Raw genomic sequence first — 72,089 nt, 5'->3', positions numbered from 1 at the left:
AGAATAGCAAGAAGAGATAGGAAAGCCTTCTTCAGTGATCAATGCAAAGAAATAGAGGAAAACAACAGAATGGGAAAGACTAGAGATCTCTTCAAGAAAATTAGAGATAGCAAGGGAACATTTCATGCAAACACGGGCTCAATAAAGAACAGAAATGGTATGAACCTAACAGATGCATAAGATATTAAGAAGAGGTGGCAAGAATACACAGAAGAACTGTGCAAAAAAGATCTTCACGACCAGATAATCATGACGATGTGACCACTAATCTAGAGCCAGCCATCTTGGAAAATGAAGTCAAATGGGCCTTAGAAAGCATCACTACAAACAAAGCTAGTGGAGGTTATGGAATTCCAGTTGAGCTGTTTCAAGTCCTGAAAGATGATGCTGTGAAAGTGCTGCACTCAATATGCCAGCAAATTTGGAAAACTCAGCAGTGGCCACAGGACTGGAAAAGGTCAGTTTTCATTTCAATTCCATAGAAAGGCAATGCCAAAGAATGCTCAAACTACCGCACAATTGCACTCATCTCACACGCTAGTAAAGTAATACTCAAAATTCCCCAAACTAGGCTTCAGCAATACGTGAACCGTGAACTCCCTGATGTTCAAGCTGGTTTTAGAAAAGGCAGAGGAACCAGAGATCAAATTGACAACATCTGCAGGATCATGGGAAAAGCAAGAGAGTTTCAGAAAAACATCTATTTCTGCTTTAATGACTATGGCAAAGCCTTTGACTGTGTGGATCACAATAAACTGTGGAAAATTCTGAAAGAGATTGGAATACCAGACCACCTAACCTGCCTCTTGAGAAATCTGTATGCAGGTCAGGAAGAAACAGTTAGAACTGGACATGGAACAACAGACTGGTTCCAAATAGGAAAAGGAGTACGTCAAGGCTGTATATTGTCACCCTGCTTATTTAACTGATATGCAGAATATATCATGAGAAATGCTGGACTGGAAGAAGCACAAGCTGGAATCAAGATTGCTGGGAGAAATATCAATCACCTCAGATATGCAGATGACACCACCCTTATGGCAGGAAGTGAAGAGGAGCTAAAAAGCCTCTTGCTGAAGTAAAAGAGGAGAGCGAAAAAGTTGGCTTAAAGCTCAACATTCAGGAAACGAAGATCATGGCATCTGGTTCCATCAAGGGAAATAGACTTCATGGGAAATAGAAGGGGAAACAGTAGAAACAGTGTCAGACTTTATTTTGAGGGGCTCCAAAATCACCGCAGATGGTGATTGCAGCCATGAAATTAAAAGACGTTTACTCCTTGGAAGAAAAGTTATGACCAACCTAGACAGTATATTCAAAAGCAGAGACATTACTTTGCCAACTAAGGTCCGTCTAGTCAAGGCTATGGTTTTTCCAGTGGTCATTTATGGATGTGAGAGTTGGACTGTGAAGAAGGCTGAGCGCCAAAGAATTGATGCTTTTGAACTGTGGTGTTGGAGAAGACTCTTGAGAGTCCCTTGGACTGCAAAGAGATCCAACCAGTCCATTCTGAAGGAGATTAACCCTGGGATTTCTTTGGAAGGAAAGATGCTAAAGCTGAAGCTCCAGTACTTTGGCCACTTCATGCGAAGAGTTGACTCACTGGAAAAGACTCTGATGCTGGGAGGGATTGGGGGCAGGAGGAGAAGGGGACGACAGAGGATGAGATTGCTGGATGGCATCACAGACTCGATGGACGTGAGTCTGCATGAACTCCGGGAGTTGGTGATGGACAGTGAGGTCTGGCGTGCTGCGACTCATGGGGTCGCAAAGTCGGACACGATTGAGCAACTGAACTGAACTGAAAGAAACTAAAGACCTATATATAGAAAACTATAAAACACTAGTGAAAGAATCAAAGAGGACACTAACAGATAGAGAAATATACCATGTTCATGGATCAGAAGAATCAATATAATGAAAATAGGTATACTACCTAAAGCAATCTATAGATTTTGTGCAATTCCTATCAAGCTACCAATGGTATTTTTCACAGAGCTAGAACAAATAATTTCACAATTTGTATGGAAATACAAAGAACCTCGAATAGCCAAAGCAATCTTGAGAAAGAAGAATGGAACTGGAGGAATTAACCTGCCTAACTTCAGGCTCTACTACAAAGCCACAGTCATCAAGACAGTATGGTACTGGGACAAAGACAGAAATATAAATCAATGGAACAAAATAGAAAGCCCAGAGATAAATCCACGCACCTATGGAATCCTTACTTTGACAAAGGAGGCAAGAATGTACAATGGATTAAAGACAATCTCTTTAAAAAGTGGTGCTGGGAAAACTGGTCAATCACTTGTAAAAGAATGAAACTAGAACACTTTCTAACACCATACGTAAAAACAAACTCAAAATGGATTAAAGATCTAAACCTAAGACCAGAAAATATAAAACTCTTATAGAAGAACATAGGCAAAACTCTCTCCAACATAAATCACAGCAGGATCCTCTATGACCCACCTCCCAGAATATTGGAAATAAAAGCAAAAAGAAACAAATGGGACCTAATTAAAATTAAAAGCTTCTGCACAACAAAAGAAACTACAAGTAAGGTGAAAAGACAGCTTTCAGTATGGGAGAAAAGAATAGCAAATGAAGCAACTGACAAACAACTAATCTCAAAAATACACAACCAACTCCTGAAGCTCAATTCCAGAAAAATAAACGACCCAATCAAAAAATGGGCCAAAGAACTAAATAGACATTTCTCCAAAGAAGACGTAGAGATGGCTAACAAACACATGAAAAGATGCTCAACATCACTCATTATCAGAGAAATGCAAATCAAAATCACAATGAGGTACCATTTCACACCAGTCACTATAGGTATCCAAAAGTCTACAAGCAATAAATGCTGGAGAGGGTGTGGAGAAAAGGGAACACTCTTACACTGTTGGTGAGAATGCAAACTAGTACAGTCGCTATGGAGAACAGTGTGGAGATTCCTTCAGTTCAGTTCAGTTCAGTTCAGTTCAGTCACTCAAGCGTGTCTGACTCTTTGCAACCCCATGAATCGCAGCACGCCAGGCCTCCCTGTCCATCACCAACTCCCGGAGTTCACTCAGACTCACGTCCATCGAGTCAGTGATGCCATCCAGCAATCTCATCCTCTGTCGTCCCCTTCTCCTCCTGTCCCCAATCCCTCCCAGCATCAGAGTCTTTTCCAATGAGTCAACTCTTCACACGAGGTGGCCAAAGTACTGGAGTTTCAGCTTCAGCACCATTCCCTCCAAAGAACACCCAGGGTTGATCTCTTTCAGAATAGACTGGTTGGATCTCCTTGCAGTCCAAGGACTCTCAAGAGTCTTCTCCAATACCACAGTTCAAAAGCACCTTAAAAACTGGAAATAGAACTGCCTTATGACCCAGTAATCCCACTGCTGTACATACACAATGAGGAAACCAGAATTGAAAGAGACACGTGTACCCCAATGTTCATCACAGCACTGTTTATAATAGTCAGGACATGGAAGCAACCTAGATGTCCATCAGCAGATGAATGCATAAGAAAGCTGTGGTACATATACACAATGGAATATTACTCAGCCATTAAAAAGAATACATTTGAATCAGTTCTAATGAGGTGGATGAAACTGGAGCCTATTATACAGAGTGAAGTAAGCCAGAAAGAAAAACACCAATACAGTATATGAATGCATATATATGGAATTTAGAAAGATGGTAACTATATTGCTGTATGCAAGACAGCAAAAGAGACACAGATGTATAGAACAGTCTTTTGGACTCTGTGGGAGAGGGAGAGGGTGGGATGATTTGTGAGAACGGCATTGAAACATGTTTAATATCATATATGAAATGAATCGCCAGTCCAGGTTTGATGCAGGAAGCAGGATGCTTTGGACTGGTGCACTGGGATGACCCAGAGGGATGGTATGGGGAGGGAGGAAGGAGGGGGGTTCAGGATGGGGAACACGTGTATACCCGTGGTGGATTCATGTTGATTTGTGGCAAAACCAATATAATATTTTAAAATAATTAACCTCCAGTTTAATAAATTTATATTTAAAAAACTGAAAATTAAAAAAAAAATAAAAAGAAATATGAAACACAGGCAACAACATAGAATCTGAATGGCCAAGTGGGAAGAGTTGTAGACTATACATCAAGAAGTTAGAATGCTGGTTCTAGCCTGGCCGTTCACTCTGAATGATCTTTGGCAGAGTGCCCTCTGTCTCTTGGAGTAGAGTTTCTTTATCTATAAAACAAGGGGGTGAGACTGGATGCTTTATTATGCTCCTTCCAACTCAGTAGTTCTCTGAAATGTTCATATCTGCATTATTCAAACTCTGATCCAATGCCAGACTGGGCAGCAGTTCAGAGAAAGACTATCAATATGAGGGGCAGGAATGGGAGGTTCCCACAAGAACTAGGAATGGGCCGGGGATTAGGGCAGGTGTGGGCTCTGGAGTAATATGAGGGGATTTGCAGAGTAAACGGAGAGAGAATGTGCTAAAAAGGAAAATAGGCCAAGTGAATGCGCAGACTCAAAAATAATCATGAAATGTGCTTGAAAGAGACCTCCCTGATTAGAAAAGAGGTATGAACTCAGGACCTGAATGGACAGCTAGCTCACATGCAACCATCAGCCTCTCCATTGTGGTCACTCTTAGGACCACAGAAGTGTTTACTGACGCACATTGTAATGATGTATATGTATGCAAAAGAGTCAGTGAATGCTGTATAACTCTCTGCTTGCAATAGCTTCATAAGAAATACTTTCACTACATTTTGTGTCTAAATGGAAAGTTGCCTTATGTGTAGATGGCAGCGTCTCCTCAGACCTCTCATCTGAATCATTTATCTTCACTAAGAAATACAGCATTGGTATTACTCCTGTATTGTCAGTTGCCATGGTGATTGGTTTACTCAGGAAGGGTGATTGTGCCCTTTGTTGACAACTAATCACTGGGACATTAGCTCCTATAGTTTTCATTAATTCTTTGGGGGTGTAATATTTCCCCAATTTTACACATACTAAAATTAGGTTTAAAAAGAGTTTATGAACTTGCCATGAACTGAGATATCAATCTAAAATTATGCTTTTAACCTCCATGCTGATTTATATACAATATTTCCCTTGATCCTTGTAAAAATGCTTTCCTTTGCTGCAGTACTTTCATGAGGCTTGGGCTTTTAGGGAATGATCAGCTGATTTCATAGGTGCCCCTCTCCTGCCAAGCAGGCCTGTCTAGCAGATTATTGGTGCCAACTTCAGTCACATAGTTGGAGGGTGATTTCTATCACTATGCAGAAAAGGTGATAATTAGAACATGCCAATGAACTGGTTACAAATGATGCCAACTAAACAATATTATTGCAACCATTATTGAAAACTATTTTTCAGGTAGTTTGAGATGCCTTGACATGTATATGGGACCAGAAAGGTGGTTTTTATTTATCTTTGCAAAAAAAAAAAAGGCAATCCTATTTTACACAGAGATCATGAAACAAGGTTATGCATAGAGAGCAGAAAGCATGAAGAAAAGGAAAGTACTTAAAGGGGATAGGTGATAAATTCCACATGCCCCCTGGGGTAGTTTTTGAATAAGTATTATTTAATGGTAGCAGTGGTTATGGGCATGTGTGTACTTGGAGAAAGTGCATACATGTAAATACACTTGAAGGGCTTTATTTTCTAATGTTTCACATCCTTTGTAGAGTTTTAAACTTCTGTGTAGACTTAATGGAAGAAGATTATAAGTCTGTATGTAGTTTGGGGTAGAGCTGTAAATTGTCGAGATGTTTGTAAAGTTTGTTCTTACCTCTAAACACAGCTTCCTTTCTTCCCTTCTTTTTCTTTCTTTTTTCTCCTTCTTCCCTCTCTCCTTCCTTTTTCACTTTCTTCTTTCCTTCTTTCCTGCCTTATTTTCTTTCTTCTCCCTTGCCCTCTCCCTCCTCCCTTTGTTCCTTTATGTTTCAACTTCCAAGGTGGTAAATTCTACTCAGTGGAAAGTAAAAGTGACCAGAAAGTATTCTGCAGTAATGCACAAATGTAAAGCACCATTTAGTTTTTCAGAGACATCATACCAAATCCTGTAATGAAAAAGATTTAAAGATTTTATTTAATTTTAATTAAATAGGGATTACTTGATCATTTTCCATATGGAACATTCTATTGTAATCAGAAGCCATACTTTCATCTTCCATATAAAAAGATCAGTTTCAAAATACACATTCCTGGGTTTTTTAAAATTTTATTTCTGTGCAGCATAAAGTATTGAGATATTTTAAAATGTATTTCAAATTGAATTTTCATAAATGGAGTATATTTTCCTACTGATTTTATGATTATAGATGTGTTCTTGCAGAATAATTTTGCCCATTATTAGCTGAACTTTATCAAAATCTGTATTAGTTTCCTATAGCTGCTGTAACAAATTGCTACAAATGTATCGACTTAAAGCAACATAAATTTATTGTCTTATAGTTCTAGGGGCTAGGATACCAAAGGGAGTTTTTCTGGGATGAAGCTGAGGTATCAGCAGGGTGGCTCTCTTCTCAAGGCTCCAGGAAGAATCGGTTTCCTTGCCCTTTCAAACTATAACTTTTATACATCTCAAGTCAATTAATGCTTCCTGTAGCTCAGGGAAGTTGGTACATTTATTTCCACCGTTTTACAGATGAGGAAAGTGAAACACAAAATGGCAAAGTGACTTGTTCAGAAACATGCAGAGATGTGGCAGAGATGGAATCTGAATCCAGACAGCCAAGGTCCTAGAGTCTATGCTCTGAACCCCACTCACATCACACTTCCTTTTCATCACAAAATATCACCAAATTTAAGATCATAGAAAAGTTTAAAAATTGCTTATCTAAATAAATACAACATAGGACTAAATTAATATATTCAAATAATGCAAGGGATATTTTAAAATGTGACAAAGTTGATTTAATATCTAAGTGAAAAAATCTGAATTCTAAAGGATAGAAACTGTAGCAGTTGTAATAATATTAACCAAAGAATCATTTCTTCTTTAGAGCAAATCACAAAAGGAATTTATCTGGAGTAATTGGAGAAATGATAAAAAGCTCCAATATAAAATACTAAAAGCATTGCTTTCAAATAGACAAATGAATGATTAAATGTAAATATGTGAATAAAAAACTTGTTTATTATTATTCAATACAAACTGTTGCTGTGAGAATATGAAAAATTGCTTCCTTTACATAGGTCAGAGTTTCTATTACAATCCTGTTTCCACAGTTAATTTAACTTTGATAATTTTTCCTAAAAAGGATGTAACATTAAAGAATGCTGATGAATTATTATGTATGCTAAATTCATGAATTCTAATATCCTGGGTTTCACTGAGGCCTTATTTGCCCATTGGGTTGTAAAGGAACTCTGACATGGTCATCTTTAAACAACAACAGACTGGGTAATCCTTTCCTTACTAAACTGGCGACATTCAACATTTTGCTTAACAATATATGTACGTAATCCTTTGTTCAGCAACTGTGGCTGTATCTGACAGATCTCTGTAATAAATATCTGCATCATCCCTTAGCTTCTTAATTTATGGCACTCTCTCACCTCCTGACCGTACAGCAAAACTCCAAACATCTCCTCCTATGCATTGATTCAGCATAGGAAGGCCTACACCAGGGTCAGGCACTAAGCTTGATGCTAAAGATGGGTAAAGGATGATTTTTATTTTCAAGCAAGTCACAAATAAGGCAGGAAGCTGGTGAGAGGACAAACACTGTGATATGGTCTGCACAGAACTAGGCACAAATGCTATGAATGTTTTCCAGGAGTATTGCTTAGGGAGGATTCTGGCGCCCTATTTTCCAGAATGAGTGGGAATGTTGAGGGTGTGGCATCTTCAAGGATATGCTAGGGGCATAGCGAACTCTCCGGGATTTGAAGGGTCAAAGGGAGACAGATTAGGAAGCTCCTTTATCTATGTTAATAAGTCTGAACTTGACCCATTTATCAATTAAGGAACCATTAAAGCCTTTTTTAAGTTGTAGTGTGACATCACTCACTCTAATATAACCCACACCCAGATAGCTTCTGCTACCGCAGATAAAAATTCCCCCATACTTCTACTATATCCTTCTCCCCGAAAAATCTTCCCAAGGCAGCTGAAGACAATCCTGTGTTAGGGGTCCCAGAGTTCTTCAATGAGCACAGGTCAGTGTAGAATATATAAAGCTTTGAAAGACCCATGAGCAGGGCTGTCACTTCCTCTCTTGGAGGTTTTATCCTGCTCTTTGCAGTCTTGGGGAACAAAAGGGCTCAAGAATCTACCCTCTTTCAACCAGAGCAACTTGGTTTGATTTGCTAAATGTAGGGAGAAAAGGTAACTGAGTGCTGAAATAGACCATCTCCCATCATTGTCAGTCAGTGGCAAGGAGAAGCACCTGCCAGAGACCTGGCATCTAGTTTTCACTCCACCAGCAGCTAATTGTCCCTTGTCAAGGCGTTTGAAAGTACAATTTTAGATCATTTTTTCCTGGATTCACAGACTCCTATAGCAGGGAAGGACTTCAGAGGCCAAGAGAAACTGAGAGTCTTGTAGAGATTAGTGCATAGCATGCCAGGGGAGACTGGTTCTTCATGTAGCAAGCCTAGAATGTGCCTTCCTTTCCCCATATCCACACCATTGCTCCCCACTTCTACTCCCACTGGCCCATAGCCACCACCATCTCTTGCCTAGACCATGGCAAGGGCCTCCTATCTGGTCTTCCTGTTTCTGACCCTGACTGTTCTCAATATCAGCCAGAGTCAAAATATGACAACTTCTGGGCTCAAGAGCCAAGATTAATAATATCTGTATTATCAGCCTCCCAGTGTTGACGGATTAAATGAGTTGGAACAATTTTTTGAAATATGGAGACAGTTGTTTTATTCTAACCCAAAGTTAAATGTAACTAAATAAAACTGCTTGAGAAGCAAGAGGAGGCTACTTGGCCTTCCCAAATGTCTAAAGGAGGGGCCTCTCATTACTCACTGATCCCTTCCTTTGTTTCCTCTTCCGTGATTCCCACCCCTAGGGGAAAAAGGACACAAGATTTGCAGAAATGGTCACAGTTAGTCCCTCCAAGCAAGGAAAGTACCACCGGGAAACAAAACTGAACACTGCCATCTACTGGGAGGAAAAGGCACATAGTGGAAAAGTTTCTGAAGCAGCTGAGGATGAGAAATCAGGCAAGAAGATTCTGCTTAAGCTGAGCAGCTACACGGGAACAGCCTAGAAAGACAAAAGGAGATAATAAAGCAAAGGAGGCATCGTAGAAGCAGAAAGTACAATGAGTAAACTTAAATGGTCCTTAGAGAACACCTTTTCCACCTGTTTCATTTTGCAGAGGAGAAGGTAGAAGCCCAAGAGATTTGAATGACTTGTTTGCAGTTATTCAATTACTAAGACTAGACTCCTCACTCAATTCCTGGTGGACTATTTTATATTTTACTTCTAACTAAGCAAGCACATAAACAAATGCAGAGACAACTGGATCTAAATCTTTCCTTGTTGTTGCTCAGTAGCTAAGTCATGTCCAGCTGTTTATGACCCCATGGACTACAGCACACCACACTCCTCTGTCTTCCATTATATCCCAGAGTTTGCTCAAATTCATGTTCATTAAGTTGGTGATACTATCTAACTGCCTCATTTTCTGCCACCCCGTTCTCCTTTTGCCTTCAGTATTTTCCATTGTCAGGGTCTTTTCCATTGATTCAGCTCTTTGCATCAGGTGGCCAAAGTATTGCAGCTTCAGCTTTAACAGCAGTCCTTCCAATGAATATTCAGGGTTGATTTCCTTTAGGATTGATTGGTTTCATCTCCTTCCAGTCCAAGGGACTCTCGAGAGTCTTCTCCAGCACCACAATTCAAAAACATCAGTTCTTCAGCATGCAACCTTCTTTATGGTCCAGCTCCCACATCTGCACATGACTACTGGAAAAACCATAGTTTTGACTATATGGACGTTTGTTGGCAAAGTGACATCTCTGCTTTTAATATGCTATCTAGGTTTGTCATAATTTCTCTTCCAAATATCAAGTGTCTTTTAATTTCATGGCTGCAGTCACCATCCACAGTGATTTTGAAGTCCAAGAAAATAAAAATCTGTCATTGCTTCCACTTTTCCCCCTTCTATTTGCATGAAGTGATGGAACCAGGTGCCATGATCTTAGTTTTTTGAATGCTGAGTTTCAAGCCAGCTCTTTCACTCTCCTCTTTCATTCTCATCAAAATGTTCTTTAGTTCTTCTTCACTTTCTTCCATTAAAGTGGTAGCATCTGTTAATCTAAGGTTGTTGATATTTCTCCTGGCAATCCTGATTCCAGCCTGTGATTCATCCAGCCTGGGATTTTGCAAGATGTAGTCCACATGTAAGTTAACTAAACAGTGACCACAGGACTGGGAAAGGTCAGTTTTCATTCCAGTCCCAAGAAGGACAGTGCTGAAGAATGTTCAAATTACCATACAATTGCTCTCATTTCATATGCTAGCAAAATTATTCTCAAAATCCTTCAAGACAGGCTTCAGTAGTATGTGAACCAAGAGCTTCCAGATGTACAAGCTGGGTTTTGAAACACAGAGTAATCAGAAATCAAATTGCCAACTTTCATTGGATCATGGAGAAAGCAAGAGAGTTAAAAAAAAAAAAATGCTTCTGTTTCATCAATTATGCCAAAGCCTTTGACTGTGTGGATTACAACAAACTGGAAAATTCTTACAGAGATGGGAGTACCAGACCACGTTACCTGTCTCCTAAGAAACCTGCATGCAGGTCAAGAAGCAAAAGTTAGAACTGGATATGGAACAATTGATTAGTTCAAAATTGGGAGAGGAGTTTGACAAGGCTTTGCTTACTTGGGAATTATTCACCTATCTATCTATCTACCTACCTACCTACCTAGGAATCTATATAATTACTCACAAGGTTGTTGCAGAAGGCATTCAGTGGGTAAATGAGAATGAGGTGGTAACTAACACCAAATTTGTGTATGGATGAGATGTAGAGAGGAACTGGGCAAACAGAGAGCATGAGTCTTGAGAGAGAAGAGCCATCTAATCTAGGAATATAGGAATACAGGAAGAGATGAAGAGCTGGACCTCATACTAACATCATAGTAAATAGTGTTCACTGGAGAAAGCAATTTCCACTAGTTATTCTTTGTTCTTTTATGAGTGCTAGTGATTTGGACTAACCTGAGTGACTCCATTATCCCAAAATGAAGAAACTCAGAAAATCTCACTGAACATATCTTCAGAATGCAGCTTCTCACTACTTCTCTCCTACATTGTTACCACTCTGGTCCGTGCCACCATCACCCTTTGCCTAGATCACTGCAGTAACTTCCTAGCTGGTCCCTGTTCTTTTAATCTTGGCTATTCTCAACTTTGGCAACCAGAGTCATCCTGTCACTACTACTTAAGACCTTCCAAAGCTCCTCCCCTTCCACCTCACTCATTAGTGAGAAAAAGTTAAAGCTTTCATGAAGTTCTGCAAAGCCCCACACAATCAGGGTACCATCTCATCCCAAAATATACTGACCACTCTGCTGTTTCTCTAACCAGATGAGCCAACATCTAAGAGATTTTTCACTGGCTGCTTTCTCTCTCTGAAAGATTATTCCCCCAGATATCCACACAGACACAATTGGCTTACATTCTTTATCTCTTCATTTGAGTTTTTTTCTCAATAAAGCCTACCCACATTTAAAATTACACACTCTCAATCTCTCAATCTCTGTTACTGTGCTTATAGATTTTTATGGCACTTTCAAACATTATATAATTAGTATACTGCTTATTGTTCTTCATCAGTCTCCTTCAGCTTTAATGTCAACTGCTTGATGGGAAGGCTGTTTATCTCTTTTTTGGTTAGTCTGTCTCATGTGCCCAAAGGAGTGTTTGGCATACATCAGGCATTCAACTCATTTTTGCTGAATGAATAAATGAAATATAACAATGATACTTGCATCAAGGTTAAATTTCCAAACAATTCTCCTCTGTGCCATTCTCTTCAAAGCTAAACTATCCAAAAAGTTGTTTTTTTTTTAATTTTGAAAATATGATAACACATTTATAGGAGATTTGGAAAATATATAACAGTTACATGTCATTCCACTATATATTATAATTATTTTAAGTAGGTAATTAAGAGTTTTACCTGGAGTTTTAATATCAGACTCTCAAAAATTAATAGAATGAATATACATGGAAGTAAAATGATATAGTAGACCTGAAAACCACTATGAATCAATTCAACATAATTAAGATGTATACAATTTTCACATAACAGTAGGATACAAATTCTATTTAAGCTCATGTCGAGTATAAACTAGGAACATATCAAGGGACATGCTAACTAGGTGCAAAAATTTCATGGTTTAAAGGTATTAAAGTCATACCCAGTCTGTCCTAGTATCACTGTGGGATTATGTTAGAGATCAACATCAAAAGACATTTGAAAATAACCCACATATTTTCAAGTGCAATGTGACATTTATTGAGAGATCTTTGATTGGCATAACCATTGAAAACCTCAATAAAGTTAGAAGACTGAAAAAAACACAGGGTAATTGCAAAGAAGAAAGTATTTAAATGAGAAATTAATATCAAAATGAGAACTTAATATCAAAAATACTTTAAAAAGTCCATGTATTTGAAAATTAAATGTCCACTTTTAAATGGGTGTTCTAAGAAACCATAACAAGGAAAATTAGAAAATATTTGTAATAGAATGAAAATGAAAAGAGAATTTATCAGAATTTGTTGCATGTAGTTGAAACTGTTCATTGCAATTAGATACAATTTGGAGTCTTGAATAAGGTGTGAAAACAAACAATGGATACTAGCATAAAACTTTGTGAAGCTTAAAATCTGTATTTTAGTTAATAAAACTGTCATATTAATTTCCTAGTTTTTTACACTATAATATTCTTTATATTTTCAGAATTGAATTAGAAGTTTCAACATACTTTCAAATTTTTTTTAATCACTAAGATAATAAACTTTCTAGACATTTAGCAGTAATACTAGATGCCAAAATACATGGAACTATATCAAAGTTTTGAGTGAATATGAACTAGGATTCTAGCATTCTATTCATACGAAGTCAAACAAGTAGAATCAAAATGTCATAAATTTTTTAGTTCGGTAAACATTGTAAGTTTTTCTAAAATATATATTTTATACATACTATGTGTGTGTATATATATATATATTTATATACAAAAACTTTTCTACTATGCTTGTCAAAGGCTTGAGAAAGAACACTAAAAAAAACAAACAAGAGTTGGAGAAATTGTAAAATATAAACTAAATGAAATAGCACTAAATATGAAATAGAAATAGTGAAACAAAGTAATTAAAATAAAATATAATCATATAGTCCAGCTGTTTTTAAACATGCCTGCTCATTAGAAACACATCCGGAGCTTTAGAGAAAAAAAGTAATGTTTGGGCATTTGTATTTTTCAAAGAATTCCAAGATAATTCTGATATACATCTAGATTTTTAAAAGTGGTTACACGTTTTTCTATTAAATAGTCGCTAAGTCGCTCAGTCGTGTCCGACTCTGTGCGACCTCATGCATTGCAGCACACCAGGCCTCCCTGTCCATCACCAACACCTGGAGTTCACTCAGACTCACATCCATCGAGTTGGTCATGCCACCCAGCCATCCCATCCTCTGTCATCCCCTTCTCCTCCTGCCCCCAATCCTTCCCAGAATCAGAGTCTTTTTCCAATGAGTCAACTCTTCGCATGAGGGGGCCAAAGTACTGGAGTTTCAGCTTTAACATCATTCCTTCCAAAGAAATCCCAGGGCTGATCTCCTTCAGAATGGACTGGTTGGATCTCCTTGCAGTCCAAGGGACTCTCAAGAGTCTTCTCCAACACCACAGTTCAAAAGCATCAATTCTTCGGTGCTCAGCTTTCTTCACAGGCCAACTCTCACATCGTACATGACTACTGTAAAAAACATAGCCTTGACTAGACGGACCTTTGTTGGCAAAGTAATGTCTCTGCTTTTCAATATGCTATCTAGGTTGGTCATAACTTTCCTTCCAAGGAGTAAGAGTCTTTTAATTTCATGGCTGCAATCACCATCTGCAGTGATTTTGGAGCCCCCCAAAATAAAGTCTGACACTGTTTCCACTGTTTCCCCATCTATTTGCCATGAAGTGATGGGACAATATGCCATGATGTTAGTTTTCTGAATGTTGAAGTTTAAGCCAACTTTTTCACTCTCCTCCTTCACTTTCATCAAGGGGCTTTTCAGTTCCTCTTCACTCTCTTTCATAAGGTTGGTGTCATCTGCATATCTGAGGTGATTGATATTTCTCCTGGCAATCTTGATTCCAGCTTGTGCTTCTTCCAGCCCAGCGTTTCTCATGATGTACTCTGCATATAAGTTAAATAAGCAGAGTGACAATATACAGCCTTGACATACTCCTTTTCCGATTTGGAACCAGTCTGTTGTTCCATGTCCAGTTCTAACTGTTGCTTCCTGATCTGGATATAGGTTTCTCAAGAGGCAGGTCAGGTGGTCTGGTATTTCCATCTCTTTAAGAATTTTCCACAGTTTATTGTGACCCACACAGTCAAAGGCTTTGTCATAGTCAATAAAGCAGAAATAGATGTTTTTCTGGAACTCTCTTGCTTTTTCCATGATCCAGCAGATGTTGTCAGTTTGATCTCTGGCTCCTCTGCCTTTTCTAAAACTAGCTTGAACATCTGGAGGTTCATGATTCACTTATTGCTGAAGCCTGGCTTGGAGAACTTTGAGCATTACTTTACTAGCGTGTGAGATGAGTGCAATTATGCAGCAGTTTGAGCATTCTTTGGTTAGCGACTTCACTTTCTTTGGGATTGGAATGAAAACTGACCTTTTCCAGTCCTGTGGCCAGTGCTGACTTTTTCAAATTTGCTGGCATATTGAGTACCCCATGTCCAAGGAGTGGTGGTTGCGCTGGCGCAGGAAGGCGGAGAGGAGAGACTCCACATTCAAGGTCAGGAGGGGCGGCGCTGAGGAGATACCCCTCATCCAAGGTAAGGAGCAGCAGCTGCATTTTGCTGGAGCAGCTGTGAACAGACACCCCATGTCCAAGGTAAGAGAAACCCAAGCATTATGGTAGGTATTGAGAGGGCATTAGAGGGCAGACACACTGAAACCATAGTCACATTAAACTAGTCAATCTAATCACACGGACCACAGCCTTGTCTAATTCAGTGAAACTAAGCCATGCCGTGTAGGGCCACCCAAGACGGGTGGGTCATGGTGGAGAGGTCTGACAGAATGTGGTCCACTGGAGAAGGGAATGGCAAACCACTTCAGTATTCTTGCCTTGAGAACCCCATGAACAGTATGAACAGTATGAAAATGGTAGCTTTAGTGATACAGAATTCTATTGTTTTCTGTTAACCAATCATGATACAATGGTATTAAGTGAATAACAATTGCATGATCACAGTTTAAAAGATGTTCATCAGTTTTCACAATCAATAGCCAGAAAATAAAAATAAAAAAAAAATAAAAGATAATTACAAATGGAAGCCATAATGGAAACATGATTAACCTAACAATACAAAATAGTTACATAAAATTTGGAGGGTTAAGTAGGGATATGTGGTAAGTGGAAGTGCATATAAGCACATGTTTTCAACCACCTAGCCAATCTACTTCTTTTGGTTGGTGCATTTAATCTGTTTACATTTGAGGTAATTGTTGATATATATGATCCTACTATGGTTTTCTTAACTGTTTTGCATTTATTTTGGGTAGATTTTTTTTTCCTTCTATTGTATTTCTGCCTAAAAAAGTTCCTTTAGCATTTATTGTAAAGCTGGTTTGGTGGTGCTGAGTTGTGCTTGTCTGGAAAGCAAAAGTTCTGATTTCTTCATCAAGTTTGAACGAGAGTCTTGCTGGGTAGAGTTTTCTTGTCTGTAGGGTTTCTGTTGAGAAATCAGCTGATAACTTAATGAGTGTTCCCTTTTCTGTTATTTGTCATTTCTCCCTTGTTGTTTTTAATGTTTTGTCTTTAATGTTTGTCAGTTTGATTACTATGTCTTGGTGTGTTCCTCTTTGGGTTTATCCTGCCTGGGACTCTCTGCACTTCCTGGACTTGATTGACTATTTCCTTTCCTGTGTTGGAGAAGTTTTCAGGTTTTATCTCATCACATAGTTTCTTAGGTCCTTTCTCTCTCTCTTTTCCTTATGGGACACTTAATGCAAATGTTAGTATATTTAATGTTGTCCCAGAGTTCTCTTAGGCTGTCTTCATTTTTAAAAGTTCCTTTTCCTATATTATGCTGCAGTGATTTCCACCCTTCTGTCCTCCAGGTCACTTATCTGCTCTTCTGCTTCAGTTGTTCTGCTATTGATTCCTTCTAGTATATTGTTCATCTCTGTATGTTTGTTCTTTAGTTCTTCTAGGTCTTTAGTAAATATTTCTTGCCTCTTCTCCATTCTATTTTCAAGATCCTAGGTCATCTTCACCATGATTATTCTGAATTTTTTTTTTTTTTTTCTGAATAGCTGCCTGTCTCCATTTCATTTAGTTGTTTTTCTGGTGTTTTATCTTGTCCCTTCATCTAGGTTATAACACACTGCTTTTTCATCCTGATTAACTTTCTTAATGTGGTTTTTGTTCTAGCCACTTGGGATTTTAGTTCTTCTTATTTCTCTGACTGCCTCTGCTGGATGAGGCTAAGAGGCTTATGTAAGTCTCCTGATGGGAGGGATTGGCTGTGGGAAAACCTGGGTCTTGATCTGGTGGAGAAGGCCATGCTCGGTAAATCTTCAATCCAATTATCTACTGATGGATGGGGTTGCACTTCATCCCTGTTAGTTGTTTGGCCTGAGGTGACCCCAGCCCTGGGGTCTACATGCTCTATGGTAGGATTAATGGTGACCTCCAAGAGGATTTATACCAGGTGGCTCAGAGGGTAAACCATCTGCCTGCAATGTGGGAGACCCAGGTTTGATTCCTGGGTTGGGAAGATCCCCTGGAGAAGGAAATGGCAATCCACTCCAGCACTCTTGCCTGGAAAAATCCCATGGATGGAGGAGCCTGATAGGCTACAGTCCATGGGGTCACAAAGAGTCAGACATGACTGAGCAACTTCACTCACTTGCACCTTCTAAGAATACTGCTACCAGTGCCCCCATTCCTGCAGGGAGCCACTGCCTGACCCACATCTCCACAGGAGACACTCCAACACTATCGGGTAGGTCTAGTTCAGTCTCTTGTGGGGTCACTGTTTCTTTCCCCTAGGCCTGGGTGCATGCAAGATTTTGTTTGTGCCCTCCAAGAATGGAGTCTGTTTCCCCCCCCCCACCCCAGTCTTGTGGAAGTCCTGTAATCAAATCCTGCTGGCCTTCAAGGTCAGATTCCCTGTGTATTCTCAGTCCCTTTTCTGGATCCCCTGGATGAGAAGCCTGATTTGGGGCTCAGAACTTCACAACAGTGGGAGAACTTCTTTGGTATTATTGCTCTCCAGTTTGTGGGCCACCCACCTGGCAGGTGTAGTATTTGATTTCATCATGATTGTGCCCCTCCCACCATCTGATTACAGGTTTTTCTTGTCTTTGGACATGAGATATCATTATTGGTGGGTTCCAGTATCCTCCTGTCAATGGTTGTTCAACAGCTAGTTGGGATTTTGGTGCTCTTGCAGGAAGAGATGGATGTACTTCCTTCTGCTGCACCATCTTGAACTGGAAGCCCAATAAGTTATTTAATCAAGTCCTTTTATTTTGTGGAAAAGAAAGCAGAGATGTGGGAAGACTAAATGACTAAAATTTGGTAACATATCTTTTGACCCAACACAATATGTTATTCCATTCATTTTTCTTGTCTCTCCAATGATGTTATCAACTTATGAGAGAGCCAAGACCACACATTCGCTTTTGGTCTTCTATGGTAAATGTCAAATTCCATACCTCAATCACTAACAAGCTTTGATTAGTGGATACTCAGAAAAGTTTAGACAGTCTGCCTTATGTACTATTTCCATAGTCCAAAGGAAATACTCCCGAAAATTTCTCAGTATTTATCCCTTATATATCCTCCCCCTCAGATGAAATGCTTCCTTCTTCAAAGGAAAATAATTTAAACTCCAACCCAAGCTCACAGGGTTCCTCTAATCCCAGATTTCATTGTCCTCCCTATATAAGGTCATGCAGGGTTTATTGCAGTCTTCAACAGGACATTCCCCAACGTGTGAGTTATTCAGTCAAGGGCAAGTTGGAGGAGATGGTGAAGCTGGAGACTGACAGTCTAGGGTGGGCACTGGGATTCCATGTCTGGCCACTTTTAAGATCTTTCCACCAATCAAAGAAGTCAAGTAAGAATTCCTTCTAGTCATTCAGGGATAAGACTCAATGGCCCCCAAACCAACACTTCAGAGATACTAAAGTTAGCTCTACCTTAAGAAAGAAATACATTTCTCTAAATATAATGTAATTGGTCCAAGTGCTGCACATAGTGGGAACAAGCCTTCATCTGAGGATAAGTACAGTGTTTTTGTCTAGCTTCTATGGTCTTCAGCCAATAATAAAGTCAGACTGCCTGGGTTTAAGTCTTGTCCTTCAGTCTTACACCTGAATGACATTTGGCAAGATATTTAATCCCTATGCACTTCAATTCAGTCACTCAGTCGTGTCTAACTCTTTGTGACCCCATCGACTGCAGCACACCAGGCCTCACTGTCTATCACCAACTCCCAGAGTTTACACAAACTCATGTCCATTGAGTCAGTGATGCCATCCAACCATCTCATCCTCTGTCATCCCCTTCTCCTCCTGCCTTCAATCATTCCCAACATCAGGGTCTTTTCAAATGAGTCAGTTCTTTGCACCAGGTGGCCAAAGTACTAGAGTTTCAGCTTCAATATCAGTCCTTCCAATGAATATTCAAGACAGATCTCCTTTAGGATGGACTGGTTGGATCTCCTTGCAGTCCAAGGGACCCTCAAGAGTCTTCTCCAACACCACAGTTCAAAAGCATCAATTCTTCAGTGCTCAGCTTTCTTTAGGGTCCAACTCTCACATCCATATGTGACTACTGGAAAAACCATAGCCTTGACTAGATGGACCTTAGTTGGCAAAGTAATGTCTCTGCTTTTTAATATGCTGTCTAGTTTGGACATAGCTTTTCTTCCAGGGAGCAAGTGTCTTTTAATTTCATGGCTGCAATCACCATCTGCAGTGATTTTGGAGCCCCCCAAAATAAAGTCTGTCACTGTTTCCATTGTTTCCCCATCTATTTGTCATGAAGTGATGGGACCAGTTGCCGTGATCCTAGTTTTCTGAATGTTGAGCTTTAAGCCAATGTTTTCACTCTCCTCTTTCACTTTCATCTTCTGCATATCTCAGGTTATTGATATTTCTCCCAGTAATCTTGATTCCAGCTTGTTCTTTATCCAGTCCAGCATTTATCATGATGTACTCTGCATATAAGTTAAATAAGCTTATTTTTCAGTGAGAATAACGGTGATACCACCCCATAAAGTTGTTGGGTAGATTACATGAATTAATGCATATTAAGTTCTTATGAGAGCAACTGGTCATTGCTAAGGCTCTATTATTATAGCTTGTATTAAGAAATGGGAGCCTCATTTCAGCACTGGTTATCAAATTCTTTGGTTGGTTCTTTGAAATTACCAGTTTTCTTCACTGTAGGCACAATTTTATTCTAATTGAAGACCTCCCCTCATTATTCTCTGTAAGGAGAGGTGAACCCATATACCCATGTAAGGATTCATGATTCTCCTTCATGAAAGGTAATTTTCTCTTACAGTAATAATCATCTGAATAACAAAAAAGACAATAATGCATCAAGGATGCATTGAACACTTACTACATAGCAGGCCCTTGGCTAAGTGTATTACATTATCCTTGACCTATGATATGTAGATTTATCATCCCCATTCCACAGAAAGGAAGACCAAGGTACACAGAAGTTATTTACCTGAGTACAAGGTGCTGGGGCTGGCATATCTGGAGCTGCAGAGTTCAGCTCTGTAAGTACCCTTCAGTGGCAGAGTTTCAAAAATGCTTCTAGATCTCACCCCTTCTGCTGAGGTCAGATAAAGAAAACTTCATCTTCTAATCATAATGAAAGTTAGCATTTTGATGAGTATCTACAATTGTTAAGCAAGAAGCCTTTAATGAGAGAGTACCCAGAATTCAGCTAGTACTCCAACAATCTGCCAGTTTTAGAGACAAGCCAGGAGGTGATGCACCCCAGGAAAGCAAGAGAAGGAAGAAAAAAACCTGAGAGCTTTACTGAATATTGAAACTGAAGCCAGTGCTGCTGAACTAGGGGTTACTTACACAGAGCCAGTCTCTGAGCCATCCCTTCCCATAGGAAACAAGAGGACCACAGAACCTTCTGTTCCCTGCTGACAGATAGCGAGAGTTGACTGAGGCCAAGAAAATTCAGTTCACTCTTAAAGCAACCTAATCATGATGATGATTGAGGTGTGTGAAGACAAGTTCAAGGGAGCTTTGTGTTGGTGAAAAGAGATGAGTTTCAGCCTCAGGCATCTTCTCCTTGGGACTGTCAGTTGAGAGATACATGGGTGAGAAAAGGAAAATGGGTCAGTATTTCACCACCTTGAGTTGTGGTTTTGTATATATGAAGCTCCAAGAGAGATTGAGCATATGTAATTAGTGACAGGCTATGGACTAGGAGGACTGAGGATGGCTGATAATCAGTGACTACTCTGGGGAGAAACTATGAGCAGCAACAACACCCTTCTCTGAGGGATGCAGGGACAGGGAACCACTGAAATTACCTAGAATAGTGCTTCAGGACAGCTGCTCTGACTGTAGAAATGTAATGGCCCTTGGCCCATTTTCCTGGGGAATCTCATTTCTACCTGCAGTCAAAGCCCTCAGAGCTAGGGGCCCACAGCTCTTGCAACAGAAGTGTCAGCCAGGAGAGAACAAGTCCTTGTAGGCTTGGAGGTGTGTACTTCCAGGTGACTGACATGCCCAGGGAAGGGTGGCAGAAACTGGATCAGCATCATAACTGTCAGGAAAGCAGGAAAATATTACCGCCATCAAGACAGTTAAGGCAAGTGGCTTTGATTAGGCACACAAACTCCTCTATCCAAATTTCACTCACAATGTGGAGCAAACTCAGAAAAGATTGTGAGGGGTGGCAGGTGATATCATTCTCAGAAGACATGGTGGCCACTTCACACATGTCCCTTTACAGCCTAGGTCTTCCCTTTCAATATCCCATTTCCTGGTCACAGAATGTTTGGACATGGTAAGGAAAGGGTTTCAGAAGGCAGGTTGGATTCAGATTATGGATGATCTGGCAGAAAAGCTGTTTTTGTCAGAGGACAATGGGAACCATGAAGCCTTTGATTGGATCCCCTACAAATGACTTCAGTGAAAGAAAGAAGACACAAGAAGCCAGGAGACCCCTTGGTAAGTCAGTGGTGGTACCAAGCCTAGAGTAGGTGGTGGGTGCCTCATCCTGGTTCCGTCCTTTTAAAGAGCTCAACTCTGGCTTTTCCCTGGATGCATCCCTCTCTACAGGGCAAAGAATCTGCAGGCCAAGTGGATGTACCTTCCAAGGACCCACACCCCTCCTTCTAGGCCACACCTTGAGAAGCACCTTGGTAATTCCCTGCCCAAGTAGGCCTGAGCCTGCAGGCAGGACCCACAGGTGTCTTCTTCCTGGTTCCATTGCCCTTGAGCTGGCTGGTGTGCACAGATACAGACCTAAAGGGGGCAAAGTGTTGCTGTTTGTAGGAGGCATGGAAAACTTTGAGGTGTCTGTACACTTCTGTGGGCCCTTCCATGACAACAGAGCCAGGGAGGTGAAAGAGGAGATGCCAGTCATATGCTTGGGGAGTCCATCCTATTCTTGCTCTGTGCCCAGAAGTGTGAGAGGCAGGCCTGGCAGGCACAGCCCCCTGTGGGTGGCAATGAGTGACTGATGCAAGATGGCCACAATGCAGGGATGTTATAGAAAGAAAAGCTTACAGCTCCACTGCCTGCTGGGGGCTGCCCTGCCCTGTGTGGTATCTCTGAGGCTGCTTTTCAGGTCCTGTAATTACAGGTCTGGCCAAGGGATGGGATGGGTGGGGTTGAGGTAAAGTGGGAGAGGTACTTTCGGAAAAGGTGGTTAAGCGTCTGAGGCTGCAAAACCCTGGCAGTGGCCAGGTACATGGAACAATGTTTGGCAGAGAAGAAGGGGTGGGGCCCCTCCTGGCTGCCAGGCCTGGCCAGGTGCTGGGTCTGCTGCAGACACGTGGGCATAGGCTCCCGCACTTTCCATTCTTTGGTTCTCTGTGAGTGGGGGTTGAGGTACGTGCATATCTGGGGATGCAGCTGACCTTTAAGGAGATGACCTCATCTCTGTCTCTTATTATTTGTGCTCAAAGTGGCTTTGGGAATCGCAGCCTTTTGCTCAGCAGCTATTTTAATAATATGATTCTTAGAAACATCTCCCTAGAGGATTGCAACCCACGCTACCACAGACAAATTTCCCCTGCCTTTTAAGAGATAGATGCCTTAAACCAGGGTGTGCAGGGTGAGCAGCATGCCCTTGAGGTCCCTTTTAAGGTTGCCAGGACATTGCTCTTTTGGCTTTCCTTAACCCACTGTTCAACATCTGCATCAGTGTTTCTGTGCTGGCTTAGCATGCCACCGTGAAAGAGGAAGTCATACTCTACGACTCATGACATTGCTGTTGAAAAACCACCCTGATAAACCTCTGTGATCGGAGGTGAATATTTACAAAGTAATATATGGGGCATTTTTGTGGATTCCAATTAGGCTAATTAGTACTTTTAGTCATTCTTTTTATTCATGACTGTAGATCATTACAAGCCCTCTTCATTCCAGTTAAGATGCTGCACAAGAAGAAAATTAAGTCCTGAAAAATCAGAACACAGGAGATTCTTTCATTTGGAGAGATTAGTATAGATTTGGCACACAGCCCTGTATTGCAACAACCCAATGTTTTCAAGGGAGAATTCCATGGAAAGCCTCTGGTTCCATGTGTGGCCCAGGATCCAAAAGCTAATGAACTAGCTCTGTAGACCAATGTGGAGACTCTGGTGAAGAGGGAGCAGTAAGAGTATGCAGATTCAGTAAACATTCAGTAAATACTCTAGTGGATATTCAGGATATCCACTCTCCCAGGACAGTGACCACAATATTTCTATTACTCAAAAGGGGTGCAGTCACATAGACCAAGTGTCTCAGGAAAGCTATTTTCTATTTCTCTTAGATTCATGGCCTTTATTCTTGACCATTAGGCCACCTCTACCTCCTTAAGTTTCATTGAGTTAGACAAGGCTGTGGTCCTAGTGTGATTAGATTGACTAGTTTTCTGTGAGCATGGTTTCAGTGTGTCTGCCCTCTGATGCCCTCTTGCAACACCTACCATCTTACTTGGGTTTCTCTTACCTTGGGCGTGGGGTATCTCTTCATGGCTTCTCCAGCAAAGTGCAGCCACTGCTCCTTACCTTGGATGAGGGGTATCTCCTTACTGCCCCCCTTCCTGATCTTCAACGTGGGATGGCTCCTTTAGGCCCTCCTGCACCCACGCAGCCACCGCTCCTCGGGCGTGGGGTTGCTCCTCCCGGCCGCCACCCTTGGCCTCGGGCACCGCCGCTGGCCTCGGACGTGGGGTAGCTCCTCTTGCCGCCGTCCCTGGCCTCGGATTCAGGGTAGCTCCGCTCGGCCGTTCCTGTGCCGCTGCAGCCGGGGCACTCTAGGCCACTGCCTCTGACCTCGGACATGGAGTATCTTCTCTCGGCCGCGCTTAGTTCATTGGCCACAGCTGCCTGCGCTTAGTGCAGAATTCCAAAGAATAGCAAGGAAAGATAAGAAAGACTTCTTCAGCGATCAGTGCAAAGAAATCAAGGAAAACAACAGAATGGGAAAGACTAGAGATCTCTTCAAGAAAATTAGAGATACAAGGGAATATTGCATGCAAAGATGGGCTCGATAAAGGATAGAAATGGTATGGACCTAACAGAAGCAGACGATATTAAGAAGAGGTGGCAAGAATACACAGAAGAACTGTACAAAAAAGATCTTCATGACCCGGATAATCACGATGGTGTGATCACTCATCTAGAGCCAGACATCCTGGAATGTGAAGTCAAGTGGGCCTTAGAATGCATCTCTAAGAACAAAGCTAATGGAGGTGGATGGAATTTCAGTTAAACTATTTCAAATTCTGAAAGATGATGTTGTGAAAGTGCTGCACTCAATCTGCCAGCAAATTTGGAAAACTCAGCAGTGGCCACAGGACTGGAAAAGGTCAGTTTCCATTCCAATCCCAAAGAAAGGCAATGCCAAAGAATGCTCAGACTACCACACAATTGCACTCATCTCACATGCTAGTAAAGTAATGCTCAAAATTCTCCAAGCCAGGCTTCAGCAATATGTAAACCGTGAACTTCCTGATGTTCAAGCTGGTCATACAAAAGGCAGAGGAACCAGAGATCAAATTGCCAACATCCGCTGGATCATGGAAAAAGCAAGAGAGTTCCAGAAAAAAACATTTACTTCTGCTTTATTGACTATGCCAAAGCCTTTGACTGTGTGGATCACTGTGGAAAATTCTGAAAGAGATGGGCATACCAGACAACCTGACCTGCCTCTTGAGAAACCTATATACAAGTCAGGAAGCAACTGTTAGAACTGGACATGGTGCAACAGACTGGTTCCAAATAGGAAAAGGAGTACGTCAAGGCTGTATATAGTCACCCTGCTTATTTAACTTCTATGCAGAGTACATCATGAGAAACGCTGGACTTGAAGAAACACAAGCTGAAATCAAGATTGCTGGGAGAAATATCATTCACCTCAGATATGCAGACACCACCCTTATGGCAGAAAGTGAAGAGGAGGTAAAAAGCCTCTTGATGAAAGTGAAAGAGGAGAGTGAAAAAGTTGGCTTAAAACTCAACATTCAGAAAACCAAGATCTTGTCATCTTGTCCCATCACTTCATGGGAAATAGATGGGGAAACAGTGGAAATAGTGTCAGACTTTATTTTGGGGGGCTCCAAAATCACTGCAGATGGTGACTGCAGCCAAGATGCTTACTCCTTGGAAGAAAAGTTATGACCAACCTAGACAGCATATTCAAAAGCAGAGACATTACTTTGCTGACTAAGGTCCGTCTGGTCAAGGCTATGGTTTTTCCTGTGGTCATGTATGGATGTGAGAGTTGGACTGTGAAGAAGGCTGAGCGCCGAAGAATTGATGCTTTTGAACTGTGGTGTTGGAGAATACTCTTGAAAGTCCCTTGGACTGCAAGGAGATCCAACCAGTCCATTCTGAAGGAGATCAACCCTGGGATTTCTTTGGAAGGAATGATGCTAAAGCTGAAACTCCAGTACTTTGGCCTCCTCATGCAAAGAGTTGACTCATTGGAAAAGATTTAGTTGCTGGGAGGGATTGGGGGCAGGAGGAGAAGGGGACAACAGAGGATGAGATGGCTGTGAATCTGAGTGAGCTCCAGGAGTTGGTGATGGACAGGGAGGTCTGGCGTGCTACGATTCATGGGGTCGCAAAGAGTTGGACACAACTGAGAGACTGAACTGAACTGAACCTCCTAAAGAACTCACATTTATGGGCTAAGTACTTCAGATGGAATCCCTCACTTAATCCTCATTCAGTTCTACAAGTTATCTGCTACTGCAGTGATCACTTCACTTCATTGATAAGGGAAAATCCATCCAGCAATGCACCTGCAGGTTTGTCTACTCCCTGATCCGGGATTCTTAGTGACCACATTCTCCTGCCGCCAATTACTGGCTGGGAATTTACCATACCTTCGCAGCATAGACTCATGTGATGAACTAGCTCCAGACAAATATGACAGGGAAATGAAACAAACAAACAAAATCTTTCTTCTTAACATATCTTTTAAAATAAGAGCTTTTATAAAACTGTAAATACATAAGGAAAAGTGCCCAAATCACAAGTATCCAGAGAGCTGAATTGCTACAAAGCACAATGCAGGCTTCAGCAATAAGGACATGACCAGAGCCCAGAAGGACTCCTCCTTCCCCCTCCTATTTTCTAACACCCTCAGAGAGAACCTCTATCTGAACTTCTAACATCATAGATTTCCTTTGCATGATTTCAGACTTGACGTAAACAGGATATATCACACTCTATTTGTAAGTTTCATCCATGTTACTGCACACAGCTATCATTAATTCATTCTCATTGCCTCATGTGTGAAAATTACCTCAATTTACTCATCCACTCTGTGATTTCTGGACATTTGAATAGTTGTCAGTTTTGGGTTCTTGCAAATAGTACACTTATGAAACTCCTTGTACATGTCTTGGTGTACACATTGTTTCTGCATTGTAGTTAGGTACGTATGTAAGAGTGAAGCTGTTGGTCATGGTTATACCCACTTTCAGAGGAAACTGGATGCAAAAGTTAGGTTTCCCTCAATGGACTCCCTTCTTTCTAGGATCTGACTGCTTAGACAACCCTCATAGGCCTTACAAGAATTTTTTTTTTTTTTTTTTTTTTTGCCCAACTTATCTGGTCTTTCTGGACTGAAGTGTTTGTCTACTACAAATTATTCTCATACAGGAAAAAAAAAGTGTGTATTAGTATATTTTAATAATTGACTTATATGCATATATTTAATCTCATACCTTGTTTATTTATATGAAAATAACCATATAGACTATAAGAAAAAAAATCTGAACCCAAGTGATAAAACCATTATTGTTACTCTGTGACCAACATCTTTTCTAACTCTGGCTTATTTCCTTTAGCTTGTATTTTCCACTGTTCTTAGAAGCAGTTTATAGTCTGTCTTTTAATTTCAGATTTAGAAACAGATGCACATTGGAGTGTTAGGTATTAAACACTGGATTAGCACCTTCTGTGATCACTTTTAATAATGAACTGTCCCTGAATCACTCCTCTCTGGCTTTTCAAGAGTCCCTGTCTCTTGTTACTCTTTCCCATGTCTAGTTCTCATGTTTAGCCGTTTTGTGTGTATCAGAATCCCTGGGTGCTGCAAAAACAAAAACACAAATTTATGGGCCCTCCTCTCAGAATTTCTCATTCTGTAGGTCAAGTGAGGTCCCACATTTTGCATTTTGAGCAAGTTCCCAGGTAATGCTGATGCTGGCCATCCAGAAACCACATTTTGAGATGTACTGTTCTGGTGCCATCTCTATTTTTCTCAAGTAATTGTGAGCTGTCTTTTCAAAAGAAGTTATTGTATCTACTCCAGCTGTTTCCAATTTCCTCATCCTGGATTGTGCCCATCAACTGGAGAGTGATAAAACATAGTATTTTAAAGGAACTGGGCCCATGATCCTTCTGCATCAGTTTTAAGAAAAAGCAATGGTATAAACAGTTAAACAGGTCTTTCCCCAATAACTTGGAATCAAAAAGCTCCTTTTTAACTGAGGGTTATATTTAGAGGAGCTTTCTTTAAATTTTGGACATATTTGGGAGGAAGGGAGTTAAACGGAAGGTTCCTGTACAACTCAATTCTCCCCACTTCCATCATTTAAAGAAATGTCATTTATGACTGTAGACTTGTGAAGCCAAATTTATTTATAATTCTCAGTAGCCCTCAGGTTCTGGGGCAATCTAAAGACACAAACGTTTCTTTGTTTTTAAGTGAAATATCTGTTGAATATACATTTTATGCATATTTGTCCAGATATAGTCAAAACAACACAAACTTTCAGCTATCAGGAAGTGTACTGTGATGTACAGTAGGTAAAATAAACATAAGGTTGACTTCATACAATGGCATTCATGGCATTTTTTCAACCTTTAAAACTTTACAGAATGGAGTGTTCAATAGCAGCCTGAGGTTTTCATATGCTACCTTGTAATCAAAGCCCCTTCTACCCACAATGGACGGGAAGGGTGGAGGGACTTTTCCCTTGTGTCTGAGATGAATCAGGCAGGACAATCTCTTGATTTCACTGTGCATACTCAGGGCATGGCAGTTTCCATGTAAGGGGAAAATGACTGCTTTTAACAGAAGATAAATTAAGCCTTTGGGTTAGAGTGAAATCTTTAAGGTCAGAATTCAAATGATAAAAGAAAATAGAGGCTTCCCCAGTTGTGTTAGAGGCTGAGTAAGAGGTGAGGTTTATCAGCTTTCCAGCAATGGTGCTAATGAGTGACAAGATGTCTCAGTGAAGACACCCTGTGGCTGTTAAAGTGTGTGTGAAATGAAGAAATCCATCAGTAGAGTAATCATCTTCTCCCCACACAACAGAAAAGCCATTTTGGTGTCTTTGGATTTCTGATTAAAGCCAGGGGCAGGGGGGTGGGGGGACAGGAAAGAGAAACTAAATTTTAGAACACCTAGTATGTGCCAGGCATTATTCTAATTCTTTGTCAAAGGTCATTCATCTGATATCAAAACATGGTGCCTTTTTTTCAAGTGAGGCTACCAAGGCACAAAGTAGTTCAATGACACAAAGTCTGTACCTTGATTTCCTCATCTGTAAACAAGGTGGATCAATGAAGAAATAGATGTTCAAATCCACAGTGGCCTGCCTCCAAACTCCCACTTCCTCTGCTAGTATTGTTGATTTTTTTCAAGAAGTACATTTGGTGATTGTTTTTTTCCCAACTGGTGATTTTTTTCAGGGAGCAGATTTCAGAATGTCTAAGCCAAGCATCTATAGAATCAGAAAGACCCAAGGTGATTCTGAACAAACCCCTAATCCAGGATATGCCTTATTGTTTCCTTCTCCCTTGAATCAATTAAAAAACCACTGGATAAATAGCAAAAGTGCTTTAGGGAAGAAACAATGGAATGGGAATTTGGAGATTTAGGTCCACTCTATCACCAATAATTGTCATTTTTAGGTAAATGACTGATTATATGTCCATTCAGTCAATATTCCTTTATTAAGCAAAAAAACAGTAAAATTTCCAGTGTTGTTGGCTGTGTACTGATAGAAGTTTGTCTAAACCACACCCTCTACTCACAAGTTGCCCATGGTCTAGTAAGGAATCCACATGTAAACATGTTTGACATTCATAATGAAACCCAATGGCATAAATTCCTATAAAAAGTTGTGAGAATATGGTTCCAAAAGCTCTTGCATCTTTCTGGATGGTCACAGGACTCAGGAAAGCTTCAACAAGAAATAAAAGGATTGAAGGAGTTTGCCAGGTCGATGTACAGAAGCAGAGGAGAGACTGCAGGATAAGGGAACAATATATGCAAATACATGAGGTCATGATCATAGACCTGAATGTCCTGACAGAGCTGAATCATAAAGGACATGGTATGCCACACTTAAGAATTTGAACTTTCTTTCGTAGGCAATGGCAAGACATGGAAACTTTTGTATGGCAATCAGGTAGTTAAATTTTTATTTTAGGAAAAGTATCTCTTAGTGTGACAAATGACTTCATGTGAGATGAGATGAGTGGCAAGGAAACCAGTTTGAAAGCTGATACAAAAGTTCAGATAAGAGATAATGTCTGCTTGATCTAGGAAAGGAGTGAATGAGAGGTAGGTACCAGTTCAAGAGAAATTCTTGAAGTAAAATGAACAGTTAAGTTTTGGCACTCAACATACTTAGAATTGTGCAAAAGATTCCATGAGGACATGAATTATGTCCTTTTTGTTCACCATTATGCATGCAGTGATAGAATGTGGAGCTGCTCCACATACAAATTAATGAATCTATGAATGAATGAATGAATGATGACTTCTTGGTCTTGAGCATGGTGAAAGTTTGGACCATTATAACCAAAAAAGATAGTTAATAACAGGGAAATTTGGCGGATAAAAGAAATTGAGTTTAGCTTTGGATATTTGAGGCACATATGTGAAATATACTTGGAAACTGCAATCTTGAATTTAAGGGATAAAAATTCAAGATGGAATATTATGGTTTGAAAGTCAGAAATATAGAGACAGCATTTCAATCCACTAGAAAAATGTACAATTACCTAGGCAAAATGCTATCAAGAATTCATTTACTGATCCATTCATTCATTCTATATATATTTATTGAGCACTACTTCGCATCAGACTTTAGGCAAGGCACTTAGTAAATAAATAGGTCTCATTTGTTCTCTACCTTCAGAAGCATATCATAGTTGGTTGGTTTAGTCACTAAGTTGTGTCCAACTCTTGCGAGCCCATGGACTATAGCCCGACAGTCTCCTCTGTCCATGGGACTCTCCAGACAAGAATACTGGTATGGGTTGCCATTTCCTTCTCCAGGGGATCTTCCTGACCCAGGAATCGAACCCGGGTCTCCTGCACTGCAGGCAGACTCTTTACTGACTGAGCTACAAGGGAAGCCCCTTCATAGTTGGGGAGACACATACAAAATAAGAAAACAGATAAATAAGATAATTTGTTTGTCATAACTACTGTGTAAGAAACAAGTGGTTAAGCCTGAGAATAAAGGTAAGAAGGCTTCTTAGAGGAACTAAACTGCATGTGTCCTCAGTCATGTTCAATTCTTTGCAATCCCAGGGACTATAGCTTACCAGGCTCTTCTGTCCATGGGATTTTCCTGGCAAGAATACTGGAGTGGGTTGCCATTTCCTCCTCCAGGGATCTTCCCTACCCAGGAAAACCATGTTGCCTGAGTCTCCTGCATTGGCATGCAAATTCTTTACCTAGCCACCTGAGACGTTGCTTCTTAGAGAAGGTTGCATTTAAATTGAGACTTGTGTTAGTCTGGGTTTTCTAGAAAAGCAGAAGCAATAAGAAAGTAGATAGATAGATAAATGATAGACAGATAGATAGATAGATAATAAAGAATAGACTCACACAATTATAGATGCTGAGAAATCCTACGATCTGCAGTTAGAAAGCTGCAGATATAGGAGAGCTGATGGTATGCTGCCACTGCCGCTAAATCACATCAGTCGTGTCCGACTCTGTGCAACCCCATAGACGGCAGCCCACCAGGCTCCTCCGTCCCTGGGATTCTCCAGGCAAGAACACTGGACTGGGTTGTCATTTCCTTCTCCAATGTATGAAAGTGAAAAGTGAAAGTGAAGTCGCTCAGTCGTCCAACTCTTTGCGACCCCTTGGACTACAGCCTACCAGGCTCCTCCGTCCATGGGAGTTTCCAGGCAAGAGTACTGGAGTGGGTCACCAGTGCCTTCTCCAGCTGATGGTATAGTTCCAGCCAAAGCACAAGCTCAAAGGCAAAAGACCGAGGTTCCAGTTTGAAGACAGTCAAGCAGAGAGCAAACTCCCCTTTCCTCAGTCTCATTGTTTGATTTATGCCTTCAACAGATTAGAGGAGGCCTACCCCCATTGCGAAGGGCAATCTGCTTCCTCATCCACTGATTCAAATGTCCATCTCATCCAGAAACACCTTCACAGCTGTATTCAGCAATAATGTTGAACAGATGTTGATGTTTTTGTTCATTTTTTCCCAAAATGTATCCATTCAGTCTGTTCAGCAGGGACTGTGGATTTTATGAACATTAATCTCTATTTAGGGCTTCCCAGGTAATGCTAGTGGTAAAGAATCCACTTGCCAATACAGGTGACATAAGAATCGCAGATTCGATTCCTGGCTTGGGAAGATCTCTTGGAGTAGGCCAAGGCAGTCCATTCCAGTATTCTTATCTGGAGAATCCCATGGACAGAGGAGCGGGGCCAGCTAGAGTCCATAGGGTCTCAAAGAGTTGGACATGACTGCAGCGACTTAGCATGCACCCACAGTCTCCATTTCATCCCCATCTTGAATGAGAGTCATGGTCCAAATATGGTCCAAGGATAATTGTTCATTTTCTGTAGCACTTTGAATATAGTGCCCCATTATCCTCTAGCATTATTTGTTGCTGATAAGAAATGCCTCATATTTCATTTTTCTTCCCCAAATCTACAAGCAAAAGCAAATCATAAAATGCCTTTGCCACATTGGGCAGCTGTGTCTTTTCTAAGCAAGGAAACAGTGATAATAAGTTTCAAAATTTATGGACTCCTTTGCTCAATTCACCTGGAGAGAGATACCATGTGATTGTCTGTGATCTATTACTTGAAAGACATGGCAGGTGGTGGAATGTGGATCTGGAGGTTCCCCAGGTGTTCCCCAGGTGTTCACACCTTTTGAATTGGCTATAAAAGACTACTTGATCAAGCTACCCATTACCTTGAACATCAAATTTTCTTTTCTCCTTGGTTACTGGCCGTTACAGTATTCATCAAACTCATTAAACATACTCCAACCCAAGGGGCTTTGCATTTGCTGTTTCCTCTATTCTCTTTCTTTATCTTCACACAAAACTAACTCCCTTGTCCCTTAAGATGTTTTTTAATTAACTATACATAATCAGTGGGGTCTGCACAAAAATCTTACTCTACAGTTTCCCATCTTTTTCCTCACTTTATTCTTCTCCATAGGAGATAAAGAATGTGCTGTATACTTTATTTATTTTATATCAATAAATTATTTATTTATTTGTGTCAGGTCTTAGATCCAGCACCCAGGATCTTTGTTGCTCCACTGCAACAAGGAATCTTAATTCTCTGACCAGGGATGGGACTCTCATCCCCTGCATTGGAAGGGGGATTCTTAACCACTGAACCACCAGGGAAGTCCGGTATGCTTAATTTAAATAGTATCTCTCTATTAGAATATGAGCTGACACATAGTGGGTACATTATTAATATTTATTACATGAATGGGTAAATGACTGGATATTTTTCCTTAACATTATGCTGAATGGCTTATATACATCTCATTTAATGCTCAAAACAATTCTAACACGTGGATACTACTATCTTCACTGTATAGATGGGAAAACTGAATAGCAGAGAAATCAAATAACATCTCGAAATTCACTAAACCAGTAAGAGCTGGAGACTGACATCATTACTCATGTTCTTCAAGTTTCTTCACTCTCCTGAATGGCTGAAGGTCAAAGTTGTCCTCAGAAACAGGGTGATCATAAACATGACCAAATGATGCACATTTCTAGAGGAGTATGTGTGTCTAAGAAAAATGAATCATAGCACTACACACTCAGGATAAAGGGAAGCAGATGTCTGTGGCTGGTTCTCACTGCTATACTGCACAAACTCCAAAAATCTACTGTGATCTAAAATCAAATATCTGCAGCAACATAAATGTATATTGATCACTTTAGATTTATACTACTTATATGTATTATGTACACACTTTGTAGTTGCATCCTTAGAAAATAACCATGAGAAATATATCAAATATTCACATTTCCCATATGTAACAACACACAGCCCTCTCTGTGTGTCTCTTCTTCCATACCCATACACTATCTGTGCTTCAGTGGATACTTAATGGGGTCTTGCTCCTTGTTGAGGGAAAGATATAACAGATCCTTTCTAAGGTAGGAATGACCTTTTCATCCAGCCTGATTATAGACATTCTCAATGTCTAAAGCTGACTCTAGACAAGATGTGTTGGGTGAGGGGGGCAAGGGAGATAATTCCTTTCCACACTTGACTGTCCAACACCCTTGGGTCACATTGGGTCAAGGAAGTGAGCTGAGGAAGAGTAAGGAATTCCTGACCCCCTTTCATCTCAGAGACCCAGTAATGATGGCATCAAGAAAGTGAGATGTTCATTTACTCAACATTCAGGAGTATATTGACCACTTTTGTATGCTCTGCTTTTTCAGGCACAATAAGGGCTACACTGCAGTATATGAAACATGATCTACATCCAGAGTACAGTGTAGCTAGACAAGTTTGGCAACTGGTGAAAAGTTTGTCAACTGGTAGTTCAAGTTATTTGATAACTTGAATAAACCAATAACAAACTGTGCAACCAAGATGCACTTTGGGTAGCAAAAAAATTACAACATAATTGCAGTTTGGAAATTTTTTCACTGTAAATATTTGACTGGAAAGGCAGAAAAATATGTAGTTTGCAAAATGGAGGAGTTGAATTATTTCAAGAGAAGAAATAGTTTAAGTAAAGTTACATAGGCAAAAATTCATATAATTGGGTTAGGAAAAAGAAACTCATTTGCTTGCTGATGGAGATATTATAGGGATGTTTAAATGTCTACATGAGAAACTGAACTCCTATATTTACACATTAATCTGGAAACTTATAAGAGTTTGATCTGAATAGAGGCAAAAGACTCATTATCTTTTACCATCAGGGTAGTTAGTTCTAGACATGTTTCTAAATGTTTCACATCAAGAAATAGTTCCATATAGATATATCCACAGGCACTAATTAAAACACACCAATGATACCATGTCTGATTCTTATTAAATATATTAATGAAGCATTAATTCATCCTAGAACCAAAAATGTTCCCATTGTCACAAGCCGAGAATGAACATTATAAAATGCAAATAGAGATTTCTTTGCTGACTCCACTCTAGAGATTCTGTAGCAAATTTGGGGGACATTCAGACTAAATCAATGACATGTGGATTGCTACTGTGGGGAGTCATGATTTGAAACTGACTCTGATGTTTTTGATTTGACTCAGAGAAATGGGGCCCACTTTGACTCTTTCTTCCTATCTCAGGGGTAATAAAAAAAAATCATAGTGAGAATGCTTTAGAATGAAAGTAAGGCAAACAAAACAATAGTTATGACCACTTTGCTATATCCTGGGCTCTGTGGTAAGCTGCTGCATCAATTCATATTCCATTTGATCCTCAGTTCACCTTGTGCTAATTGCTCATGGATGGGATGCTATGGTTCATTTGTATTTTTTGGTTCAGCAAGCTTCCTTGATGGTTAAAAACATAAAAATATTTCCCCACCTCCTTCCTGCTTAGTATTTGGAAGGAAAAACCTTGCACTGACAATGGAGGATCCTGAAAGTCCCCTACGTCCTTCTAGGGAATGCACAAAGATTTCAGACAGTCTCCCAGTTTTAGAAAATAAGGTACCTCCTGTCCTCAAGCCTGATTCTCAAGAAGCAAAACCTAAACCAGGAATTCCAGTACACAGGGTTCCTTGCAGGGCAGGGGAGGCTGTGCTCAGGGAAGGGGGATGAGAGACGCAGAAGAGTTGAGCTGGAGTTTAAACTCAACCTAAGCCCACAGGGAGCTCTGGAGTGTGGAGTGAACCACAGAGTTTGTCTCCCCTTGTGAATGGCCTCTTTTACTCACATGCCCACCAGTCATCGTCTGTCAGCTATCCCCAGGATCAGAGGAAGGGGCCCTGTAACCTCCAAGGTATGGTGTCTCAATTTGGCTGAGGGCAGCTCCAGGAAAGGGAACAACTGCCTTAACTGCTGACATTCACAGCACCTTCAGGATGGATACAGCCTGGTGAGGCAAACTGAGTGGGGAATCCTCAGCACTGATGAGGTCTTAGTTCCCCAATTGGAAGGATAGGAAGTACTTGATGGGGGCTAGGGAAGGCTCCACGGGAAAAGGAACGCTTAAAATTGACCTTGATACATCTGTGTCTCTTTTTAATGGCTGAGTAGTACTCAATACAATATTGTAAAGTAAAAAAATATATACATATATATCTCTATACACACACACACAAATTCATTGGCCAAAATTTCAAAAAAAAAAAATAATAATAATAAATTGACCTTGATAGATAAGTAAAACCTCAGTAGGCAGAGATCTGGAAACAGTTGGAAATTTTCTTCCTTATTCTTTTGTTCTTAGATGGTAAACCTCACAGACATCACACACAAAATTCTGGTATTGACATTTCCTCCTATAGCAGTGGCTAGTTGCCCAGTTCTATCTTTTCTCCTTCTCCATAGAACACAGGTGTAACCCAAAGGAGGCTGTACAGTCGCAGGCCACATTGTTCCTCCTCCTTGCCTCTGGGTATGGCCAAGTGATGAACTCTCAACAGTGAGAAATAAGTGAAATGATGAGGAAATTTTCCAGACCAAGCAGTCAGAAGCAAATGTGCCTGTTCCATGCTCTTTCCTATTTCCATCAACTGCCTTATGCAAATTTAGAACTACAAAGTAGAGAGCCTGGTTCCTCATTCTCTGTTGAGAAGAGCCAGTTGCTAATTAGAACCTTAGATGTGAGCCATTATACTGGCACAGTAATATCTTAACTAATATTCCTCATTATTAAGAAATTATGAAAATCTTTTGGCCAGATCAGAAAACAGTTTCTCTTCTGATGCAATGGTATTGTTTTTCAGTGGCATCTTGAATTTTGCTTGCTTTCTTCTGTGTGTTTCATAGAGTTTTGCCATGGACTGGTTACTTTCTTGTAACAGGACAAACCTTAAGTTGTAGAAAATCCTATGTCCTATATATGGTTGTTCAAATTTTGTGATAAAAAGAATGGCTACATGTATAGCATATTGAGAAGTTTTTGCTTTCTTTGATACCTTACAAATTCTTGTTGCCAGCATTGGGTTTAGTCAGGCGTGCATGGCTCTGTTTGTGTAGACTTGCAGTGCTTTACTAAAGCAAGATAGTGGCGTCTACATCTGACTCCAAGGTCTCTCGAATAAGGAGAGGACTTTGGGAGACTGTCAAGGGGAGGGAAGGTGTTATACTCTAGTATTTTGGCAAGAAGTGTTACTTCCTTTCTGTGGATCTTCCTTAAAATGCACACCCACTTACAGGGATGCATTCAGTCCATGATACTTTAGGAGAAAGAAGTAGCTCCAAGATTTGAAGGTTTATCAATTTCACATTCAATGTTGCACTGACCATGTTGACAAGCAGTGAATGCTATCGTTCTGTCAGACTAGATACAGAATTTTTAAGTTCCTTTCAAATTCACAGCAATTCATCACTATTGTCAGAGAAAGGAAAGTGACAAAGTTGGTAACAAGCTTGGGTACCAGCTTACTAAAGTGCATGTGTGAAAAATAATTAGCAATAGCTTAGAATGACAAATGTTTCACATTTATAAAGTTTGTGTGTAACTAAATGATAATGTCAACTTATCCTTAAATATTAAAGAGTAGACCATACCTGTGATATATGCTCAGTCTAATAAAACAACATTTAATGGCAATGGCATCTTTTCCAGGTTTAGCACAGATAGAAATACAGTAAAAACGTACTATGTAATGCTTATAATCCTTGGAGATATAATCACATATTTTATATCTAATCCTCATGTGAATTTCATATTTCATCCAGAAAGAGATATGCACAGAAAAGTAAATAAATCAAAGAAATCAGACCAATGCATATAACTGGAGTATAAAATATGTACATGAAAAATTGAAGATGCTCAGCCCAGTGGATCTCCAATTTCTACATTATTTTTGATATATCTAATGTGTTCTAAAGATATCAGTAAAATAGATTATCACAGCTGACTTTTGAAAATGCAGGGGTTAGAGAAGTTGATCCTCCACCCAGCCACACCCACACCCACAAAACTTTACATAAGTTTCCTTATCCATGGATTCAAACAGATAAGGATCGTAGAGCACTATAGTATTTACTACTGAAAAAAATCTGCTTGGAAGGGACCTGTGCCATTCAAATCCATGCAGCTTAAGGGTCAACTGTATCATCAAATATGAGTTAGGAAAAAAATACAAAATCTTTTAGTCTTCCAGATTGGAAATTCTCAGTAAAACTAATTAAATTTAAGTGACTTCTTTTGTAGTTCTGAAAAAGAGTTTAACTGGAAGCAGATACTGTATTTTCTGTACCCTGTGAAGGAGGTTTTCATAATAACAATTTGTATTTCATTAGACACTGGAGCTTTGTCACAGTTCAGCTTAATCATGAACCACTAAGGACAGGTTAACGTTCTCTCTCAGCTTCTACCCCTGCTTGTCACATAAACTAATCCTTTAGACCTGTTTCACTGTGAAAAACATGTTTCCTAACACACAGGTTGTCTTCACAAAAGTTTCTCTGAGTAATCCATGGTGTCTGAGAAATGTCCTATGACCGCTTTTTGACCCATTGACACAGCTGTAGGTTTTGTCATTTTCTAGTACAATGCCTTGGATAGTATTACAAATATACAGAGTCACGACCTCTATTGTTTGCCAGATTGCCTGTGAAATGTATGCTAATGTTCATAATAGGATTATACAAGGTTGTTTATTTTCTGAAAAATAATATGAGCATTATCTTCATTCCACCCCCACCCCCTCAGCAGGTTTGCCCTTTAATAGGAATTAGGAAGTCTAATTTTGGTTAAGTAAATATCCGCTTTCAGCTTTACAAATGATGGTTCATTTAGGTACATACTTTAATGGTATTAAAGGTGGAAAACAAGAAGAATTAGCCAGGTAAACTAAAGTACTAAGAACACTTTTTAATACAGCACCATGCATGGCAACTTGTGGCGTGTACATATTTTATGCTATAATAGAATCGTGTACAGTGATTCAACGTAATTCAAATATAAGACAAAGGACCATATATGTGCTATGAAAGTGACACAAACACAAAACACAGGGCATAATTGTGCTGTCACTGGCCTTCAGACCTTCTGCTTTGTATATCCTCATTCAGGTATGATCTCATCTCTTTTCTTGGTCTTGGCCCCCACCAAAAAAGAGGCTCAGTTTAGAATTTTGGTACAGACAATTTATTTGGGTGGGGATCACAGTTCACACAGCAAAGGTGTGGGGAGGTTGATGGGTAAGAAAGAATGCCAATAAATGGTGTGTGATGGAATGGACGCAGCTGCAGGCAGTGGGGTTCAAGTTCACTGGTGATCATGAGAAAAGCTCTGTGCTTCCAAATCCTCCAAAGAGGGGCCAGAAAAGGCAGGTATTTAGTCACCAATCATTTTCCCTCATTGGGTGAGAGTCTTATTCAAGCATAGCCAAGCTGTCATCAGGCCTAGTAATGCAGAAAGACAAAGACCTGTCTAGGGACTCATGACCATTAAATGTGATATGGGTTGATGGGATGTGGGCCAGAACTCCACAGACTCTATAACATGTGCAATGGCCAGTGTGTAGCATGTACATGGTTGCATCTTTGCTGTCATATGCTGGACCAGGGTGTGGAGTCTTGTGCTATCATTCATTTAGGGTGAATGATTTTTGGATGCCTGGAGCTTTGGACCACACTTTATCAGTTTGGCCTCATGGTAGTTAGAGCCTGGATATTCATTTTCTCTTCTGTAAGAAATATGAGAGATTTTTTGCAAGAATTGCATCCATAATGGCTACATGAAAAGCATCTAGACAAGTGCCTGACATAATAAACACATCACAGACTCTAGGGCCCTATTCCCATTCTCACATTCCCATTTTGTATCCCCCTTCCTCTATCAGTAGCATTGTTGATGCATAAAAGACAGTGCACCCATTTGGGTGTCATTCTCCCCAAACTTCCCTCAAGTAGTTTGTGTCAGGATTCACAGAATTTAGAAAAGCTATTATCCTCATTGTTATGGTTTACTAAAGTGAAAGAATACAAATTAAAATAGGCACAGGAAGAAGGCATGTAATGTGGAGTCCAGAAGAAACCAGGCACAGCTTCCAGTCATCCTCTACCAATGGAATCTTATGGACATTACTTCTCACAGTATAGATGTGAGGTAACATATGAGAAATGTTGCTAACCAGAGAAGCTCATGCAAGCCTTTGTGTCCATGGTTTTGTGTGTGTGTGTGTGGGTAGGGGGTCAATCTCATAGGCATGGAGTTGAACTTAACTACTCCAAACTTCAGCCCCCAGTAGGTCAAACAGTGTGGTCCAAAGCTCCAGGCATACAAAGGCCATTAACAATAAATCACATTAGCGTAACCTACCTGGCATGGCTCAAAGCCTCAGATATGCAAAGATATTCTTGTCAGGCAGACTACTCCAAGGACTCAGAGGTTATCCCCCTAGGATCTTGTCAAGGGCCATCATGAAGACCATTGGAATATGCAGGGTTTGGGTAATCCAAGTCTCCTGAGTTAACACTTTATGGCACAATATGCCACAACTTCTCACTGGCTCCCTGGCATACTCCTTATTCCAGAGCCCATTAGTGCAGACAATTCTCCAAGAGCCCACAGGTCTCTACCTAAGCCCTGTCTCAAGAATGATCAGGAGTATCTCAGCTCATAAGCCTCTTATCAAGGCTTATCACCTCTCAGTGGTCCAACTGCCCCACATCAAATGCAGCCTTTCTGGGGTACAAAGGTAGACAGATCACCCATGGACACACAGGTGCTTTTAGGTCTACACTCACTGTTCAATACAATAGCCACTACTAGCTACATGTTGCTATTACACACTTGAAATGTTATCAGACTAAACTGACACATGCTGTAAGGGGAAAACACATATCAGATGAAAGGCAGTACAAAAAAAAGTAAAATATTTGAATAATATTTAAAGATGATTATATGTTAAAATGACAATACTTTAGATAGACTAATTAAAGATAGCATTAAAATCAATTTTACTATTTTCTTTCCCTTTTGCTAATGTGACTATGAGGAAATTTTTAATTACATATGGCTCACCTTATATTTATATTGGACAAAGCTATTTCATATGAAAATATGAAATGTGAGATACAAGATTCTAAATACAATTACAGGTCTTTTGACTGCCTCTCTGAACAAGTGACCATGTAGCATGATTGTTTTATAAATATATCATGGAAAACCACAGTTGGAGACAAATTGTTTCACCTAATGACTCTCAATGGATGTACTACAAAATAGCAGCAGTTTTACAGATTTGAGCCTAGCTAACACACAGCGCACATGATTCAAGCCTCTAGACCAGCTATTGCATTCTAATAATTTCATAGTAATTTCTACCAGGTATTTGTACAGTGGCTGTACATCAGGCCCCTCAATGACATCTGCCTTTACAAGAGTTCTTGGGTGTAAAGCTCTCATCAATAACCACACTGTCAGCAAGATCCAGATGCACCTCAGACTTCCATTTCCAGAGAGATATTGTACTCTGGCCTTCCCTGATGGCTCAGTGGTAAAGGATCTGCCTCTCAATGCAGGAGACATGGGTTTGATCCCTGGGTCAGGAAGAACCCTTGTAGGAGGAAATGGAAACCTCACTCTAGTATTCCTGCCTGGAAAACTCCATGGATAGAGGAGCCTCATGGTCTGCCGTCCATAGCATCAAAAAACAATGAGACATGACTTAACAACTAAACAACATTGTACTCTACTTGGTGCCACCTTTTCCTTATAAAATTAGTTTATTTGCCATCCTGATTAAAGTCATCTAAATCCCACACAAATACAAAACCACTCACTCTCCCTCAAATATCCAATAAATTATAGGTAATATTTGATATGATTCAGAAAGCAATCAAAGGTCTTTTAAAAAGTGTCTTCACTGAAAGACGAAAAAAGAAAAAACTGGACAACAACAATCTGTCTTGTAAACTTTAGCAATTATATTGCTCACAGTAAAGAGTTTTATTTCATGAAAGACCCATGATGGTCTTTATTCAAGGATGTTTCATTTCTAAAGCCCCAAACTAACATGATTCTAAGACAGAAGAAGTTCAAAAGCAGAATTTCATGTCATGGTGTCACCAGCGCAAATGTATGAAAAGCAAAAGACAAGGTGGTTTCCAGAAAATATAATCTTTATGAGGTTTAATTCTTCCTATTTTTAAAATTCTATCTAAGATGGAGCTCTAGAACAGCACTGTCAAACAGAAGCAGCATAGCCCAAGGGACAAATGTGAGATACATAAGCAATTTTAAGTTTTCTATGAGTAGTATTTTGTTTATAAAAAGTAAAAAGAGATATGTAAAATTAATTTTAACAATAGATTTCACTTAATCCTTATATCTAAAATCAATTGTCATTGATATTAAATGAATAGCATTTTACATTCTCATTTTCATACTTTTTTAAACCCCATGTATATTTACCTAGTTATAATTCAGCCTAGTCACATTTCAAGTGGAGGGTGACTTTCATGTTACACAGAACTAGATAATTAGCATCCTTTAATCCTCTTGTCAGTGGACATCATCAGAGCCTTTGTAAACACTATCAAATTTTTAGTTGAACACAGATTAGAAAAACCCTAGTTATCATATTTGATACTACAATTCTCTTTCCCTAAACTGTGTTTGTTGAGCATTTTATTAATTATTTTATGTATAACTTCTTGAATATAAAGTACCTTATTAAACATTTTGATGCCAGATTATCCCTCCATTAAACACTGGGAAATGGGTTCAAAAACATGTGGCTACTTGCTTAGGGTCTCAGAGCTAGGAATGGGCTGAGGTCAAAACTTTAGTCTGTTTCTCAGCTGTTTTCCTGTGTATGACCCCAAATAGTACAGAGGTGAAAAGTGTAGTGGCTTGTAGCCAAGGTGAATTATAGGATCTAAAGTGACTCAGAAAGGCCCAGAAATAGAGGAGAGCTATAAGCCTTTCAGAGCTTGCTCCTCCACAGGAGAAAGGAATGAAAGGCCTTGGAAAGATTTGCAATTCCATCTGGGTCCTAGATCTTCTGATAAGATGTAAGGCCACAGCCTTACATTAGTGAAGAATGAAACTATTCTTTACAAGTTATTTACAAACACATTTCAATTCATGAAGTCACATTTCATGTTAATTCCTGGGAACTTCAACCAAAGTCTCCAGTCATTTGGAGAATTGCAGTTTTAGAACCCAGAACATCTCCGGAATCCAGCTAGTGTTCCCAGATATTTAAGGCCATCAACCCCATGGAATTTTCTTCATCCTTAACCTGCCATTCTAAGGAAAACTACTGAGGAAAGTAACTTGGTCACAGGCTTTGACCCCTGGAAATATGAGTAATTGATTGACTTCATTGTCAACCTAGAAATAATAAATAAATCCCCCACTAATTTACCACACAGCCTCTTAGATTTAGTCATCACTGGGCCTGCTTTGCTGGCTTCAGATATTTAATCAATTTCCCATAATACTACACTTTATGTATTCATTGGTATATTATATGATTGCAACTTAGGATTTATCAGAAGTTCCACTGAGAAAAAATATTTAAAAGGGCAGACTAATGAGCACAGTAACTACTCGCTCCATCTTTATATCAGGGGTTTTTAACCTTGACTTCACATTGGATTACCCAGGGAGCTTTAAGAAAGTGCCTGGTCTCCCAGCTGAAATCCTGATTTAATTGGTCCAGGATGTCATGTAGGCATCAGAGATTTTAAAGCTCCCCAGTGACTATAAGGTACAACCAGGGTTGAGAATCATGGCTCTATATTCAGTGAACATTATCCCTTAGTTATGTTAGCAGTGTAAGATTAAGCAAAGTAAATGAACCATATTTCCTAAGATTCACATAAAAATACCCTTAACGAAAAAATATGGAATGTTATGTCCTCAGGTTTAATGGAGAGTAAATAAAAACATCCAGTCAAATAATATTTCTGCTATAGATTTTTTGTAATAACTTTAAGATATAAAGCAACACACATGATAAATTTTTTCTTAGATTAAATTCCAAGAAAATAAGTTTATTTTCCAGGAATGGTATACCAGAAAATGATATACTTTGTTAATCAGATGAGATAAAATGAGTTTTCACTTCTGGTGTTTGAAATATCTATATTTTTTCTTTTTGAATTTTTATTTTTCCTTTAGAAAAAAATTGTCTTTGCATGTATTATGCTCAAATTCATAAGCCACATCCACTTATTTTTGGAAGTGGATGGAGTATAATAAAAAAAGAAAATACATGTTTTTCCCCACTGAATAGAATCATCTATTAGTTTATCCTATCTGCTTTTAACCTGGCTTTTCCTATGACCATCTTTGTAACATTTTCTTCATCAAGCTGGAAGGCCACATAGTCCAGTTCTTCTTAGACATTATGCCATGATCTGGATCTTTTTTTTGTCTCCCCCACCTCCCATTAGAGTTCTCTGTCCTAAATTTCAATTTCCTTCCTAATAGCATCCTACAGATTAAACTTTATATCAGTCTGCTTCTTGTGGGACCCCATCTGGGGCACCCCTAGAGGTTGGTTGCACATACTATATCCATTTTACAGAAAAGTAAACTAACACTTCAAAAGATTAAGTTATCAACCAAAATCCCATAGTAAACAAATGAGAGAACCAGGATTTGAGGCCAGAAAGTTTGACTTCCAAGCTGATAGCCATAAAAGAATCGTTACCTTACCACGGCTACTAGATGGGGTGTTTTTCAGATACTTTACAAATAAGCATCATTGTTTTGTTTCCACTTTTAGGAAACTGGATAGCTCTTTGGATTCACACATTAGAAGAAGGACAAAGAAACAGGATTGGACAGAAGAGAAACTGAGCTCCAATGATGTTCTGACAGAGGTCTCAGACTTTGGGGATCTCAGGAGCTTAGGTGACCTTGAGTGAGGCGTCTGGGCCCATATTTCCCCCACTGGATGCAGTCTGCCTTTGGATGAGGATCAGACCTGGGAGAGATACTAAGGGTACTTTTCACTAAATCCCAGAATCCAAGGAGCAAGTTGCCCACTCCTGAAGGGGTATGTTTGGGGAACATCAGAGCATTCTCCCCAGGGATGTTCTAAGATGACCACATCCCAGCGGTTAACCTAAAGACGCCTGTCCCAAAGACTAATGACCAGTTTCAACATGATCAAGGCAAGTAAATAGACCTTATAAAAAAAAAAAAATAGATCAACCCCTCTTTTAGTGGTGAGCATGGTAGCAATAATTCAGAAAGTCTAGGAATGCTGAAGAGACCCAGGGAAAATGTACCACCTACAACCTGATTGCCCATGCCTGCTGTGCCCCCATGAAACACTTCCTGCTGCTGCTGCTACTAAGTCACTTCAGTCGTGTCCGACTCTGTGCGACCCCAGAGATGGCAGCCCACCAGGCTCCCCCATCCCTGGGATTCTCCAGGCAAGAACACTGGAGTGGATTGCCACTTCCTTCTCCAATGCATGAAAATGAAAAATGAAAGTGAAGTCACTCAGTCCTGTCAGACTCCTAGCGACCCCCATGGACTGCAGCCCACAAGGCTGCTCCATCCATGGGATTTTCCAGGCAAGAGTGCTGGAGCGGGGTGCCATTACCTTCTCTGAAACACTTGCTAGCAAAGCTACCGAAGCAAAATCTGACTGTTTTTGACCTATCCTCTCCCTAAATAACACCCAACTATTCAAATAAGCAAAATATTGAAATAAATAGTACTGTTAAAATATATTCATCCTATTTCTTTACTGTCCTCTCCCAATTCATTTACCAATGAGCTAAATTGATTCAGCATGTGTTCTGGAGGTTCAACCTCTGGACACATGTCCCAAGCTCCCCCAAACCCCTTTGTAACTAAAGAAGTAGTCATATCTAAGCATATGCTGATACCTGAAACAGCAGTTTAAATAAGAAATACATTTTTACTTAAATGTTTGATTTTCTTATTTGCTAGGAATTTTTTCAACATGTGGCTCTTGTTGCTTCTGAGAATTAGAGTTCCATGTAAGAAGAGAGGATTCTATAGACAGTTCATTTTTTGTGAAACTAGCATTGAGGGTCCCGGAAGACCATATCCCAGTAGGCATGAAACCTGCTTTGTTGTTATTGTTGTTCAGTTTCTCAGTAGTGACCAACTGTTTGCAAACCCATGGACTGAAGCTTGCCAGGATTCTCTGTCCTTCATCATCTCTCAGAGTTTATTAAAATTCATGACCATTGAGTCAATGATACCATCTAATTCTCTGTCATCCCCTTATCCTCATGCCCTCAATATTTCCCAGCATCAAGGTCTTTTCAAATGTGTCAGCTCTTCACACCAAGTGGTCAAAGGACTGGAGCTTCAGTTTCAGCATCAGTCCTTCCAATGAATATTCAGGGTTGATTTCCTTTAGAATTGACTGGTTTGATCTCCATGCTGTTCAAAGGACTCTCAAGAGTCTTCTCCAGCATCACAGTTCAAAAGTGTCAATTCTTCAGTGCTCAGCCTTTCTTATGATCCAACTCTCACATCTGTCCATGACTACTGGAAAAAGCCTTAGCTTTGACTATACAGGCCTTTGTTGGCAAAGTGATGTCTTTGCTAATTAATATGCTGTCTAGATTTGTGATAGCTTTTCTCCCAAGGAGCAAGTGTTTATTAATTTCATGGCTGCACTCACCATCTACAGTGATTTTGAAACCCAAGAAAATAAAGTCTATCACTATTTCCATTGTTTCCCAATCTATTTGCAATGAAATGATGAGACTATATGCCATGATCTTCATTTTTTGAATGTTGAGCTTTGAGCCAACTTTTTGACTCTCCTCTTTCACTTTCATTGAGAGGCTCTTTAATTCCTCTTCAATTTGTGCCATTAAGGTGGTGACATCTGCAAATCTGAGGTTGTTGACATTTCTCCTGGCCATCTTGATTCCAGCTTATACTTTATCTAGCCTGGCATTTCTCATGATGTACTCTGCATATAAGTTAAACAAGCAGGGTGACAATATCCAGCCTTGACATACTCCTTTCCAATTAGGAACCAGTTTGTTGTTTCATGTCTGATTCTAATTGCTGCTTCTTGATCTGCATAAAGATTTCTCAGGAGGCAGACAAGGTGGTCTGATACTCCCATCTATTTCAGAATTTTCCATAGTTTGTTGTGATCCATGCAGTCAAAGGCTTTAGCATAGTCAATGAAGCAGAAATAGATGTTTTTCTGGAATTCTTGTGCTTTTTCTATGGTCTAGTGGATGTTGGCAATATGATCTCTGGTTCCTCTGCCTCTTCAAAATCCAACTTGTACATCTGAAAGTTCTTGGTTCACGTACTCTTGAAGCCTAGCTTGAAAGATTTTGAGCAATACCATCCTAGCATGGTACTGAGCACACTTGTGTGGTAGTTTGAACATTCTTTGACATTGCCCTTCTTTGGAACTGCAAGGAAAACTGACATTTTCAAGTCCTGTGGCCATTGCTGAGTTTTCCAAATTTGCTATTGTATTGAGTACAGCACTTTAATAGCATCAGCTTTCAGGATCTGAAATAGCTCAACTGGAATTCCATCACCTCCACTAGCTTTGTTCATCATAATGCTTCCTAAGGTCCACTTGACTTCATGCTCCAATATGTCTTGTTCTAGGTGAATGACCATGCTGTCATGGTTATCCAGTTTATTAAGACCTTTTTTTCTTTCTGTCTTTTTTTTTTGTATAGTTCTTCTGTGTATTCTTGCCACCTCTTCTTAATCTCTCTGGCTTCTGTTAGGTCCTTAGTGTTTCTGTACTTTATTGTGACCATTTTTGCAGGAAATGTTCCCTTTGTATCTCTAATTTTCTTGTAGAGATCACTAGTCTTTCCCATTCTATTTTTTTCCTGTATTTCTTTGAATTGTTCACTTAGGAAGACTTTCTTATCTCTCCTCGATATTCTTTGGAACTCTGCATTCAGATGGATATATCTTTCCTTTTCTCCTTTGCCTCTCACTTCCTTCTTTTCTCAGCTATTTGTAAGCCCTCCTCAGACAACCACTTTGCCTTCTTGAATTTCAATTTTGATCGCTGCCTCCTGTAAAATGGACCTCTGTCCATATTTCTTCAGGCACTGTCTCTACCAGATCTAATCTCTTGAATCTGTTTGTCACTTCCACTGTATAATCGTAAGGGATTTGATTTAGGTCACACCTGAATGGCCTATGGTTTTCACTACTTTCTTCAATTTAAGTTTGTATTTTGCAATAAGGGGCTCATGATCTGAGCCACAGTCAGCTTCTGGTCTTGCTTTTACTGACTGTTTACAGTTTCTCCATCTTCAACTGCAAAGGATATAATCAATCTGATTTCAGTATTAACCATCTGGTCATCTCTTGAGTTGTTGGAAGAAGATGTATACTATGGCCAGTGCATTTGCTTGGTAAAACTATTAGCCTTTGCCCTGCTTCATTTGTACTCCAAGGCCAAACTTGTCTGCTATTCCAAGTATCTCTTGACTTCCTACTTTTGCATTCTAATCCCCTGTAATGAAAAGGACATCTTCTTTTGGTATTAGTTCTGGAAGATCTTGTAGCACTTATGGAACCATTCAACTTCAGCTTCTTCAGCATTGGTGGTTGAAATATAGACTTGGATTACTGTGATATCGAATGATTTACCTTTGGAAACAAACCAAGATCATTCTGTTGTTTTTGAGATTGCAACCAAGTATTGCATTTCAGACTCTTTCATTGATTATAAGGGCTATTCCATTTCTTCTAAGAGATTCTTGCTCACAATAGTAGATATAATGGTCATCTGAATTAAATTTGCCCATTCCCATCCATTTTAGTTCACTGATTCCTAAAATGTTGATGTTCACTCTTGCCATCTCCTGTCTGACCATTTCCAATTTACCTTGATTCATGAAGCTAACATTCCAGTTTTCTATGCAGTATTGTTCTTTAGAGGATCATACTTTACTTTCACCACCAGACACATCCACAACTGAATGTCATTTCTGCTTTCATTCAGCGTCTTCATTCTTTCTGGAGCTATTTCTCCACCCTTCCTCACTAGCATATTGGACACCTACCATCCTGGGGGGCTCATCTTTCAGTGTCATATCTTTTTGCCTTTACATACTGTTCATGGGCAAGAATATTCACGGATGCCCAAAGCAAGAATACCATCATTTTTCAAATGAAATTAGATCAGGGACTGCACATATTGATTTTGGACAAAAATCACACAGAGCCTCAGTTCTTTATGTGTGAGCTCCAGCACAGGTGGACTTCCACACTGATGAGTAATGGCCAGACTTTTTGGTTGAGTGACATATATGGTTGAGGGGGCAGCTGAACAGTTCATGGAGAGAAGAATGTCTGACCACAAGGAGAGGTGCAAGGTGTAGGTGGCTTCTGGAGACACTGCTACTATTCTTGGAATGGTGGTCAAGTTGATATTTGTGGTGAAACAAGTTAAACCATATGGATATGACAAATCAAATAAAAATCATAAATTTTAAATAAAGATATATAAAACAATTTGTGAAAAGCTTTATAATTTACTGCTTTACATAATGTGATCTTACTTCAAGGAAAGACTTGTATCCCGCTCTTGGGAATGTGGCCATTAGGGGTCTTCAGCTCTCAGGACCTTTAGAAATTGCTTCAGTTGCAGAAAGCTGCCCTAAGGTCACAATCCTTCTCAGAGAAGCTCACAACCAATGAGTAATCAGTATGGGAGGATAAGGGCCTGACCATCTCCATTCAATTTGGTACAACTCTGAATGGCCTCACTACCTACACAATTCCCTGAAGGAATGGCCAAGGCTATTATTGGGTCTGCATTACTTGTAACTCCTCCTTCTGCCCATTCCTGCTTCTTTCTCTTCCAATAAGCATTTGCTTCCTGGGAAACTCAACATATGCTAGGATCTAAGGAGATACAGCACTCAGGAAAGGATAATTTCCCTTAGGAGATTTTCCAATCAATACCATAATCCCTTTTAGCACTACTCATGGGTAGAAATATCTCCATTTACCTTCCATTTTTGAACCACTGTCACAAGACTGAATGCTCCTTGACAAGTTGAAATTGATATCCCTGACATTTTCAGCCCTTAGGACATGTTAATCCTCTTGCAGTGATAAAGAACATGTTGAATTTTGCTTTCAAGGCAATACTTCCACACACGTATTATGTAGTGTTTTCAACCTAAATTTCACCGTATCTTTTAACCTCCATCTCGGAGGTCAAGCTTTGAAATTATTTTATAATCCTGAATGTCCTAAATATCTTTTCCTGAAATACACTCTAATCATTCCAAAACTTTCATACAATATACTGCTCAAAAAAGAAATTCATTATCTCTGTACTGTACGAATATCATATAGAAGACTGGGAGTGTCACTCACTTTGTATTAATACTTTTAGTAAGGATGCTTTGAATACTATTAACTATTTTAGCAACAACATCAACGTATTTACGCACTTTGTCTCCTGAACGTTTACGAGTAAAGGAAAAATTAATAAATGAGCATGCATTAAAATTTAAAACACCTAGTTGTCAAAAGACTCTATTAAGAAAATGAAAAAGCAAATAATAGAATGGGGCAAAACATAAACTATATACCTACACCAACAACCCAAGAGATGACTCTACATATGGACATCACAAGATATCAATACTGAAATCAGATTGATTATGTTCTTTGCAACTGAAGGTGGAGAAACATTTACAGTCAGCAAACACAAGACCTGGAGCTGACCATGGGTTAGATAATGAGTTTTGTTTTGCAAAATTAAGACTTAAATTGGAGAAAGTAGGGAAAACCACTAGGCCACTCAGGTATAGTTCAGTTCAGTTCAGTCACTCAGTTGTGTCTGACTCTTTGCGACACCATGAATTGCAGCACGCCAGGCCTCCCTGTCCATCACCAACTCCCGGAGTTCACTCAGACTCACATCCATCGAGTCCATGATGCCATCCAGCCATCTCATCCCCGGTCATCCCCTTCTTCTCCTGCCCACAATCCCTCCCAGCATCAGAGTCTTTTCCAATGAGTCAACTCTTCGCATGAGGTGGCCAAAGTACTGGAGCTACAGCTTTAGCATTATTCCTTCCAAAGAAATCCCAGGGTTGATCTCCTTCAGAATGGACTGGTTGGATCTCCTTGCAGTACAAGAGACTCTCAAGAGTCTACTCCAACACCACAGTTCAAAAGCATCAATTCTTCAGCACTCAGTCTTCTTCACAGTCCAACTCTCACATCCATACATGACCACAGGAAAAACCATAGCCTTGACTAGACGGACCTTAGTCAGCAAAGTAATGTCTCTGCTCTTGAATATACTATCTAGGTTGGTCATCACTTTTCTTCCAAGGAGTAAGCGTCTTTTAATTTCATGGCTGCAATCACCATCTGCAGTGATTTTGGAGCCCCCCCAAAATAAAGTCTGACACTGTTTCTACTGTTTCCCAATCTATTTCCCATGAAGTGTTGGGACTGGATGCCATGATCTTCATTTTCAGAATGTTGAGCTTTAAGCCAACTTTTTCACTCTCCTCTTTCACTTTCATCAAGAGGCTTTTTAGTTCCTCTTCACTTTCTGCCATAAGGGTAGTGTCATCTGCATATCTGAGGTTATTGATATTTCTTCCAGTAATCTTGATTCTAGCTTGTGCTTCTTCCAGCTCAGCATTTCTCATGATGTACTCTGCATAGAAGTTAAATAAGCAGGGTGACAGTATACAGCCTTGACATTCTCTTTTCCCTATTTGGAACCACTCTGTTGTTCCATGTCCGTTTCTAACTGTTGCTTCCTGACCTGCATACAGATTTCTCAAGAGGCAGGTTAAGTGGTCTGGTATTCCCACCTCTTTCAGAATTTTCCACCGTTTATTGTGATCCACACAGTCAAAGGCTTTGGCATAGTCAATAAAGCAGAAATAGATGTTTTTCTGCTCAGGTACAATTCAGGTACAACTTAAATCCCTTATGGCTTTACAGTGGGGGTTGATAAATATTTCATGATGGTGTGATCACTCATCTAGAGCCAGACATCTTGGAATGTGAAGTCAAGTGGGCCTTAGAAAGCATCACTATGAACAAAGCTAGTGGAGGTGATGGAATTCCAGTTGAGCTATTTCAAATCCTGAAAGATGATGCCTTGAAAGTGCACTCAATATGCCAGCAACTTTGGAAAACTCAGCAGTGGCCACAGGACTGGAAAAGGTGAGTTTTCTTTCCAATCCCAAAGAAAGGCAATGCCAAAGAATGGTCAATTGCACTCATCTCACACGCTAGTAAAGTAATGCTCAAAATTCTCCAAGCCAGGCTTCAGCAATACATGAACCGTGAACTTCCAGATGTTCAAGCTGGTTTTAGAAAAGGCAGAAGAACCAGAGATCAAATTGGCAACTCTGCTGGATCATGGAAAAAGCAAGAAAGTTCCAGAAAAAAACATATATTTCTGCTTTATTGACTATGACAAAGCCTTTGGGTGTGTGGATCACAATAAACTGTGGAAAATTCTGAAAGGGATGGGAATACCAGACCACCTGACCTGCCTCTTGGAAACCTATATGCAGGTCAGGAAGCAACAGTTAGAACTGGACATGGAGCAACAGACTGGTTCCAAATAAGAAAAGGAGTACATCAAGGCTGTATATTGTCACCCTGCTTGTTTAACTTATATGCAGAGTACATCATGAGAAACGCTGGGCTGGAAGAAGCACAAGCTGGAACCAAGATTGCTGGGAGAAATATCAATAACTTCAGATATGAAGATGACACCACCCTTACAGCAGTAGGAGAAGAGGAACTAAAAAACTTCTTGATGAAAGTGAAAGAGGAGAGTGAAAAAGTTGTCTTAAAGCTCAACATTCAGAAAACGAAGATCATGGAATCTGGTCCCATCACTTCATAGGAAATAGATGGGGAAACAGGGGGAAACAGGGGGGAACAGTGGAAACAGTGTCAGACTTTATTTTTGGGGGCTCCAAAATCACTACAGATGGCGATTGCAGCTATAAGATTAGAAGACACTTACTCCTTGGAAGGAAAGTCATGACCAACCTAGATAGCATATTGAAAAGCAGAGACATTACTTTGCCGACTAAGGTCTGTCTAGTCAAGGCTATGCTTTTTACAGTAGTCATGTATGGAAGTGAAATTTGGACTGTGAAGAAACCTGAGCACTGAAGAATTGATGCTTTTGAACTGTGGTGTTGGAGAAGACTCTTGAGAGCCCCTTGGACTGCAAGGAGATCCAACCAGTCCATTCTAAAGAAGATCAGTCCTGGGTGTTCTTTGGAAGTACTGATACTAAAACTGAAACTCCAGTACTTTGATCACCTCATGTGAATAGTTGACTCATTGGAAAAGACTCTGATGCTGGGAGGGATTGGGGGCAGGAGGAGAAGGGGACGACAGAGGATGAGATGGCTGGATGGCATCACTTACTCGATGGACGTGAGTTTGAGTGAACTCCAGAAGTTGGTGATGAACAGGGAGGCCTTTTGTGCTGCAGTTCATGGAGTTACAAAGAGTTGGACACGACTGAGCGACTGAACTGAACTCTATTGAACTGATGAATATTTCAAGGGGTTAGATCTGGTACAAAGAGTGCCTAAAGAACTATGGATAAGGGTTCATACAGGAAGCAGTGACCAAAACCATCTCCAAGAAAAAAAAAATGCAGGAAGGTAAAGTGGTTATCTGAGGAAGTTTTACAAAGAGATAAGGAAAGAAGAGAAGTGAAAGGCAAAGGAGAAAGGGAAAGCTATACCCAAATAATGCAGAGTTCCAAAGAATCGCCAGGAGAGACAAGAAGGCCTTCTTAGATGAACAATGCAAAGAAATAGAGGAAACGAAGATAATGGGAAACACTAAAGATTTCTTCAAGAAAACTGGAGATATTAAGAGAACATTTCATGCAAAGATAGGTACAATAAAGGACAGAAACACTAATGTCCTAACAGAAGCCAAACAGAACAGGAGGAGAAGGAGGCGACAGGGGATGAGATGGTTGGATGGCATCACCGACTCAATGGACTTGAGTTTGAGCAAGCTCTGGGAGTTGGTGGTGGACACGGAAACCTGGCGTGCTGCAGTCCCTGGAGTCACAAAGAATCAGACACGACTGAGTGACTGAACTGAACTGAACAAAAGCTGAAGAGATTAAGAAGATGTGGCAAGTATACACAGAACTATACAAAAAAGATCTTAATGACTGGGCTATGCATGATGGTGTAGTCACTCACCTGGAGCTGCACATCCTGGAATGTGAAGTCAAGTGGGCTTTAGGAAGCATAACAACAAACAAAGCTAGTGGAGGTGTAGGATTCCAGCTGAATTAATTAAAACCATAAAAGATGATGCTGTTAAAGTGTTGCAATCAATATGCCAGCAAATTTAGAAAACTCAACAATGGCCACAGGAGTGGAAAATGTCAGTTTTCATTCCCATTCCTAAGAAGGGCAATGGCAAAGAATGCCCAAACTATCATACAATTGCACTCAGTTCACATGCTAGGAAGGTCAAATTAGGCTTTGGCAGTACATGAATTAAGAACTTCTAGATGTACAAGCTGGGTTTCAAACAGGCAGAGGAACCAGAAATCAAATTGCAACATTTATTCGATTGTGGAGAAAGCAAGGGAATTACAGAAAAACATCTACCACTGTTTCATTGACTATGTTAAAGTCTTTGAATGTGTGAATCACAACAATTTGTGGAAAATTCTTAAAGAGATGAGTGTAACAGACCACCTTATCTGTCTTCTGAGAAGCTGGTATGTGAGCAAAGAAGCAACAGTTAGATCAGGATACGGAACAGCTGACTGGTTGGTTCAAAATTGGGAAAGGAGTATGACAAGTCTATATAATGTCACCCTGCATATTTAAATTATATGCATAGTATATCATGAGAAATAATGGGCTAGATAAATCACATCTGGAATCAAGATTGATGGAAGAAATATCATGAACCTCAGATATGCAGATGATCCCACTCTAATGGCAGAAAGGGAGAGGAACTAAAGTGCCTTTTGATGAGCATGAAAGAGGAGAGTGAAAAACCTGGCTTGAAACTCAAAATAAATGGGGAAATAGTGGAAGCAGTGATAGATTTTATTTTCTTGGGCTCTAAATCACTGCAGGTGATGACTGAAGCCATGAAATTAAAAGACACTTGCTCTTTGGAAGGAAAGCTATCACAAACCTTGACTGTACATTAAAAAACGCAGACATCATTTTGCTGACAAAGGTACATACGGTCAAAGCTACAGTTTTTCCACTAATCATGTATGGATGTGAGAGTTGGACCATAAATAAAGCTAAGCACCAAAGAATTGATGCTTTTGAACTGTGGTGTTGGAGGAGACTCTTGAGATTCCCCTGGACTGCAAGGAGATCAAACCAGTCAATCCCAGAAATCCTTCCTGTATATTCATTGCAAGGACTGATGTTAAGCTGAAGCTGCAATACTTTGGCCAGCTGATGCAAAGAGCTGACTCATTCAAAAAGACCCTGACATAGGGAAAGACTGAAGGCAATAGGAGAAGGTGGCAGCAGAGAATTAGATGGTTGGGATAGCATGACCAGCTCAATGGACATGAATTTGAACAAATGCTGGGAGAAAGTGGAGGACAGAGGAGCCTGGCCCATTACAGTCCATAGGGTCATTAAGAATTGGACATGACTTAGCAACTGAACAACAACAGCCTATACATATATATATATATATATATATATATATATATATGCCTTATGTAAATTTTATGTATAGCTGATATGGCTTTTGGTACAATCATTTGGGAAAGTTGAACATGTAAGTTTGGCCTTGGAATACAAAATGAAGCAGGACAAAGGCTAAAAGAGTTTTGCCAAAAGAATGCATTGGTCACAGCAAACACCCTCTTCCAACAACACAAGAGATGACTCTGCACATGGACCTCACCAGATAGTCAATACCAAAATCAGAATGATTCTTTGCAGCCGAAGGTGGAGATGCTCTAGACAGTAGGCAAAATCAAGACTGGGAGCTGACTGTGGCTCAGACGATGAACTCCTTATTGCAAAATTCAGACTTAAGTTGAAGAAAGTAGGGAAAACCACTAGACCATTTAGTTCAATTCAGTCTCTCAGTCGTGTCCAATTCTTTGCAACCCATGGATTACAGCGTGCCAGGCTTCCCTGTCCATCACCAACTCCCAGAGCTTGCTCAAATTCATGTCCATCGAGTCGGTGATGCCATCCAACCCTCTTATCCTCTTTCGTCCCTTCCTCCTGCCTTCAATCTTTCCCACCATCAGGGTCTTTTCCAATGAGTCAGCTCTTTGCATCAGGTATACAAAGTATTGGAGTTTCAGCTTCAGCTTCAGTCCTTCCAATGAATATTCAGGACTGATTTCCATTAAGATTGACTGGTTTGATCTCTGTGCAGTCCAAGGAGATCTAGTCAAAGCTATGACATCTGATCTGTGAAGACCATTCAGGTATGACCTAAATAAAATCCCTTACAATTATACAGCGGATGTGACAAATCGATTTAAGGGGTTATATGACAGAGCGAGTGCCTGAAGGACTATGGATGGAGGTTTGTAACATTGTACAAAATCTGGTGAGCAAAGCCATCCTCAAGGGGGGAAAAAATGCAAAAAGACAAAATGGTTGTAAGGCCTCCTGAGGCCTTACAAATAGCTGAGAAAAAAAGAGAAGTGAAAGGAAAAGGAGAAAAGGAAAGATATACCCATCTGACTGTAGAGTTCCAAAGAATAGCAAGGAGAGATAAGAAAGACTTCCTAGGTGATCAATGCAAAGAAATAGAGGAAAACAGTAGAGTGGAAAAGACTAGAGATCTCTTCAAGAAAATTAGAAATACAAAGGGAAGATTTCATGCAAAGATGGACACAGTTAAGGAAAGAAGTGGTATGAACCTAACAGAAGCCGAAGAGATTGAGAAGAGGTGGCAAGAATTCATAGAAGAGCTGTACAAAAGAGATGTTGATGACCCAGATAACCACAATGGTGTGATCATTCACTTACAGCCAGTCATCCTGGAGTGTGAAGTCAAGTGGGTCTCAGGAAGAAGCGTCTCTACAAAGCTAGGCGAGGTGATGGAATTCCAGTTGAGCTATTTCAAATCCTAAAAGATGATGCTGTTAAATGTTATATTCAATAGGCCACCAAATTTGGAAAACTCCACAGTTGCCACGGGACTGGAAAAAAGTCAGATTTCATTCCAATCCCAAAGAAAGACAATGCCAAAGAAAGACAAACTACTGCACAATTGCATTCTCTCACACACTAGCAGTCATGTCAAACTCTTTGTGACCCCTAGAATTCTCCAGGCCAGAATACTGGAGTGAGTTGCCTTTCCCTTTTCCAGGGGATCTTCCCAACAAGAATCGAACCCAGGTCTCCTGCATTGAACTCTGATTCTTTACCAGCTGAGCCACAAGGGAAGCTAATGTAGGAGACCTGGTTTCGATTCCTGGGTTAGGAAGATCCCCTGGAAAAAGGGAAAGGCTATCCATTCCAGTATTCTGGCCTAGAGAGTTCCATGAACTGTATAGTCCATGGTGTTGGAAGAGTCTGACTCGACTGAGCAACTTTCACATCACATTACATCACAACACATGACATGCAAGCAAAGTAATGCTCAAAATCCTCCAAGTGAGGCTTCAACAGTAAATGAACTGAGAACTTCCAGATGTCCAAGATGGATTTAGAAAAGGCAGAGGAACCAGAGATCAAATCGCCAACATCTGTTGGATCATAGGGAAAAAAAAAAGAAGAGAAATTCTGGAAAAAAAAAAAACAAAACGACATCTATTTCTTCTTCACTGCTACTGCTGCTGCTAAGTCACTTCAGTCATGTCCGACTCTGTGTGACCCCAGAGACGGCAGCCCACCAGGCTCTCCCATCCCTGGGATTCTCCAGGCAAGAATACTGGAGTGGGTTTCCATTTCCTTCTCCAATGCAGGAAAGTGAAAAGTGAAAGTGAAGTCGCTCAGTCATGTCCGACTCTTAGCAACCCCATGGACTGCAGCCCACCAGGCTACTCCATCCATGGGATTTTCCAGGCAAGAGCACTGGAGTGGGGCACCATCGCCTTCTCCTCTTCTACTATGCTAAAACCATTGTGTGGATCACAAAAAAAACTGTGGAAAATTCTTCAAGAGATGAGAATACCAGACCACCTTACCTGCCTCCTTAGAAATCTGTATGCAGGTCAAGAAGCCACAGTTAGAACCAGACATGGAACAATGGACTTGTTCCAAATTGGGAAAGGAATACATCGGGGCTGTATATCGCCACCCTGCTTACTTATATGCAGAGTACATCATGAGAAGTGCTGGGCTGGATGAAGCACCAACTGGAATCAAGATTGCCATATAATTATCTATAACCTCAGATATGTAGATGACACTGCCCTCATGGGAGAAAGCAAACAGAAACTGAAGAGCTTCTTGATGAAAGTCAAAAAATATAGTGAAAAAATTGGCTTAAAATTCAACTTTCAAAAAAACTAAGAACATGGCATCTGATCCCATCATTTCATGGTAAATAGATGGAGAAACAATGGAAACAGTGATAGACTGTTTTTCTGGGCTCCAAAATCACGGCAGATGTTGACTGCAGCCATTATATTAAAAGACTCTTGCTCCTTGGGAGAAAAGTTATGAGAAACCTAGACATCATATTAAAAAGCAGAGACATTACTTTGCCAACAAAGGTCCATCTAGTCAAAGCTGTCATTTTTCCAGTAGTCATGTATGATTGAGAGATGTGGGCCATAAAGAAGGCTGAGTGCCAAAGAATTGACGCTTTTGAACTGTGGTTTTTGGAGAAAACTCTTGAGAGTCCCTTGGGCTGCAAGGAGATCAAACCAGTCAATCCTAAAGGAAATCAGTCCTGAATATTCATTGGAAGGACCGATGCTAAAGCTGAAGCTCCAGTACTTTGGCCAACTGGTGTGGTGACTCATTGGGAAAGACCCTGATGCTGGGAAAGATTGAAGGCAGGATGAGAAGGGGGCAAGAGTGGATGAGATTATTGGATGGCATCATTGACTCAATGGACATGAGTTTGGGCAGGCTCTGGGAGTTGGTGATAGATAGGGAAGCCTAGCATACTATAGTCCATGAGGTCACAAAAAGTTGGACATCACTAAAAGGTGAATTGAACTGATTATCTTACTACACTGCAAGGCATATAGTCAACAGAAATGCAAATATGTATTCATCAAAGGACACATAGAAGTATATATGTAAAAGAGCCATTCATAATAGCCAAAATATGAAAACCATATGCCCATTGTAGTGGAATAGATAAAGAAATTGCATAATCATACTATGAAATACAACAATGAAAATAAATAAACAAATGTTACATAAGACAGCATAGATAAATCTGTAAAACATAAGATTAAATGAGAGAAGCCATATTTTAAAGTACATAATGTGTAATTCCATTTATATAAAATTCAAAACTAGGCAAAAGTTATTTATGGTGTTGGAAGTCAGGGTTATTGAAGTTTCTGAGGTTATTGATATTTCTCCCAGCAATTTTGATTTCAGCTTGTGCTTCTTCCAGCCCAGCGTTTCTCATGATGTAATCTGCATATAAGTTAAATAAGCAGGGTGACAATATATAGCCTTGATGTACCCCTTTTCCTATTTGGAACAACCAGTCTGTTGCTCCATGTCCAGTTCTAACTGTTGCTTCCTGACCTGCATATAGGTTTCTCTTGATGAAAGTGAAAGTGGAGAGTGAAAAAGTTGGCTTAAAGCTCGACATTTAGAAAACGAAGATCATGGCATCTGGTCCCACCACTTCATGGGAAATAGATGGAGAAATAGTGGAAACAGTGGCAGAACATATTTTTTTTGGGGGGCCTCCAAAATCACTACAGATGGTGATTGCAGCCATGAAATTAAAAGACGCTTACTCCTTGAAAGAAAAATTATGACCAACCTAGACAGCATATTCAAAAGCAGAGACATTACTTTGCTGACTAAGGTCTGTCTAGTTAAGGCTATGGTTTTTCCAGTGGTCATGTATGAATGTGAGAGTTGGACTGTGAAGAAAGCTGAGCACCGAAGCATTGATGCTTTTGAACTGTGGTGTTGGAGAAGACTCTTGAAAGTCCGTTGGACTGCAAGGAGATCCAACCAGTCCATTCTGAAGGAGATCAACCCTGGGATTTCTTTGGAAGGAATGATGCTAAAGCTGAAACTCCAGTACTTTGGCCACCTCATGCGAAGAGTTGACTCACTGGAAAAGACTCTGATGCTGGGAGGGATTGGGGGCAGGTGGAGAAGGGGACAACCAAGGATGAGATGGTTTGATGACATCACTGACTTGATGGGCATGAGTCTGGGTGAACTCTGGGAGCTGGTGATGGACAGGGAGGCCTGGCGTGCTGCGATTCATGGGGTTGCAAACAGTTGGACACGACTGAGTAACTGAACTGAACTGAAGTCAGGGTGCCTCTCAGGAGGAGGTAGTTATTAGATGGAAGTACAAGAGGAATTTATACAATATTAATAATATTCCTTTTCTTGATCTGTATGCTGGTTACACATTTGTGCTCTTTTTGTGAAAACTCAGTGGGCTGTATTTGCTATTATTATTAGTTGCGCACTCTTCAGTAATATTTCAATAGAAAGTATTCAAGGTGAACTCATGATATAAATAACTGATATTTTGTTGCAATGAATGTGGGTTCGTTTTAGAAAGCAATTGCTATTTCATAGCTATGGCTGCAGCAGATTGTTCCTCATCTGTGTTTCTTTCACAGTAATAGTTTATTTCATCAACATTAGGTACCATGGCAGAGAAGGAAATGGCAACCCACTCCAGTATTCTTGTGATACTCCCGTGGAAAGAGGAATCTGGGGGGCTACAGTCCATGAGCCATGAAGAGTTGGACACGACTGAAGTGACTGAGCTTGCATGCATGCATAGGTATTATGGCCACAAGAGTAAAGCAAATAGACGACCACTAGTAGTAAAGAAATTCTCATATACTTACCTATGCAGCTACCATTCCTGGTGTTCTTTCTTCCCTTGTATAGATTCAGATAGCTCTCTTGTGTCATTTTCCTTCTCATTTAAAGACTTCACCATTTCTCTTACTGGTAGCTCAGATGGTCAAGTGTCTGCCTGCAATGCAGGAGACCTGCAATGCAGGTTCAATCCCTGGGTTGGGAAGATCCCCTGGAGGAGAAAATGGCAACCCACTCCAGTACTCTTGCCAGGAAAATTCCATAGATGGAGAAGCCTGATAGGCTATAGTCCATGGGATCGCAAAGAGTTGGACACAACTGAGTGACTTTACTTTGTACTTTGTACTTTATACCTTTTCTTTTAGTCCTGAATCTGTTGTGTTGATTTATTTCAGCTCTTATGTATCTGATAGAGTCTATTTTTAACCTTAATTTTTGTACATAATCTATTTTCTTTTCAACAGTATTTACCACAAATTTCTGAATAAAACAGAAACTAAGTGTTGACAATAAAAAAGACTGGGCAATATTTTTAATGCCTTCTAAAATTTTTATATTTTTTATTTTATTTGGAGGATAACTGCTTTACAATGGTGTATTAGTTTCTGCTCTACAGCAATGTGAATCAGCTATAAGTATACATGTATCCCCTCCCTCTTGAGCCTCCTTTTTACCCCCTATCCCACCCCTCTAGGTCATAAGAGAGGCTTACGCAATGAGTGACCTGGTATTTCCCAGATTTTCGTACTTGCCTACTGACTAGAAAGTAATTATACAACACATTTATAACTCAGGAAGATGTGGTGGCCATGTATCTAGACTGAGGTCTAACTCATATTAACCCTCAGCTCCTAGATTATGGGAACAGCACATATGCATCTCCAAGAAACTAAGATAGCTTCCTCTAAGATTCCATCAAGCTGGACACCCTAAGCTATGGGCAGGAATGACTCAAAATTATTTCAGGCAGGAATAAATCATAATGATATTTTCATTAAAGATAATGAAGTAAATGCTGGGATCTGTCTGTAGACTAAGAAAAAGTATGGTCATCTAGGAGATTTGCATCTAGCACTTCATGTCCAAAATGCTAATGAACACCAGCAGAAGTTATCACTCAGATAAATGAGAAAATTACGTGGTGTAAGATTCACAAGATATTTTTATATAAATGAAATCCAGTTAAAATCAACAGCAGTGACAGTCTTCACAGAAAAAGAAAAGGAGTAATACAAAATAGGCCTGAGAGATGTCTTTCATCTGATTATAGTGAAAGAAATGTGTCATTTTCTAACCAAGAATAAACCCTCTGTCTTCTGGATTTCATTCCATCCCTCTATATTTTCTCTCTAGTCTATATTTTTCCTTTTAACAGCTTTGAGATATAACTCACATACTTCTAAAATCATACATTTAAAGTATACAATTAAATGTTATTAGTATATTCACAAAGTTGTACAAATATCGGCACAGTCTAATTTTAGAACACTTCATTTCTCCAAAAAAGAAACCCCATATCCATTGGTAATCACTCCCCAAACTCTTCCCAAGCCTCTGGCAACACAACTAATCAACTTTCTTTCTTTATTGATTTGCCTATCCTGAGCGTTCATATAAATGGACTCATACAATATGCGGTGTTTGTTACTGGCTTCTTTCCTTTAACATAATGTTTTCAAGATTCATCCATGTTGTATATATGGGACACATATATTTCACTCTTTGCTGATGCATGTTGTTGCCTACTTAATGATATTACATCTAAGACATATATGTACATCAAATATGTGATGATACATATATGGCACATATAATGGTGAAATTATATATATATATAATCACATGTATATATGACAATATATGTATATGTATATCAATATACATATAATGCAGATATAGACATACATTACATATCTCACACCTAGCTGGTAGAATGTATTCTGCATATACATATGTGAATACAGTTGAGCCTTGAAAAACTTGGGGGTCAGAGGCATGACCCTTCCATGCAGTCAAAAATCTGTGTATGACTTTAAAGTCAACCCTCCATAGTCGTGGTTCTGCATGCATGAATTCAACCAGCTGCAGATCATGTAGTATCAGAATATCTATTTAGTGGGAAAAAAATTGAGTGTAAGTGAACCCATACAGCTCAAACCCATGTTGTTCAAGGATCAACTGTACAGATATTTACCCTGCCAAACCATATCCTGATATGATGACAGGCTGGGTACACATATTTGCCTCTCATCACTCCCAAATCTCCAGGGAAATAGCAATGTAGACCTGTAATGTAAAACAAATCTAAAACAAAAGGAGAAATGGAGATGAGTGTGTGAAGCAGTCATTGAAAGATAGGTTTCAACAAATTTCTGGATGGATCACAGTTAAAAACAAGTTAAGAAAAATTAGAATAGGAGAAACTTAACCAAAGAAAGAAAAAACATACAAACTGAAAATTACATAACACTGTTGAAAGAAGATGCAAATAAATGTAAAGGCATCTTGTGTACATGAATTGGAAGGCTTAATATTGTTAATGTGTCAATACCATTCAAAGTGAACTACAGATGTAATACAATTCCTATCAAAATCCCAATTGCATTTTTGCAGAAACAGAATATTCACACCAAAATGCATATGCAATCTCGAAAAACACTAAATAGCCAAAATAATGTTCAAAAGAGAAACAAAGTAGAGGGCTCACATTTCCTGATTTCAAAAATGATTAAGAAGCAACAGTAAGCAAAACAGTGTGATACTGTCCCAAAGACACATGTAAACATAGAATACAATAGAAAGTCCAGAAATAAACCCCCATATATATGTCAAATGATTTTTGACAAGGGTTCTAAGATTATTCAATGGAGAAAGAACAGTCTCCTCAAATATTATGTTAGAAAAACTGGGCATACACATGTAAAAGAATAAAGTTGGACATTTTCTATATACCATAAACAAAAGTAGCTCAAATTTCATTAAGAACCTAAATGTAAAGCTGAAAACTATCAACATCTTAGAAGAAAACCCAGGCTAAATACTATATGACATTAGACTTGGCAATGGTTTCTTGGATATGTTACCAAAAGTACAGGCAATAAAAGTAATAAGAGATAAATTGGATTACATCAAAATTTAAAACTTCTGTGCATCAAATGGCACAATCAGCAGAATGAGAAGGCAGCCTCAAGAAGTAATATACAGAATATATAAAAAGCTCTACAACCGAACAACAAAAAATAAAATAACTATTAAAAGTGGGCAAAGGTCTTGAATGGACATTTCTTGAAAGAAGATATGCAAATGGCTAACAAATATATGAAAAGATGCTCAACGTCACTAATAATCAGTGAAATGCAAATCAAAACCACAATGAGGTATCACTTCACACTCTTTGGGGTAAGAGAGAAGAAAGAAACAGAGGGAAAGTATGTGTGTGTGAGAGAGAGAGAGAGAAAGAGAGAAGGAAGGAAGGGAAGAAGAAAGTGGAGGAAAAGTGAATAGGAGAGGAAGGGAAGAGGAAAAGAATTGACAAAGATGGGGAAAAATTTGATACTGTGTGTGCTGTTGGTAGGAATGTAAAATGGTACAACAGCTATAGCAAAGAGTATGGCAGTTCTTCAAAAAGCTAAAAATGGAGTAAACATATGATTCAGCAATTTCACCACTGGTTATATATTCAAAAGGATTAAAAGCAAGGTCTCAAAGAGATATTTGCCCACCCATACATGTACCAGCATTATTCACAACAGGCAAAAGAGGGAAGAAACTCATCAACATCAACAGATTAATAACATATAAATTGTGGTATACACATACAATGAAATATTATTCAAGCTTTCAAAATAAGGAAGTATTAACACATGCTACAATAGGAATAAACCTTGAGGACACTATGCTAAGTGTAATAAATCAGTACAGAAAGAGAAATACTGTATGATTCCACATAAACGAGGTAACAAGTAATCAAATAGAAACGGAAAGTAAAATGGAGGTTTTCAGGGATCTGGGGGGAGGGAAATGAGGAGCTGTTTAACAAGTATGGAGCTTTAGTTTTGCAAGATGAAAATGTTCTGAAACTTGGTTATACAAGAAAGTGAATGCACTTGACATTACTGAGTTGTGTATTTTTAAATGGTTAACATAATAAATATTATAGCATACTTATTTTATCATAATTTTTTAAAAATTAAGATGGGAACAAGTGGTACAAAACAGGCAAAAAAGGTCTGCATGGAAGTGGAAGACAGTCTGTCAAGGATCCCTTGACAGGGAAATTCCAAATGTGGAATTAGTACCTGGGTCAAAATGTAGACAGAAAACAAGGGAATTAACATGATTACCATAATTCTGTATGCATAAATCTGCACATATGGTCATCCTATCACAGGTAGAAAACTCAAATAAAGAGAAAGGGATTTCTGTAGAAATTGAATAGATCTCTTGGGGGAGAACTTGGGTTTCTGTTGTGGATATTGTTGCCCAAGAGAAAATATTTCCCATGCATACTTCTTCTGGAATTTTGATTGTTAGCAGCTTGAGAGCTGTCTGCCCCCTCACACCAAGACAGAACTACACAGTTAACATAACCTCCAGATGTAGATTCTATTCAGTCTCACCACTCAATAAAGAGGTATACAGAGGAAATTTACACGGAAGTCTAGAATCATAAACCCAGGCTTCCACTTTTCAAAGTCAAAACCAACATCACAAATAACAAAGACCCAGATGAAACAGAAAAATACAACCCTAGTAGATCAAGTGTTGCTATAGGAACAAAGGAGAATTCATCAACAACACTTGAATTGACACTGATAGACTGATAGTTCTGCCATAAGATAAGAACAAATGCTATGAAGAAGAAATAAAGAACAAGGAAAAATTATTAGCAATAAAATTGTGACTACAGAAACAAGTGTTTATAGATTTTCCTATTAATGGTAGTTTTGGTGATATAGAATTCTATTATTTTTCTGTTGACCAATCATGATACAATGGTGTTAAGTGAGTAATAATTACATAATCACAATAGTAAAAGATGTTTATCAGTTTTCACAATTAGTAGCCAGACAAAATATAAAAGATAATTACAATTGCAAGCCATAATGGTAACATGATTAACCTAACAATATAAAATAATTACATACAATTTGGGTGGTCAAATAGAGTGATGTGGTAAGTGAAAGCACATTCACACACATGTTTTCATCCACCCAGTCAGTCCATATCTTCTGGTTGGTGCATTTAATCCATTTACATTTAAGGTAATTAATTATCTATATGTATGATTCTATCGGGCTTCCCTGGTGGCTCAGAGGTTAAAGTGTCTGCCTGGAATGCGGGAGACCAAGGTTCGATCCCTACATACGGAAGATCCCCTGGAGAAGGAAAACGGCAACCCACTCCAGTACTCTTGCCTGGAGAATCCCATGGAGGGAGGAGCCTGGTAGGCTACAGTCCATAGTGCCTCAAAGAGTCAAACACGACTGAGTGGCTTCACTTTTCATGATCCTATTACCATTTTCTTAATTGTTTTGGCTTTATTTTCTGTAGGTCGTTTCCTTCTCTTGTGTTTCCTGCCTAGAGAATTTTAGCATTTATTGTAAAGCTGGTTTGGTGGTGCTGAATTCTCTTAACTTTTGCTTGTCTGGAAAACTTTTGGTTTCTCCATCAAGTGTGAGTGAGCTTCTTGCTGGGCAGAGTATTTTTGGTTGTAGGTTTTCCCCTTTCATCACTTGAAATATATTGTGCCATTCTCTTCTGGTTTTTATAGTTTCTGTTGAAAAGTCAGCTGATAACCTAATGGGAATTCCAGTGTATGTTATTTGTCATTTCTCCCTTGTTGCTTTAAATCCAGATGCATATCAGAATTATCTAGGAATTTTTTGAAAAATACAAATGCCCAGGTATGTTTTTTTTTTTTCTCCTCCAAAGCTCCAGATATGTTTCTAATGAGAAGTCATGTTTAAAAACAACTGGATTATTATGATCTTTTACTTTCATCTACCTTCACTTTTTCTACTTCATAGTCAGTGCTCCCATTTCATTTATGTCTTCAAATTTCTCCATCTCTTGCTTTTTTGTTTTTTTAAATGCTGTTTCTCAAGCCTTTATCAAGTGCAGTGGGCTTCCCTGGTGGCTCAGATGGTATAGAATCTGCCTGCAATGCAGGATACCAAGGTTCAATCCCTGGGTTGGGAAGATTCCCCTGGAGAAGAAAATGGCAATCCATTCCAGTATTATCTGAAGAATTCCATGGGCAGAGGAGTCTGATGGGGTTGCAAAAAGTCATGACTGAGCTACTAACACTTTCAACACTTTCACTTTATCAAGTGTAATAGAAAAGCTTTTGCATACATATATATATAAATAGTTTGTATAATATATATATTTTAGAAAGCATATGAATATTTGCTTAAATAAAATATTTATGACATTTTAATTCCACTTATTTGACTTAATATGAATAGAATGGTAGATTTTCAATAAAAAAAATAGATGTGCAAAAAGCAACATAGGTTTACTGTATAAGACAGGGAACTATAGCATATATCTTGAAATAACCTATAATGGAAAATAATCGAAAATAATATATGTGTGTATGTATAACTGAATCAACTTGATGTAAGCCTGAAACATTGTAAGTCAACTGTATTTCAATAAAATGTATATAATTTAAGAAAAAATGGAAACAACAGAAAAGTTGAAGATAAGGTTGAGAAAATGTCAAAGAATGAAGAACAAAAGTCAAAGTTATAAGTGAAAAGAAATGATATATAGAGGTTCAGCAGCAAACAAATGAGTCCCATAGAGATAAAACAAAGAAAATGAGAAGGAAATTTTCAAATTTAAAATCAGCAAATCACCTGGGTAGAAAAAAATGAGAATAAGACATTCCAAGAAGATGCCAGAAGAATAAATAACCAAAACCTCACACAACAATGCAAGAAATGCAAAAAGCCAAGATGATTGTCTTGAGGAGGACTTAAAGATAGCTGAGAAAAAAAAAAAAAGAAGAAGCAAAAGGCAAAAGAGGAAAGGAAAGATATACCCATCTGAATGCAGAATTTCAAAGAATAGAAAGGACAGATACAGCCTTTTTAAGTGAATGATGCAAAGAAATAGAGGAACAATTGAATGGGAAAGACTAGAGAGCTCTTCAAGAAAATTAGAGATATAACAAGGGAATATTTCATGTAAAGATGGGCACAATAAAAGACAGAAAATGCATGGACCTAACAGAATCAGAAGCTATTAAGAAAAAGTGGCAAAAATACACAGAAAAACTATAAAAAAAAAAAAAAAAGGTCTTAATGACCCAAATAACTATGATGATGTGATCACTCATCTAGAGCCAGACATACTAGAGTATGAAGTCAAGTGGGCCTTAGGAAGCATCACTACAAACAAAGCTAGTGGAGGTGATGGAATTCCAGCTGAGCTATTTCAAATGGTAAAAGACGATGCTGTTAAAGTGCTGAGTTCAATGTGTCAGCAAATTTGGAAAACTCAGCAGTGGCCACAGGACTGGGAAAGGTCAATTTTCATTCCAATCCCAAAAAAGGGCAATGTCAAAGAATGTTCAAACTACTGCATAATTTCACTCATTTCACATGCTAGCAAAGTAATGATCAAAATTCTTCAAGCTAGGCTTCAAATACACATCAGCAATATGTGAACCATGAACTTCAAGATGTTCAAGCTAGACTTAGAAAAGGCAGAGGAACCAGAGATCACATTGGCAACATTCCACTGGAGCCCAGAAAAAGCAAAAGAATTCCAGAAAAACAACTATCTCCTTCATTGAATACGCTAAACCCTTTGACTGTGTGAGTCACAGCAAACTGTGGAAAATTCTTAAAGAGATGGGAATACCAGACCACCTTACCCACTTCCTGAGAAACCTGTATGTAGATCAAGAAGGAACAGTCAGAACCAGACATGGAACAATGGACTGGTTCAATATTGGGAAAGGAGTATGTCAAAGCTGTATACTGTCACCCTGTTTAATTAACTTATATGCAGAATACATCATGCAAAATGCCAGGCTGGATGAAGCACAAGCTGGAATCAAGACTGCCAAGAGAAATATCAAGAATCTTAGACATGTAGATGACACAATCCTTATGGAACAGGGTGAATAGCAACTAAAGAGCCTCTTGATAGAAGTAAAAGAGTGAAAAAGCTGGCTTAATACTCTACATTCAAACAACTAAGGTCATGCCATCTGGTCCCATCACTTTATGACAAACAGATAGGGAAACAATGGAAACGGTGATAGGCTTCATTTCTTTGGGCTCCAAATTCACTGCAGATGGTGACTGCAGCCATGAAATTAAAATATGCCCCTTGGGAGAAAAGCTATCAGAAACCTAGATAGCACATAAAAAGCAGAAACATTACTTTGCCAAGAAAGGTCCATATAGACAAAGGTATGGTTTTTCCAGTAGTCATGTAGAGATTTGAGAGCTGGCATATAGAAAAGGCTGAGCACCAAAGAACTGATTCTGTGAAACTGTGGTGCTGGAGAAGTCTCTTGAGAGTCCTTGGATGACAAGAAGATGGAATCAGTCAATCCTAAAGGAAATCAACTGTGAATTTCATTGGAAGGACTAATGCTGAAGGTGAAGCTCCGATAATTTGGCCACCTAATGTGAGGAGCAAACTTATTGGAAAAGACCCTACTGTTGGGAAAGATTGAAGGCAGGAGGAGAAGGGGATGACAGAGGATGAGATGGTTGGATGGCATCATCGACTCAAAGGACATGAGTTTGAGCAACCTCCAAGAGATGGTGATGAACAGGGAAGACTGGCATGCTGCAGTCCATGGGGTTGCAAATAGATGGACATGAATGACCGACTGAACAACAGAAACAACACCCAACAAGCCCTGACCAAGACATATGTCCAAGAAATTTCTGCATATCAACGAAAAAAAAAAATCCTTAAAGCATCCAGGTAGGAAAAAATACCCAAACCAGGTTAATTATATTCTTTGCAGCCAAAGATGGAGAAGCACTATACAGTCAACAAAAACAAGACCTGGAGCTGACTGTGACTCAGATCATGAACTCCTTATTACAAAATTCAGACTTAAATTGAAGAAAGCAAAGAAAACCACTAGACCATTCAGCTATGAACTAAATCAAATCTCTTATGATTATACAGTAGAAGTGACAAACTGATTCAAGGGTTTAGATATGATAGATACATTGCCTGAAGAACTGTGGCTGGAGGTTCGTAACATTGTACAGGAGCCAGTGAACAAAACCATCCCCAAGAAAAAGAAATGCAAAATGGCAAAATGATTTTTTGAGGAAGACTTACAAATAGCTGAGTAAAGAAGAGAAGTGAAAGGCAAAAGAGAAAAGGAAAGATATACCCTTCTCAATGCAGAAGTTCAAAGAATAGCAAGGAGAGATAAGAAAGCTTTTTTAAGTGAATAATACAAAGAAATAGAGGAAAACAATTAGCATGGGAAAGACAAAAGATCACTTCAAGAAAATTGGAGATTCCAAGGGAACATTTCATGCAAAGATGGACACAATAAAGGACAGAAACGGTATGAACCTAACAGAAGTAGAAGATATTAAGAAGATGTGCAAGAATACACAGAACTATACCAAAGAGATATTAATAACCCGGATAACCATGATGGTGTGATCATTCACCTACAGTCAGACTGAACAAAGCTAGTGGAGGGATGGAATTTCAGCTGAGCTATTTCAAATCATAAGAGATGATGCTGTAAATGTTATACTCAATATGCCAGAAAATTTGGAAAACTCACCAGTGGCCACAGAACTGGAAAAGGTCAGTTTTCATTCCAATCCCAAAGAAAAGCGATGCCAAAGAAAGTTCAAACTACCACTCATTTCACATGCTAGCAAAGTAATGCTCAAAATTCTCCAAGTGAGGCTTCAACAGCATGTGAATCGAGAACTCGCAGATGTTCAAATTGGATTTAGAAAAGGCAGAGGAACCAGAGAACAAATTGTCAACATCTGTTGGATCACATAAAAATCAATAGAATACCAAAAAAACATCTACTTCTCCTTCACTGACTACACTAAATCTTTTGATTGTGTGGATCACAACAAACTGAAAAAATTCTTAAATAGATGGGAATACCAGACCCCCTTACCTGCTTCCTGAGAAACCTGTATGCAGGTCAAGAAACAACAGTTAGAACGGGACATGCAAAGGAGTTTGTCAAGGCTATATATTGTCAATTGTCACCCTGCCTATTTAACTTATATATAGAGTGTCCTATGTACTTAGTCTCTCAATCATATCTGACTCTTCGTGACCCCATGGACTGTAGGGCACCAGGCTGCTCTGTCCATGGGGATTCTCCAGGCAAGAATTCTGGAGTGGGTTGTCATGGCCTCCTCCAGGGAATCTTCCCAACCCAGGGACATACCTAGGTCTCCCACATTGCAAGTGAATTCTTACTGTCTGAGCCACCAGGGAAGCCCTGGGGCAGAATACATCATGTGAAATGCTGGGCTGGATGAAGCACAAGCTGGAATCAAGATTTCCGGGAGAATATCAATAACCTCAGATATGCAGATGACACCACCCTTATGGCAGAAAGTGAAGAGGAACTCAAAAGCCTCTTGATGAAAGTGAAAGAGGAGAGTGAAAAAGTTGGCTTAAAGCTCAACATTCAGAAAACAAAGATCATTACATCTGGCCCCATCACTTCATGGCAAATAGATGGGGAAACAGTGGAAACAGTGTCAGACTTTATTTTTGGGGCTCCAAAATCACTGCAGATTGTGATTGCAGCCATGAAATTAAAAGACGCTTACTCCTTGGCAGGAAAGTTATGACCAACCTAGATAGCATATTGAAAAGCAGAGACATTACTTTGCTGACAAAAGTCTGTCTAGTCAAGGCTATGGTTTTTCCAGTGGTCATGCACAGATGTGAGAGTTGGACTGTGAAGACAGCTGAGCACCGAAGCATTGATGCTTTTGAACTGTGGTGTTGAAGAAGACTCTTGAGAGTCCTTTGGTCTGCAAGAAGATCCAACCAGTCTATTCTAAAGGAGATCAGTCCTGGGTGTTCATTGGAAGGACTGATGATAAAGCTGAAGCTCCAATACTTTGGCCACCTCATGCGAAGTGTTGACTCATTGGAAAAGTCTCTGATGCTGGGAGGGATTAGGGTCAGGAGGAGAAGGGTACGACAGAGGATGAGATGGCTAGATGGTATCACTGACTCGATGGACATGAGTTTGAGTGAACTCTGGAAGTTGGTGATGGACAGGGAGGCCTGGCATGCTGTGATTCATGGGGTCGCAAAGAGTTGGACACGACTGAGCGACTGAACTGATCTGAACTGATGTATTGATGTGAAAATTGGACCATAAAAAAAGCTGAGTGCCGAAGAATTGATGATTTTGAATTGTGCTGTTGAAGAATATTCTTGAAAGTCCCTTGAATTGCAAAGATATCAAACCAGTCAATCCTAAAGAAAATCAGTCCTGACTATTCATTGGAGGGACTGATGCTGAAGCTGAAGCTCCAATCCTTTAACCACTTAATGCAAAGAGCCGGCTCATTGGAAAGGATCCTTATGGTGGGAAAGATTGAAGACAGGAGGAGAAGGGGACAGCAGAAGAAGAGATGGTTGGATGGTGTCACTGACTCAATGGACATGAGTTTGAGCAAGTTCCAGGGGATGGTGAAGGACGGGGAAGCCTGGCAAGCTGCAGTCCATGAGGTGGCAAAGAGTTGGACACAACTAAGCAACTCAACAACAATAAGGAAAAAAGTCTGAATCACTCACAACAGAAAT

Source organism: Capricornis sumatraensis, chromosome 15 (genome assembly GCF_032405125.1).
Source record: "Capricornis sumatraensis isolate serow.1 chromosome 15, serow.2, whole genome shotgun sequence".
NCBI lineage: Eukaryota > Metazoa > Chordata > Mammalia > Artiodactyla > Bovidae > Capricornis > Capricornis sumatraensis.
Note: the sequence above shows the minus strand (reverse complement) of the source record.